Here is a 70507-nt window from a genome sequence, read left to right as displayed (position 1 = left end):
TAGCAGGGGGAGAAATGCCAGATGTAGGTGATGGGGAGGAAGGCAGCAAATCACACTGCCATGTGTGTTCCTATGCAACAATTTTGCATGTTCTTCACATGTACCCCAAAACCTAAAATACAATAAAATAAATTAATGGGAAAAAAAAAAAAAAACTTTTCTGAGGAGACAATACAACTGCTGTTCCTGGTATAGATAAATATCATTTTGACCACCTTCATGCTAAGTAGACAGCCTCTTCAGGATGCAATTGCTATGGTATCTACAGAGATACTAGCTAGTAGGAAAAAATTTTTTTAGAAGGGATCATAATGTTTTGGAAGGGAAACATAATTTCAAGTTAATAGTGTAATAGAGAGAAATGTTTTATATTCCTTTTGCCTTAAATAGGCCCCAAGCAGTCTACTACGAACAGGTGAAATCAAAGGATGTGATCAATGAGACACATGACCCTGTAATCTAATGTTTTGTAAACTAAGCAGGTTTCCAAACATCTCAATTAGTTCTCTCCCAAGGATAGTGTAATGTTCAAGATCATTTCAAGTGTTTACAGACTAAAATTAGGTTTAGAAGAGCAGGGAGGAAAATGTAATTACTTTAATCTACTCAATAGTTTAATTTCTCTATATAGAGAATGAAAACATGCATATGTAATTTCAGTATTTCTTCAGGGGCATTTTACTTTTGAACTAATGTAAAATCACTTAAATCATGCACAAACTTTCTTATATAAAACTTGAGAGACTGAACAAAAGGTTTAATCAGAGAGGCAAATGTTATAACTTCTTTAAACAACAAAGTTCCACTAATGAGGCAGGTGATGTGTGCTCAGCTCTCTTTCCCCATGCATAGAAGTCCTTCGACTCTGTCCAGATATTTTCTTTATCATAATTATACAAATCATTTATAATATAATTTTATTTAAGATTTAAACATCTATGCCCTATAAGATATTGCACATAATACAAAATTTTCTATTTTTTAATGTAACATTCTGAATAACTCCCCACAACGACTTAAATAATTCAATAAAAGTAGGAATCCTAATCTTACGTAAAAAAGAAATGATTATGGACCAAAATCAAACAATATGATTCTTCTTATTCTACTATATTTCCCGTGTAGACTTGTATTTAATTTTCCTTAACCTAGGTTGTCTTTTTAAGATTTATTTAGTGATTTCATAGAAGTTTTTGATCTATATTATTATATTAGGCAATACTCACCATGCCTGGGTCAAGAATAAATTTAGAGAATGCTCTTTCTGGTTTTATAGAATTTGAAATTAATTTGGATACTATATAGAATTAATTCATCATTTATTCATTCAAAAATATGTAGTGAGCAATTATTATACGCAGGAACTGTTACAGGCACTGGGATACAGCAGTGACCCAAGTTCCTATTTTAGAAGGAAAGACATATAATAAGTAAATATATATTTGTATGTTGGGTGGTAAGGTGTTATGAAGAAAAAGCAAGTTAGGAGCTGCTTGTGACACTATGTTTTTTTAATGGAGGAATCATCAGAAAATGCTCCTGTGATAAGGTTAATATATAAGCAAAAGTCTAGAATCAGAGGTGTTCAATATTTTGGCTTCCCTGGGCTATAACGGAAGAAGAAGGATTGTCTTGGTCCACACATAAAATACACTAACACTAATGATAGTGGATGAGATTTTAAAAAAATGAAAAAAAGCTCATAATGTTTTAAGAAAGTGTAAGAATTTGTGTTGGGCTATTATTTAAAGCCATTCTGGGCTATATGCGGACCGTGGGCCATGGGTTGGACAAGCTTGGTGTAGGTAAAGTGAAGGAGGGAGCCATGCAGGTAACTGTGGAAAGAGTTATCACAGCAGCTTAAACAGTTTACTGCAAGACCTGAGGTGAGAATGCACACAACATGTTTGAGAAAGAGCAAAGAAATGGTGTCAGAAGTGGAGAGAGGAGAAGAATGAGAGATGAAATCAGAAGGTAGACTCCAGCAAGGTCCCCCCTAATACCCACCTCTTAGAATCACACCCTTGTACTATCCTTCCCACACTGAGTAGAGTGATCTATGTAACCAATAGGATGTCATGGAAATAATTATGTATGACTTCCAATACAAGACATTGAGACTTCCACCTTGCTCATTGTTGAATCACTCGCTCTGGCATGAGTCCACTGTCATGTTGTGAGGACCGCCAGTCTTAAGGAGAGGTTCATGTAGTGAGGGACTAAGGCCTCTTGCCAACTTGCCAGCCACATGAATGAGCCAGAACCACCACCTGGCACTAACGTGCCATCAGTGTGAGTGAGCTTCAGGTGACCACAGCCCCAGCTGATGTCTTCACTACATCCCTTGAGAGACCCTGAGTGAGACCCACCCAGCTAAGTGTCTACAAAATTCCTGACACACGGAAACTGTGTGAGATAATAAATGGTTATTATTAAAGACAGTAAGTTCGGGGGATAATTTGTTATGTACCATCAATAACTAGTACAATGGAGCTTTGCAGACCATAGTAAGGACTTTAGATTTTACTTTAAGCAAGAATGAGAAGATTCTGCAGGGACTTTGTCTAACTTAGATTTTTAAATTATCACTTTGGCTACTGTGTGGATAATAAACTGTAAGGAGAAGGGGATGGAAGAAGGGAGACCAGATAAAAGGTCTCTAATGGCCCAGGACAAAGATGATTGTGACATGGACTAGGATATGGAAGTTCCACCATAGTGGACATAGTCAAAGGGGTCTGATTTTGGATACATTTTGAAGGTAGAGCTGAAAAATTTAACTGTAGGGAGGTTCTGAATTTGCTTACAACTTACATGTATAAAACAATTTCTCTAAAAATTCAAAATGCAGAATTCTTCAAAAAGCAGATCGCTCACATTTATCCACCATACCTCTGCTCATCATCTTTACCTTATTTTTCATTAATTATTAGTAGATGATATGGCTTGGCTGTGTCCCCACTCAAATCGCACCTTGAATTGTAATAATCCCCATGTGTCAAGAGCAGGACCAGGTGGAGATAACTGAATCATGGGGGGCGATTTCTCACATGATGTTTGCATGATAGGGAGTAAGTTCTCACAAGATCTGATGGTTTTATAAGAGGCGTTCCCCTTCACTCAGCACTCACTCTCTCTCCTGTCACCCTGAGAAGAGGTGCCTTCCGCCATGATTGTAAGTTTCCTGAAGCCTTCCAAGTCATGAGGAACTGTGAGTCAATTAAACCTCTTTTCTTTATAAATTACCCAGTCTTGGGTATTTCTTCATAGCAGCATGAGAACAAAGTACTACGGTAGATAAATTATAAAAGTATTCATTGATAATTGTTGCCTATTAGAGTGTCTGATAGAAAGTTCATCGCCAAGTCTATTCATCAATAAAGTAATAAGTTAAATGGTTTAATACAACTTGGAACCACTGAATAACAACTTTCTATGCAAAGGAACAGAACTGCTATTGTAAAAATGTGTCAATGAATCTAGATTAGCAATGTAAAATAATGAAAATAATATAAATTCATTATAGTAATTTACGTTGTTTAAATACATTTAATGGTGGCCATCGGTCTAGTATATATATTTTAAATTACTGTTATAGAAACAATAAATACAGTTCTGGTTTTAATTAAGAACTGTAAGAATTAGTAAATAAAATTAGCATATAAATCACCTGGATATTATCTGCCTAGGAACTGTTTGAAAAGGAAAGGAGGAGAACATTTAGGGAAAGGGAATAAGAACTTAGAATAAGTGAATAAAATGATACATCTTTTTAAATTTTATTGTACTGCTTTCAGGTTGAAGAAAAGACTGCTGACTGTTCCTTAATATCCAGTTTTCCCTTTTTCCTTTTAATAATAAACTCCTCTGTATTTTAACTGTGCCCATGCACAGGAATCTTACAGAATATCTTTCAGAGCCCTCTTTGTAGCTGGGTGTGAACATGTAACTATCTTTGTGCCAGTGACATGCAAATGGAAGTGTTGTGTGTAATTTCTATGCTATCTTCTTGATAAGATAGCTGCCTACCACTTTATCCTTCCTACTGACTAGAACGTTGACATAGAGGTAAGCTGGCATCAACCACATGGGCAAGAACAATGCCCTATGGCATGGCAGAACAGCAACACAGAAGAAATCTGGGTTCTGGATGTGTATCAGAGGCCCTTCCAGCCCTGTAATCTCATCTTCCCTTTGAGCATTTGGGAAGAGGAAATAAATCTCTATCCTATTAAAACCACTGTTATTTGACTCTCTTTGTTATAACCACTTATTTTGTACCCTAACTCCAACAATAGAGGACCAAAAAATTTTTTCTCTTAGTCTGTTAACCATTATTTGAGTGGCTGTTATTCACGTTAGGCACTGGGGATAAAGTGGTGACCAAATCTAATTTTTGCTATCATGAAGCTTAGACACCAGTGGAGGGGAAACATTTTAAATAAGTACTCGTGCTAATAAACGTAAAATTACAAACTTTGACACTCGTTCCATTCTTGAGGAACATTCAGAATGAGTCTAATTCCTGTTCCACATAATGACTCTCAAAATATTTGAAATCTAGGGTCCTTACTGTTTCTTCAGTAGAAACAGTTATTTTCAATATTTCTCTCATGATACGGTTTGAAGTTTCCTTATAACTAGGAGATAGCTCCAAAATACTCACATCCTTCTTGATACACAACAACCCAATGGAATTTGTAAGTTCAGATGTGGTCCAGCTGGAATGGAGTTTGAGTCATCTTAGTGTTCTGTGGCTACTGTAACAACCACGAACGTAATAACTTAAAACAATACAAATTTATTCTCTTACATCTCTGGAAATTAAAAATGAGTCTAACAGGGCTGAAATCAGGGTGTTGGAAGGTTTGGTTCCTTCTAGGGGGAATCTGTTTCCTTGTCTTTTCTAGCTTCTGGATGCCACCTGCATTTCTTGACTCATGACCCCTTCCTCCCAACACATTGTCTTTTCTCCCCCTGCTCTTATTATTACATCACATTTTTCCTCTTCAAGTTGCTCTCTGACTCATTCTTACAAGGATTCTTCTCATAAGAATTACATTTAAGGCTCACCTCAATAATCTAGGATAGTCTCTCATCCCAAGAGCCTTAATTTAATCATAGCTATAAACTCCTATTAACCATATGAGATCACATTAATAGGTTCTAGGATTAGCACCTTGAGATTTTGGGGGGCTATTATTCAGCCTACTATGTACTCACACTCCAGACTATAATTAAATTTATTAGCAGAAAAATTAAATTGTTTATACATGTAGTTAAAAGGTATCTCCCTAACCCTGTATTATGCACTTGGATTTTTAGTACTCAAGTGCAAGACTAGATATTTAAAGTGAATGACCAGATATTCAATACTCTTATTAAATTCTATTTGTTAGATTTAATCCATTGAGCTAGTCATAAAGAACTTTCTTAATCTATACTCTGTCATAAGAAATATTTAATAACATCCATTTAATTTCTAAAGTATCAAAGAATTTCAACCAAACATGACTTTTTTTGTTTTTAAAAGTCTGTTGTAATGCAGTTTTGGTGCACATGTACAGGGGATTACCACAGCTCAACAGTCCTGAGACCAAGGCTGAGGAAACTAACTCAGTTTGCAGGAATGCTTCTTGAAGGGTGTTGCTGGAACTTTAGTTCACAGTCTCTAAAGGGGCATTGACTTGGCTCTAATCCAGTGTGTGGATCATGAAAACGAAAGAGGTTTCTCAGCAGGAATAGCTGAAGCCAGTGATTTCTGGGCTGTATTTACAGCAGAACCTGGTCTGAGGCTGAAGGCAGAAGTAATAGAATTCAACCTTCCCAGGACAGAGAACTAGCAAAATCTGAATGAAGACAGCCTGAGGTTCAGACTAGAGCTGCTATTCCTGTGACAAAGAGTGCTCACCAGAAAACCAAGGCAGAAGTCCAGCCATGTTTACTGTGCCAACTTACAGGTGGATACCTTTCCAAGACATGTACCAGGCAGAGATTGGGTAGACTGCTTCAAGATCTCTCTTTTGGATGCATTGGTCAGAACTGAATCAGAAAACAGAAGACTAAGACTCTGAGCTGTAAGGCTCCTAGGCTGTAAGAAGTATGCTAAAGCTTCTAGTTCATTACTTGCACTCCTTGACATTAATCTACCATTGAAATGAACCTCTTTGTTAGAGTTGGAAAACTGTCCTTCTGTCCCTAAAGGGGGAAACTCTGGGCAAACTATATAGGGTCTTCAGGTAATAAATGATGAGTGCATATAGAGGGCTTCCCATATGCTTGGCACTCTTCTAAGAGCACTGAAGTACATGAAACTATTTCATTTTCATAACCTATGATTTAGTATTTTCTGGATGAATAAACTGAAGCACAAAGAGACCAAGTAACTTGTTCAAGGTTACATGGCTACTGAGGACGTGGATGCAGGCACTTTGCTTCAGAGCTCATGCTTGTGATCCCACAGTATGCTGCCTCCTTGGCACAATCCCCTTTTGTACCCCTCACTGTGTATAATCTCTTGCACATAATCAAAGTCCAATAGATATCTGTTGGACAGACAGATAAAGGGGAATAAATTCATGAATAGGTAAATAGAAGGAAGAAACTCCAGCTGGGAGAATACCAGTTTTATTTGATCAAAAACAAAGCATAAGAATCCTCTCATGATAGGCCACTTTATAAAGCAGAGCAGCAACACTTCACTAATGACTAACTCTTCTACATCTTCTGTAACCAAATGCTTTCTGTGAACCGTCCACAAATAAAACAGGATACAAATTGGCTAAGTGCCATAGACAACATGTATGGTTCTTTTTTTTCAAATTCAGAAATGAAAAGGGACACTAGAAAAAAGGAAACAAGAGTGTTCTGAGCCCAACATAGTAAATTGCCTGCACTCTTTTATTACTCTGTTTTTGTGAGTAAAAGTCGCTCTTTAAACATTCATTAACCATATTTCTAAAAGTAAAGACATAGTGTTTGTCAAATTCTGACTTGAATGAAAGTAGACTAGAGGAAAGGAAACTTTGCCATGAATATCTTCCCTTTAGATATTTTTTCCTTCATTATAAAGTAATATTAAGTCTAGGATTAGAAATAATGTTTTGGCATTTTACAATGCCTGGCAACGGACTTCTCTGCTGTGGTTTGTGCTTGTCTTATTTTATCATTTTGCTAGTATTTTCATTGAGTGTAATTCTACTGGAAGTGTTCTTCACAAAGAACTTGTCCCTGGTATCTCTCACGTGATGCTTATAAGAACACATTTTTTTGTTTAAAGTAGCAATTCTAACCCCAACAAATAATTATCTGACTGGGCTTGATTGAAAATTTTCTTTCTACTTTTAAATAAAAATTTATTTTCACCTCAGGTAGGAAGAAAATTTACAGGGGAGAAAAATCTGACATTTCTTTAAGTATGTAAGTTTCCATCCAAGTATTATTGACCTAGTTAACTTAATGCATGTCAGATTGTTTGAGCATATCTAAATTTTAGGGTTGTGGCAGGTTTTCAAATAACTGAAGGCTGTATGATGCCCTTGATAAAGAAAAATTACTTTGTACAGAGAGTCTGAATGAATCAGCTATTGAGAAATCATTTGCCTGCTTTACGACTTTTGGCTTCCAGCCCACTCAACCCAGGTCTTGTCTGGTCATCTAGTCATATTTTCACAGCAACTCAAGTGATAGAATCTCTTCCAGTATCATTTGAAATGCCTTGCAGCTGTCCTTGTTAGCCTTTCTATATATTTACCCAGACAGAGAGCAAAGGGCAAATTGTTTTCTTGGTTGAACTGAAGCAACAACACTAACAAATTTTCTTTATTTTTGGTTTGAGATCTCATCTAGATCATATATGAACTCATTTTTAACCCTCTCTTCAGAGCCTAACAGCTTGATGACCTAATAAATCAAGGTAGTTTTCTAGAAGTCATTTTTCATTTCATTCATTTATGAATGAGTGCATTTAATACAATTTCACCGAGTGCTTAACATGTGTCCAGTTCTATTACACACAAATAGATAATAGTTGATAACTGTTCTTGAGATTTGGAAGTCTAACAGAAACAAGAGAAGTGTAAATAAGCACTATAATAGCACATGGAAAGTGCTGCTATAGAGGTATGATGAGTGTTACGAGATCCCATTGGGGAAAGCAATTAGGGTGAGGGGGAGTGGAAGGGAGGACTAAAAGCAAACTGAGGTCATCAGTTGCCTATTTGTGTTTGGCTTTTATTCTAACATTTTGATTTTTAGAGGCTTTTCAATGTTTTTGCTTGATTTATATCATCATCATATTATATAGAAGGCAACACAATACACCAGAAGAGAAGAGACTTGAAAGACAATTCTGTCACCTCCTACTCTGTCTTTGATAAATGAGTCAAAGACCTTCTATACCTGGTGCAGCAGACTTTTGCTGGTACAGTGGCTGATCAACTTCCAAACTTCCCTTTGTATTTCTGAGAATTTTCCTATTGTATGAGTCCCGGTATTAGTCAATTTGTGCTTCAAAAAGTAAACCATCATAATACTTGCTCTCCTATTCCCAGAAGCTATGGCTCAGGTGATCTGATGCTCCCAGTGGAGCTTAAAGTGGAAGCAAATGTTGTAAGGCAAAGCATCCCATTCAGAGCAGTGGCACCCAGAAATCACTGAAGGCAGCGATTTCTCTCAGCCATAGCACCTGGTAGTGGTGCCCAAGACAGTATTCAATCAGGCCTTATGGTTCCTGTCACCCAGGCTCCAGTAGCACTTGCTCATTTTCAGAACATGGTCTTCCAGCCTTTTTCATATACTTCCAGTAAATTCTTTTTCTGGATAAATTAGCCAGAGTTCATTTCTGTTGGGTTCAAGATCCCAAGATAAGACACAGTTAATGCCTCAGTAAAACCTTATTTCTCAAGATTTTGCTGATGATTTTAAAAGTTGAGTTACTTGTTCATACACCCATATCCATATACAATATCGTTATCAGTCCCAACAGGACCTTTCTCCTATTTTCATCTAAATCTCACCTTGGTTCTCAAACATCACTTTCATTCCTTTCCCCACATAGGCATCCACTGTAAGATGCTTGATATATGTTCTTACGTGCTTATGTATGCTAGTGGATTATGTAGTGTTAGTGTGATTGTTGTTGGGTATGTGCTTCAATGTACATAGGCAGTATTTAGCTTTTTTTCTGTTTCTTTCTGTGGTCACTGAATATTGTGTTTAAGATCAATTTGGCTGTTTTTACATCTGGTGCTTCTCTTTTAACGATTGTGTAATATCCCATGGTGTGAATCTACCATGTTCCGTATTGCCATGGCGACTGACAACTAGGCTGGCACCCACACCAACTAAAGCAAACATTGTAAGGACAAAAATTCTCAAACCTATCTCTCTATTGATCTGTGCAAGAATTTCTCTGGAATACATACTTGGAGGGTCATTACTAGGCTATGAGGAATAAACATATTTCATTTATCTAATGTTCTTTCCAGAGCAGTTATAAGCATTTACACTTTCACAACAGGACGTGAAGAGTTGCTATCTCTCTGTATCTTGGACAATCTTTGGTGTTATCTGTGTTCTAATTTTTGTCTTTCAAACAGGAATAAAGCCTGGGAGGCAGAGGTGGCAGTGAGCCGAGATTGCGCCATTGCACTCCAGTCTAGGCAACAGTGAGACTGTCTCAAAAAAATAAAATAAATAAAATTCTGTTCCACTAGTTTACTGTTTTTTTCCTCAACTATTTTCACACGGTTTTTATTTCTATGGTTTTGTACTGTCTCTTAATGGGTAAACCTTCCCACTTTAGTCTTTATTTTCAAAATTAACATTTCATAAGCCTTTATTCTCCCATATAATTTTTAAAAGGAGTTTGCTGAATTCCTCAAAAACATAGAAATTTATTGCGATTCAATATAAATAATTTTATATTTGTTGTTGAAAAATGTAGGATTTTCCATTTAACTATAAATGTATCTATTTAATTCTACTGTAACATTTATTTTCAAATAGATATCTGCATTTTCAAATTAAATTTTAGATACATGTTTTGCCTAGTTATTTCCTCTTTTCACTCTATATATTTCATTTGTATTTTCTTAATAGATTTGTCTTGCAAGAGATTTATTCATCTTATTAATCTTTTTAAAGAATGATTTTTTTTTAAGAATGCTTATTTAAAGCTATATAATATTCCTTCTAAGCATTACTCTGTGCCCCACACAGGTTGACTGCTTTCATTGACATTTGATTTTAAATTATTATTTCTTTAATGATTCCTCTTTAACGCAGGTTCCACAGTATTTTGCTTTTTTCCTATTTAGTTTTCAGACTGATGAAATTTTTTAATCCTGTTTTTGCTTTTAAATTCTAATTTTTTTAAATAATAGAGAATATAACCTGTTTAATTTTAATTATCTGGACATTTTTAATAAATCCCTATGGGCTTGCATGTGATACATTCTTTGTGACAATTTCATGTGTGTACAAAAATAAACAAAATATATATAAGCGCCTACATATATCTTTTACTTCAAACTCAATGTTTTACGTCTTTGTTCGTATTTTATTTGATTGCAATTTCTAAGAGGAATTCATTGAAATCTTAACTATAATTATTGGTTTATCGCTTTCTTCCAGTAGTTATTTATTATGTATTTTAAGGATGCATTGATTTTATACATTTTTATCCTTTTTAACCATTAATGACACTTGGTTTTTATATTTTTTAACCCTTGAATATTACTTTGACCAAAAATTGCTAGTTATGATATTTTTTGTCTTTTTCAATTCATTTACTTCAATCTTCTGTGACCTTTGTTTTAATTATACATTATATTGCTGATCTTTTTTTTTTTCTGATCTGAAACCCTGTGTTTTAAACCATTATTTGTGATTAGTATTATTGCCACTATACTAAGACTTATTTCTACCACATGATTTTTATTTTCTATTTATGATGTTTTCTCCTTTCTGACCTTCCTTTGGAGAGAGAACATTTTCTTCTACTTGTTTGAAGATCAATTTCTTAAACTTAGTGCCTTTATCCTCCCCTCAAGGAAGACATGCTTAGTCCCTCCCTCCCCAGTCTCCACCCTCAAGAATATCTGTCTTATCGATAGTTCTGGGAAGTCATGAATATATTTTGTGCCTTCTTTCTTTCCATACAATGTGCAAATTCTTCCTGGAATCTCTCTGCTGATAGGCTTCCAACAAAACTGCTTTCATCTTTACATGGAAGACCTTTTGAGGGTCATTCTTTGTCTGAGAATATCTTTAGAGCAATTCACATTTAAACTACTGTTAAAGTGGATATAAAATTCTAAGTTCAAAGTTTTTATTTTTCAACACCTAGAAAATATTACTATGTTATCTTTCTCTTTCCTGTGTCTCTTTTCCAAAGTTCATAGAAATTTTACTCTGTTTTCTTAATGTGTTTTTCTCTTTCTTTCTGGATTCTCTTAGATGTTTTCAAAATTCATAATACTATGTTTACTCGAGGTACTTCTTTTTCTATCCCGTTTTGATTCTGAGAAAGTTTCGCTCTTAATTTTTTCCATATTTCCTATATTTTAACAAATAAATCTTCAGATTTTCTCTTTCACCACCATGTTCGTTAATCTTACTTTATGGAAATTCCTCCTCTGACACCATTTGGGAGAATTTTTTGACCAGCTCATTAGCATACTTGAACTATATTCTTTCTAATATTTAGCCCAGCTTTTTAATACTTTACCTCTAACTGTAATATTTTTCATATTCATTGGCTTTTTTTTTTTTTTGAGACTTAGTCTCTTTCTATCACCCAGGCTGGTGTGCAGTGGTACGATCTCGGCTCACTGCAACCTGCGCCTCTAGGTTCAAGCGATTCTCCTGCCTCAGCCTTCTGACTAGCTGGGACTACAGGTGTGTACCACCATGCCCAGCTAATTTTTGTATCTGTAATAGAGATGGGGTTTCACCATGTTGGCCAGGCTGGTCTGGAACTCCTGACTTCAGGCAATCCACCCACTTCAGCCTCCCAAATTGCTGGGATTACAGGCATGAGTCACTGCACCTGGCCTCAATTGGCTCTTCTTTATAACTGAATATTCCTTTTTCTTTTTTATCTCTTGGGAGAAATGTATTATGTTTATTCTGAAGTTTTGTTTGGTCTGTTTCAACAATTCTGCCTCATCTAGAACAAATTATTCATCTGCTATGTCCTTTAGAAAGTGGCTGTGTTTCTCATATGTTTGGTTAATTCCTGAGAACTCATTTTCCACTGGGGGGCTGGGCTGCTTAGGCTGGCAATGGGTTAGGGGTGCAAAGCAGAGGCCCCAGCTTTTTCACTCCTGTGACTTTAAGTGGCCAGGAGGGGAGGTGGTTTTCCCTTCAGAGAACCTTATTTTTTTAACCCACTTATTACTCTTTTCCAAAACTTTAATGCCCTTATTATAGTATGCTGGGGATAGACGAAGGAGTGAGATCAAGCAACTCAGGAGTGGGATACTGACCTGCATTCCCCAGTCAGGCCTCAGGAGATTTCCTGATGTTACCCCTCCAACCCTTGGCAGCTGCTGTTTTTCTATTCCTAGCTGTAATTTAAATTCAGATTTAAATTACTGTTTAACTGGATATACGCTCTATGTAATGATCTGCCCCGGGCCATGTGGAGGTTTATAAAGGGAACTGTATCTAAGGATTCCTCATGCCTTCCATGACCATGGTGATCTCATCTAGGCTGCTTTTCCTCCCTAGGACACAGCTACCTTCTGTCTCCCTACTGTATCATTGGTCCTTCAGATTTACACACTTTCCTCTCACTTTGAAATCATCCCTCGGTATTGGGTAGGAAGATGAAGCCTGCAGCCTGTGCTAGTTGGCCATTGTAACATTGTGTCTACTCACTCCCAGCACTCTTTCCATCCTGGTTCTTCACCATTGCTCTCCTCCTCTGCCTTCAAGGAAAACATACACAGAGGAGCACATTAGGATAGTGCTCTTCATCCTGCCAGGCATGGTGGCTCATGCCTGTAATCCCAGCGCTTTGGGAAACCAAGGTTGGGTGAATCACTTGAGGCCAGCAGTTAGAGACCAGCCTGGCCAACCACCAAAATGGTGAAACCCCTTTTCTACTAAAAATGCAAAAAGTAGCCAGGCGTAGTGGCAGGTCCCTGTAATCCCATCTACTGTAGGGGCTGAGGCAGGAGAATAACTTCAACCCAGGAGGAGGAGGTTACAGTGAGCTGCGATCTGATTGTGCCAATGCACTGCTCCAGCTTGAGCCACTAAGCAAGACTCCGTCTTTAAAAAAAAAAAAGAGGATAGTCCTCTTCATCCAAAAACGTGGTGAAGCAGTGGGAAGGAGTAGAATGAGGAAGACATACATGAAAGAAGAAAGATAAGTGGGTTGTATTCTCCTGCAGCTGGGTGACTCCTATTTTGTGGATTTCTACTTGGAGGAAATTCATTTTGAGTGTGGTTCTCAATCTCAGCTCCATATTATCATCATCTGTAATTTCAAAAGCTTCTTAGGTGATTCTAATGTGCAGTCAGGACTGTGAATTACCTGATACATAGCAACCAGGTGTACCCTTTCTTATCCTTTGCTAATTCTGGACAGAAAGGAGAGCTAGAAATTCCAAATTGGCGTCAACTTTGCAGATTTGAAGGTTTGGGAAGAATCAGATAAGGCAAGACACACAGGGAAGAAGTCACTAATACAAACATCGAGAGAGAGATGTTTACCAAAGTCATGTCTGGAATCACACCACATGGTAACAAATTTATAGCTGGAAAGTTTATAAGAATGCAGAAAATCCCAGCTGCTCTGATATAAGACAACATCCTTGATGTCAATTGAGTAGCAAGTAAAAACTGCCATTGTGATGTGGAACAACACCAGAAAACCAAATTAGAAGGCAAAGTATTTACTCTTTACGTCAAGTGAAAACACAAGATTGCAATAAATGCCTCTGTTTTAGTCCAGAACAAAAATGCATTTTTTGAAAAGATTAACAAAATAGATAGACCTCTAGCCAGACTAATAAAAAAGAAAAGAGAGAAGATTCAAATAGATGCAATAAAAAATGATAAAGGGGATATCACCACCAATCCCATAGAAATATAAACTACCATCAGAGATTACTATAAACACTGCTATGCAAATAAACCAGTAAATCTAGAAGAAATGGATAAATTCCTGGACACTCACACCCTCCCAAGACAAAACCAGAAAGAAGCTGAATTCCTGAATAGACCAATAATAAAGTCTGAAGTTGAGGCAACAATTAGTGGCCTACCAACCAAAAAAAGTCCAGGAGGATCAGATGGGTTCACAGCCAAATTCTACCAGAGGTACAAAGAGGAGCTGGTACCATTCCTTCTGAAACTATTCCAAACAATACAAAAAGAGGGAATACTCTCTAACTCATTTTATGAGACCAACATCATCCTGATACCAAAACCTGGCAGAGGTGCAACTGAAAAAGAAAATTCCAGGCCAATATCCATGATAAATATTGATGCAAAAATCTGCAATAAAAAATCGGGAAACTGAATCCAACAGCACATCAAAAAGTTTATCCATCACGATCAAGTCGGCTTCATCCCTGGGATGCAAGGCTGGTTCAACATCTGCACATCATAAACGTAATCCATAACATAAACAGAACCAAAGACAAAAACTACATTATTATCTCAATAGATGCAGAGGCCTTTGACAGAATTCAACAGCCCTTTATGTTAAAAACTCTCAATAAAATAGGCATCAATGGATTGTATCTTAAAATAATAAGAACTATTTGTGACAAACTCATAGCCAATATCATACTCAATGGGCAAAAACTGGAAGCATTCCCTTTGAAAACTGGCATAAGACAAGGATGCCCTCTCTCACCACTCCTATTCAACATCATATTGGAAGTTCTGGCTAGGGCCATCAGGCAAAAGAAAGAAATAAAAGGTATTCAAATTGGAAGAGAGGACATAAATTGTCCTTGTTTGCATATGACATGATCGTATATTTAGAAAAGGATGAGATCATGTCCTTTGCAGGGATATGGATGAATCTGGAAACAATCATCCTCAGCAAACTGACGCAAGAACAGAACCAAACACCACATGTTCTTACTCATAGCAGGTGTTGAGCAATGAGAACCCATGGACACAGGGAGGGGACCATCACACAATGGGGTCTGTTGAAGGATAAGGGACTAGGGGAGGGATAGTGAGGGGTAGGGAGAATGGGAAAGGATGACATTGGGAGAAATACCTAATGTAGGGGATGGGGGGATGAAGGCAGCAAACCACCATGGAATGTGTTTACCTATGTAACAATCCTGCAAGACCTGCACATGTACCCTAGAAAGTAAAGTATAATTAAAAAAAAAAACAAAACACTGTCTCAGCCCAGAATCTCCTTAAGCTGATAAGCAACTTCAGCAAAGTCTCAGGATATAAAATCAATGTGCAAAAATGCAAGCATTCCTATACACCAATAACAGACAAACAGCCAAATCATGAGTGAACTCCCATTCACAACTACTACAAAGAGAATAAAATACCTAGGGACACAACCTACAAGGGATGTGAAGGACCTATTCAAGGAGAACTATAAACTACTGCTCAAAGAAATAGGAGAGGACAAAAACAGATGGAAAAAAAAAATCCCATGCTCATGGTTAGGAAGAATCAATATTGTGAAAATGGCCATACTGCCCAAAGTAATTTATACATTCAATGCTAACCCCATCAATGGTTTTCTTCAGCTAATTGGAAAAAAACAACTTGAACTTCATATGGAACCAAAAAAGAGCCAGCATAGCCAAGACAATCCTAAGCAAAAAAANAAAAAAAAACAAAGCTGGAGGCATCATGCTACCTAACTACTACATTACAAGGCTACAGTAATCAAAACAGCATGGTACTGGTACCAAAATGGAGATATAGACCAATGTAACAGAACAGAGGCCTCAGAGGCAAAGCCACATAACTACAACCATCTGATCTTTGACAAACCTGATACAAACAATCAATGGGAAAAGGATTTCCTATTTAATAAATGGTGTTGGGAAAACTGGCCAGCCATATGCAGAAAGCTAAAACTGGGTCCCTTTCTTACATCTTATACAAAAATTAACTCAAGATAAATTAAAGATTTAAACATGAGGCCTAAGACCATAAAAACTCTAGAAGAAAACATAGGCAATACCATTCAGGACGTAGGCATGGGCAAGGACTTCATGACTAAAACATCAAAAGCAATGGTAACAAAAGCCAAAATACACAAATGAGATCTAATTAAACTAAAGAGCTTCTTCACAGCAAAGGAAACTATGAAGAGAGTGAATCATCAACCAACAGAATGAGAAAAAATGTTGCAATCTACCCAACTGACAAAGGGCTAATATCCAGAATCTATGGAGAACCTAAACAAAGTTACAATTTGTTTAATCTAATTAAACTAAAGCACCAGCAACCAACAGAATGGGAAAAAAATTTGCAATCTACCTGTCTGACAAAGGGCTAATATCTAGCATCTACAGACAACCTAAACAAATTTAGAAGAAAAAACCAAACAACCCCATCAAAAAGTGGGCAAAGGATATGAATATACACTTTTCAGAAGACAAATGAGAAAACGCTTATCATCATTGGCCATTAGAGAAATGCAAATCAAAACCACATTGAGCTATCACCTCACCCCAGTTAGAATGGCAATCATTAAAAAATCAGAAGACAGATGCTGGAGAGAATGTGGAGAAATAGAAACGCTTTTACACTGTTGGTGGGAGTGTAAATTAATCCAACCATTGTGGAAGACAGTGTGGCCATTCCTCAAGGATCTAGAACTAGAAATACCATTTGACCCAGCAATCCCATTACTGGGTATATACCCAAAGGATTATAAAGCATTCTATTATAAAGGCACATGTACGTGTATGTTTATTGTGGCACTGTTCACAATACCAAAGACTTGGAACCAACCCAAATGCCCATCAATGATAGACTAGATAAAGAAAATGTGGCACATATACACCATGGCATACTATGCAGCCATAAAAAAGGATGAATTCATGGCCTTTGAAGGACATGGATGAAACTGGAAAGCATCACTCTCAAACTGACACAAGAACAGAAAACCAAACATTGTATGTTCTCACTCATAAGTGGGTGTTGAACAATAAGAATACATGGACACAGGGAGGGGAACATCATACACTGGGGCTTGTGGGGTGGGGGTCTAGGGGAGGAATAGCAGAGGGTGGGCAGATTTGGGAGGAATAGCATTAGGAGAAATACCTAATGTAGATGATGGGGTGATAGATGCAGCAAACCACTACCATGGCATGTGTACATCTATGTAACAAACCTGCACGATCTGTACATATATCCCCAAACTTAAAGTATAATTAAAAAAAGAAAGAATGAAAGAAAAAAATATAAAAATATAAAAAAGAATTTTATAAAATTTTTAATTTTTAAATTTATAAATTTAATGAAAACTTTACACTAAATCTAATAAAAATTACAAAGCAAACTTTGCTGTTGATATGCCTAAAAGTTTATCTTTCCTATGCCCAGGATACTTCTTTGGATTCAACAAAGTTTTTCTTACACATATATATATAACCCAAAGATGTATATATATTTAAAAAACCCAAAGACATATATATATATATATATATATATATATATACATACACACACACACACACACACACACACACATACACACACACACACATATATAACTGCTCTGGTTCCTAAGCTGTAATTCTGATCTGAACTCTAGTTCCGATTAACATGTTACAGAATGGAACATAAAGGAGGAAATCCAAAATCTGCCTTGCCTAGGATGGTTCCAAATACAGAAACCAATAAAGTGATTCACCATGTTAACGGAATGAAAAATAAAAGCCATACTTAAGATAAAAATTTGAAAGCTTTTCCTCTAAGATAGGGAACAAAACAAGGATGTCCACTCTTACACTTCTATTCAATATAATACTGGAAATTCTAATTGCCAGGGCAATAGGGCAAAAGAGAGAAAGAAAGAAAAAGAAAAAGAAATAAAACACATTTAATCAGAAAGGAAGAAGTGAAATTGTCTCTATTTGCTGACTGAATAATCTTATATATAGAAAACCCTAAAGACTCCACCAAAAACTGTTCGAATTAATACATAAATTTAGTAAAGTTTCAAGGTACAAAATCAACATACAAAAATTACGTGGAAAATACTTAGGAGTAAATTTAACCAAGAAGGTCAAAGATTTGTACATTGAAATGTCTAAAATATTGATGAAAGAAATCTAAGATGACATAAATAAATGAAAAGATATCTCATGTTTGTGGACTGGAAAAATTAATATTGTTAAAATATCCAGACTACCCAAAGCTATCTACTTATTCAGTGCAGTCCTTATCCAAATTTCAATACCATTTTCACATAATTCTTTTTAAAATCCCAAAACTCATATAAAACCATAAAAGAACCCAAATAGCTGCAACAAATTTGACAAAAAGAACAAAGCTGAAGGCATCACATTACCTCAACTCAACATATATTATAAAGCTATGGTAATCAAATTATCATGATATTAGCCTTAAAAACAAAAACATCAACCAGTGGAACAAAATAGAGTGCCCAGAAGCAAACCCACCTGTACTACAAGAAAACATAGGCAAAAAGCCCCATGACATTGATCTGGGCAGTGACTTCTTGCATATGACCCCCAAAACAAAGGCAACAAAAGCAAAACTAGACAAATAAAATTGCATCGAATTAAAAAGTTTCTGCAAGGCAAAGGACAAAAAAGAGACAACCTACAGAATGGGAGAAAATACTGTGAACCATGCATCTGACAAGCGTTACTATCCAAAATGTATATGGAATTCAAGCAACTCAACTGCAAGAAAATAAATAACCTGATTAAAACATGAGCAAAGGACCAGAAGAGATATTTCTCAAAAGAAGATATACAAATAGCCAACAGGTATATCAAAAAATGGTCAAGGTCATTAATTACCAGGAAAATGCAAATCAAAACTACAATGAAATTTTACCACCCTTCTGTTAGAATGTCTATTACAAAAAGACAAGTGATAACAAGTGTTTTCAAGGATGAGAACAAAAGGGAGCCCTTTTATACTGTCGGTGGAAATGAAAAATGGGTATGGACGTTATGGAAAACAGTATGGAGGTCCTTAGTAAAGTAAAAATAGATGTACCACATGATCCAGCAATCCCACTTCTGTGTGTATATCCAAAGGAACTGAAATTAGTATGTCAAAGAGATATCTCCACCCCAATGTTCACTGAAGCATTATCCCAATAGCCAAGATATGAAATCAATCTTAGTGTCTATCAATGGATGAGTGGAATAGGAAAATGTAGTGTGTGTTTATATATATTATTCAGCCTTAATGAATAAAGAAATCTTGTCATTTGCAACAATGTGATGAACCTGAAGGGCATTGTGCTAAAGTGAAATAAGCTAGGTACAGCAACACAATTGCTGCAAGATAGCACTCATATCTAGAATATAAAAAAAGAAGTCAAACCTATACATGCAGAGTAGAAAGATGTTTGCCAGGGCCTGACTATGGGGAAAAAGGGGTTGTTCAAAGAATACAAAATTTCCATTAGATAAGAGGAATAAGTTTTACTGGTCTATTGCACAGCATGGTGACTATAGTTAATAATAATGTATTATATATTTCAAAATTGTTAAAAGAGCATATTTTAAATGCTCTCACAACAAAACAACTGAGTATATGTGAGTATGTGAGGTGATGGATATGTTAATTAGCTTGAGTTAATAATTCCACAATATATACACATATCAAAACATCATATTATCTCCCTTAAATATATACAATTATTATTCATCTATTTAAAAAATTACATGCCATTACATTAGTGTAACTGCCATTTAGTAACTCATAACTGAACAGCAATAGATCAGCAGTGGTACTGGACCATTTGGGGCAATTTTGTTTTGCTCCCAGAAGTCCCCATAGGCATGGTGTCTCTATATATTTCACATTGTTTTCCTTATTGCCTCCATCTCCTTTTCCACTGCCACACAGGAATTTCACACCATTTGGGGACTTTTTAACTCAGCATTTATATTTACCAGACCTATAACTATAGTTTATGTTTATAGCATCTCTGATCACTTTAAAGCCATTTACAAATAATATATTTTGACCCTCAAGAAAACCTACATTACCTTTACCCTTAACATTAATATCTATGTTTCTAAAGCATTTACCATTTTAATAGTATTTTCTCTTGAGTTGAAAAAGACTATTAATTTGCCTCTCACCACACTATAAATTGGACAGGCAACAAACATTTTTTTGAGTTTTTAAAATAGTTTTTAAATAGATTTTAATATTTTTAAAAGAAGTAACTGAAATTCAGCCTGATTAAGGAAATTCACCAAGGTCTCACAGCTCCTAAGTCAGAGATGGGACTAGAGCCTGGCGCTTGGCTCCTCATCCAATCCACATCCATTGCCCAATGCTTCCATTCCACATGGAGACAGATGCCTTTATATCTTTATATTGTATTACTATAATTGTCATGTAAAATAAACAGAAGCAAACCTTTAAATAAAATTCCCAGGTCATTGGAACAGTATCCTTAATTAGTGAAATAAATATTTTCTATCTCTTTACTTGAAATTCAGTTCTAAGGGTAAATGGCCTAAGTTGGTCAATAGAATCATTTTAGTTATGATATCTTATCTCAACCAATACACTCAATGTATGTAGGAATTCTGAAACAAAAAAGAGGCATATGATGTCTGGAATTATTATCTGGCAATGAGAAGGCATAAAATTGCACTAGTCTAAACATCTAACCACCCCCTGTATATAAATACCATCTATGATCATTAACTTTAAAAGGAATAAATTAGTTCTTCCACAATGACTTCTATATATTTTTTAAATTCACTTATTTATTTTAGAGCTGTACTCTGTGTAATTTAATGTACCACTTTCGGTAAGAAACTATACCAGAGTTAAATCTTCCTTTTCAGGAATAAGAGATGATACAAACAAATGGTAAAACATTCTGTGATTATGGAGAAGAAGATCAATATTGTCAAAATGGCCATACTGTGTGAAGCAATTTATAGATTCAATGCTATTTATATCAAATTACCAATGACACTTTTCACAGAATTAGAAAATAATATTCTAAAATTCATACAGAACCAAAAGAGAGGCCGAGCAGCCAAGACAATCCTAAGCAAAAGGAACAAAGCTGGAGGCATCCATTACTCTACTTCTAAGTATACTCCAAGGCTACAATAACCCAAACAACATGATACTGATACAAAAGTAGGTACATTGGTCAACAGAACAAAATAGAGCCCGGAAATAAAGCCACACACCTGTGAACCTGATCTTTGACAAAACCGACAATAACAAGCAATGGGGAAAGGATTCTCTATTCAATAAATGGTGCTGGGATAACCAGCTAGCCTTATGCAGAAGATTGAAACTGGACCCCTTCCTTTCACCATATGCAAAAATCAACTCAAGATGAATTAAAATCTTAAATGTAAAGTCTAAAACTCTAAAAAAACCTTAGAAGAAAACAGAGGACATATAACTCTGGACATCGGCCCTGGAAAAGATTTCATGACAAAAACTCCAAAAACAAATTGCAACAAAAACCAAAATTGTCAAGCTGGACCTAATTAAACTACAGAGTTTCTTCACAGCAAAAGAAACTTATCAACAAATTAAGCAGACAGCCTACAGAATGGGAGAAAATGATTGCATAGCATGCATCCAGCAAAGGTTTAATATTAAAAATTTATAAGGAACTTAAATGCATTTACAAACAAAAAGCAAACAACCTTGTTAAAAAGTGGACAAAGGACATGAACAAACACTTTTCAAAAGAAGATATACACACGGCCAACAAGCATATGAAAAAATGCTCAACATCACTAATCTTTAGAGAAATGCAAATTAAACTACAGTGAGATACCAACTCCCACCAGTCAGAATGGCTATTATCAAGAAGTCAAAAAATAACAGATGCTGGTGAGGTTGTGGAGAAAAGGGAATACTTATACACTGCTCGTGGGAATGTAAATAGTTCAGCACTGTGGAAAGAACTTTGGAAACTTCTCAAAGAACTTAAAACAGAACTACCATTCAACCCAGAAATCTCATTACTGGGTACATACTCAAAGAAATATGAATCATTCTACCATAAGGACACATGCATGTGTATGTTTATTGCAGCACTAGTCACAGTAGCAAAGACATAGAATCAACCTTGATGCCCTGATGTCCACCAACAGAGGATTGGAAAAAGAAAATGTGGTACATATACAACATGGTACATTACGTAGCCACTAAAAATGAGCTCATGTTCTTTGCAGCAACATGGATGCAGCTGGAGGACATTATCCTAAGCAAATTAATGCAGTAACATAAAACCAAATACCCCATGTTCTCCCTTATAAGTGGGAGCTAAACATTGAGTACACATGGACACAAAGAAGTGAAGAACACATATTTTAAGGTGGAGGATGGGAGGAGGGTGAGGATTGAAAAACTACCTATAGGGTACCAAAAAAAGTTGGTACCTGATCACCATTGCCCGTGTGATGAAATAATTTGTACACCAAGCCCCAACAACACACATGTAACAAATCTGCCCATGGACTCCCTTGACTTAAAATAAAAATTTGGAGGACAAAGTCTCCCTTTTCATTTTACATTATCTCCCAGCATATTCTTTGTTTCATTATATTCAGTTCTTTGCTTTAAAGAGTTATTGCTTTCTTATTTCTAAACAATCAATATAAATCATTTTTTCTTTGTCTTTACTGTGAGACTACCTACTCACAGCAATGTATGGCATGGTAATGCAATAAAAAGTATCTTACCACAGTGGGGAGAAATGTCATCTTCTTACACAGAAAAACAATTTGTTTTGGCTTTACCTAGCAACCAGCTGACTCCAAATATGACTTACTGGAAATATTTGCTGGGTTAATTCTCCTAAATAAGCTGTAGATCTGAAAAGTGATTGACTTAAAAGTTACATAGTAGAAGGAAGAGTAACTTGGGTTGGCCATGTGTATCCCGGATATGTACTGTAATCTCAATTTTATGCAGGAGGAGGATCAGGTAAGGTGGGAAGTGTTCCAAAAGCACTAACAGTCTATGGTGAGCAAAACAGTTTGTTGAATTCAAGTTTTGGACCTAGCTTTGCCTTGTATCATTTGTGAGGCTTGGAAAAGTCACATCCTGCCTAGACCTGAACTCCCTCATCTCTTTGCTTTCTTTCTTTCTTTTTTCTTTTTTTAAAGGTTGGGGTGCTTTATTGTAAACATAATATAAAACGGGAATTTATTTTATTTAATAAACCTCAATCCACCAGTCACTCCCTCCCCTCGAGGCTGTTTTCTGCAACAAAACAGCTGCCTAAAAATAAAAGGGTGTTTTATCAAGTGGGCTTAAAAACCCCCATTTTAAACTTTAATCCCGAGACACTACAGATTAGAGATCGGAAAACTACCTTAGCTCCAGTGTGGGCGCCCACGACTCCAGCTGGCTGACGGAAAAAAGCCCGGACGGAGCCCTAGTCCCAGTTCCCGCCTTGAGATTGGCCGGTTTCCCAGCCGGGCTTCCGGAAACGGTGACCAATGGGAAATGTTATCAGCTGTTACTAGGCGAAGAATTTGTTTCCTGGCAACACAGAAAGAAGGGACCCAGCAGGCAGCCTCAAATAGACGGAGCTTTTAGCCAATAGATGTGTAGTTTTGCCCACATTAGCCAATAAGAAGCGCTAGTGGCCGACCTGCCTACAAGCACTGCAAAAGTTTCCTTCAGGTGGAGCGCAGTGGCTTACACCTGTAATTCTAGCACTTTGGGAGGCCGAGGCGGGTGGATCACCATCTCAAGAGATAGAGACGATCCTGGCTATCACGATGAAACCCCGTCTCTACTAAAAACAAACAAACAAAAAAATTAAAAAGTAAAAAAAGCCAGCCATGGTGGCAAACGCCTGTAGTCCCAGCTATTCGGGAGGCTAAGGCAGGAAAATAGCTTAAACCCGGGAGGTGGAGGTTGCAGTGAGCTGAGATCGCGCCACTGCACTCCAGCCTGGGCGACAAGAGCGAAACTCTGTCTCAAAAAAATAAAACAAAATAAAAAAATGAGGCCGCATGCGGTGGCTTACGCCTGTAAATCCAGCACTTAAGGATGCCGAGGCAGGCGGATCATTTGAGGTCAGGAGTTCGAGAGAACGCCCTCATTTCTAGAGGAAGTATCTGATCCAGAAGGTGTCTAGGAGCCTGTCCCCAGGCTCTGCTGCCTTCTCGCCCTCATAAGTAGGGCTGGCTCCTGACTTGGGTGGTCGTGACTGATCCTCATTTCAGGCACTGGAGATGTAAACTTCATTATTCCAATACTCCCAAACTCATCCTCAAGGCCATGACTCTGTATGTCTTCTTCCCTACCATACTCTAGCCTACCAGGTCCTCTGCTATGGTCTTTTAACTGATACTCTACCTGTTCTCATCCTCCTCCATTCATTTGCACATAAAGCGATAGTATTCTTTTTTAACAGATACATGTATGATTATGCCTCTTCCTTGTTAAAATTCCTTCACCTTTTTCCATTTCTTGTAGATCAAACCCAGTATCTTTCACGTGACCTACGAGACTGCATGATTTGCTCCTGCCTACGCCTTCAGCTTCATCCTGCTCCAGTGCTCCAGTCACACTATTCTTTTTGTTCCCACAAAATAATCCTTCCTCATTCATTCCTCAAAAATTTCCACTGCCTGTTCTTTCCTTAATATCCGTGTTCCTACTTGGAATATAAGCTTCCTGAGCTCTTATTTGCCCCAGCTCTTTATTCAATGTTTTGAACATGGTAAGTATCAGTAAAACTTTTTTTTGGATAAATTATTAACAAAGTCACCTTGGCTATTATCTAATTAAAACTTTATGCCAAATTCTGATGACTGTTCTCCCTGTGACTTAGTTTCTGTCAACAACTTTTCTACTTCACCAGTTAGATTCATCATCACCATTTTCTGCCCTTACCCAAAAAAAAGATAAAATTAAAAACTATTTTTTGACAATACAGAATATTCACTTCACAATAAAATTTACAACAGAGTTCTCCTAGAATAAATTATGTACTGGGTTTAAATTATTATTTGATTTCCCCAAATTCGATTTACAGTATGTTCTTCGAAAACAAACCATTGCATGCTTAATCAAGAAGCAATTTTAGGACTTATCCATGTTCTCCTTTGTCAAATGAAGGAACTAATGCCCAAAGAGGTCTCAAGACTTAGGAGTTTGCCTGAGATTGCCCTGGGTTATGAGTAGTAAGAAAAGGCAACATTGTATTTAGAAAAAACTTTAGAGATGCTATATTTAATGTGTATGCTTACCATAAATACTTTTTTTAAAAATAAATTTAATTTAGAGTTGATATACACAAGCACAGTGAAAGGGAGGCATATAACCAGCCAGTGCCGAATACATGCTCATTAAACACTTGTTGAATTAAGGGATAAAAAGAGGAGATGATAGTTGAGAGCTGAAAATAAAGCATTAATTTGTATAATATTCTAAAGTTTCTACAAGTCAGGTAAGCCTAAGTAGAATATGTTAAGACTGATGGAAATAAAATAGCCACCAAGTCATTAGAAATTTCAAGAGGGGAATTAGCTACATTTTTCATGTCAAATAGAAGCTGTTTTAGAAGAAATATGATTTTAAAAATATAATAAACTTTATCTATAAATAAGTATGAAAATGTCCACCAAAGTCAATATTTCTTTCACAGTGTTCTAGCTGGAAAACTCATTGTGCCTACTTCAATCGTAACTTCAAATCTCATCTCATGGCTGCTCCCCACTCAAATATTATTTTATAATTCATATATAAAGTATAATATATAATTCATGTAAAATATAATAACCATTAATTTTATTATTGCTATGCCACCCATTGTCTCCATTTTATGGACATCTTACATATTTTAAAAGTTGTTTGTTTTGTGAAGTATTACCCTTTAACTGCATTAGGCTTATATGTTTTATTTTAACCATATTAGAGAAATCCTTTGAAAACAGAACAGTTCACTGGGTTTTATGTTCATCACAGTGTCAAGCACAGTGAGCCCTAAATAAAGATTAATGAATCCAATTGAACAAATCACAACATAGCAGGGAGTGCTGTCCTCTTTATGTGGGGATGACACAGCTGGAATCATTTTAGAGAGGGAAGTGTTGAGACTAATGACCACTCATTGGACATGATCAGAGTTTAGTTGCTTAGATTAGTATGTTTCCAAGAAACAATGACTTTGTTCCTTTACTATGCAAAACCAAAATGTTCAGTGATCAAAACAGTTCCAACATTTCTTCTTTACATTTATAATAGAATAAAATATGAATATGCATAAATCTATTTATAGGCATACCACTGTGATTTGGGTTGTTTTAGTTTTCTATTTGTAGTAGTCCATTTTCATGCTGCTGATAAATACATACCTGAGACTGGGTAATTTATTTAAAAAAAAAAACAGAGGTTTAATGGACTTACAGTTCCACATGGCTGGGGAGACCTCAAAGTCATGGTGGAAGGTAAAAGGCATATCTTACATGGAGGCAGACAAGAGAGAGAATGATGAGAGCCAAGCAAAAGGGGTTGGAACCTCTTATAAAACCATCAGATCTTCTGAGATTTATTCACTACCGTGAGCAGTATGGGGAAAAACTGACCACATGATTCAAATCTCACCCACGAGTCCCTCACACAACATGTAGGAATTATGAGAGCTACAATCCAAGATGAGATTTGGGTGGGGACATAGTTAAACCATATCATTCCACTTCTGGCCCCTCCCAAATTTCATGTCCTCACATTGCAAAACCAGTCATGTCTTCCCAACAGTCCCCCAAAGTCTTAACTCATTTCAGCATTAACTCAAAAGTCCACAGTCCAAAGTCTCATCTGAAACAAGACAAGTCCCTTCCACCTATAAGCCTGTAAAATCAAAAGGAAGTTAGTTACTTCCTAGATACAATGGGGGTACAGGAATTGGATAAATGCACCCATTCCAAATGGGAGAAATTGGCCAAAACTAAGGGGCTAAAGTCACCATGCAAGTCCAAATTGTAGTGGGGCAGTCAAATCTTAAAGCTCCAAAATGATCTCCTTTGACTCCATATCTTACATCCATGGCACGCTGATGCAAGAGGTGGGCTCTCACAGCCTTGGGCAGCTCTGCCTCTGTGGCTTTGCAGGGTATAGCTTCCCTCCCAGCTGCTTTCATGGGCTAGTGTTAAGTGTCTGCGGCTTTTGCAGGCACATAATACAAGCTGTCAATGAATCTACTATTCTGGGGTGTGGCGGACAGTGGCCTTCTTTTCACAACTTCACTAGGCAGTGCCCCAGAGGGAATTCTGCGTGGGGGCTTCAACCCCAAATTTCCCTTACACACTGCCCTAGCAGAGATTCTCCACGAAGGCTCTGCCCCTAAAGCAGACTTGTACCTGGGCATCCAGGCATTTCCATACATCCTCTGAAATCGAGGCAGAGGTTCCCAAACCTCAATTCTTGACTTCTATGGACCCACAGGCTCAACACCATGTGGAAACTCCCTGGGCTTGAGGCTTGCACCCTCTGAAGCCACAGTCCAAGCTGTACCTTGGCCCCTTTTTGTCATAGCTAGAGTAGCTGAGATGCAGGGCACCAAGCACCTAAGCTGCACATAGCAGGGGGGCCCTGTACCCAGCCCACAAGACCGATTTTTCCTCCTAGGACTTCTGGCCTGTGATAGAAAGGGCTGCCTTGAGAGTCTCTGCCATGCCCTGGAGACATTTTCTCCATTGTCTTGATGATTAACATTTGGCTCCTCATTACTTATGCAAATTTCTGCAGCTGGCTTGAATTTCCCCTCAGAAATAGGTCTTTCTTTTCTATTGCATCATCAGCCTGCAAATTTTCTGAACTTTTATGCTCCGTTTCCCTTTTAGAGCTGAATGTTTTTAAGAGTACCAAAGTCACATCTTGAATGCTTTGCTACTTAGAAATTTCTTCTGCCACATACCCTATGTCATCTCCCTCAAGTTCAAAGTTCCACAGATCTCTGGGGCAAGGGTAAAATTCCACCAGTCTGTTTTCTAAAACATAGCAAGAGTCACATTTATTCTAGTTCCCATCAAGTTCCTCATCTTCCTCTGAGATGAGCAGCATTTGGTCAAAGCCATTCAACAAGCCTCTAGGAAGATTCAAACTTTCCCACATCTGGTATTTTTCTGAGCTCTCCCAACCATTCCAACCTATGCCTTCTACCCAGCTCCAAAGTCACTTCCAAATTTTTGGAAATCTTTACAGCAGTGCCCCACTCTCAGTACCAATTGACTACATGAGTCCATTTTCACACTCCTGATGAAGACATATCTGAGACTGGGCAATTTATAAAGAAAAAGAGGCTTAACGGACTCACAGTTCCATGTGGCTAGGGAGGTCTCAAAATCATGGCAGAAGGTAAAATGTATGTCTTACATGGTGGCAGGTAAGAGAAAGAATAATGAGAGCCAAGCAAGAGGGGACACCTCTTATAAAACCATCAGATCTCATGAGACTTACTCACTATCACAGGAACAGTATGAGGGAAATTGCCCCCCTGATTCAATTATCTCCCACCAGGTCCCTCCCATAACACATGGGAATTATGGGAGCTACAATTCAAGATGAAATTTGGGTGGGGACACAGTCGAACTATATCACTGTTATTGCATAAAACATAGCAGCTTTATACTGCAGTTTTATTTGGTTCATACTATTGTGGGTCATGAATAATGAAAGTGTTCAGTAGGGTAGCTTGTCTCACATCCTCATGTCACCTGGAGCAGCAGGAGAATACCAACATAGAAGATGGCTTCTTCACTCACATATTTGATGCTTTGGTGCTTTTCAGCCTCTCTCTCTCCACATGGCATCAAATCCTATAGGGGTTCCCCAAATGCATTGGGCTTCTCACAGCATGGTGGTCTTAAGGTAGTAAGGTATCTTACAGAGCAGCTGACTTTCAAGAGTGTTCCAAGAAAAAGGGAATTGAAACTATCAATCTCTTAGGCCCAGACCTGAAATTTGAACATCATTTTTGCTGTAGCCTTCAGTCAAAACAGTCATGGAGCCTGTCTACATTCCAAAGGACATAGATCTCTCCTCCAGGTAGAAGGAAATCCAAAGAGTTATACTCTTTTAAAATCCATCAAATGGGTTTGCTATTTTACTATGAAATGAGCCTTCTGTGTAGAAAGTGTCACCTTGGTTGACACATGGCCTTTTGAGCTTTTGGCCAAATAAACACTCATATTAAACTTAAGTTTCCTGGGCTTAAATGTAAAACTTCTCTAGCCCTACTTTAAAGTAGATAAACCAAAAAAGTGCCTCTTCTGCATTGTCCCAACCTATTCTTAACACATTAGTCTTTCTTTTATCTTTCTGTTATGTAGCTCAGTCTTGTAAGCTAGAACTTATGGACCTTCAGGAATGACATTGGGGTCTAGAATCCTTCAAAGTTGTAACTAACTTCTATGTATATGCATTTTTCAAAGAAAAGTCCTATTAGTTTCATCAACTCTTTGGAACATTTTTTTAATTTCCCTAAAAGTGTTAAAAGTAACTCTACCAGAGGGTTCTATGCTCATTTCCCCCTCCTTAACTATATTAGTCTGTTCTCACACTGCTAATAAAGATGTACCCAAGACTGGGTAATGCATGAAGGAAATAGTTTTAATTGACTCACAGTTCCACATGGCTGGGGAGGCCTCAGGAAACTTACAATTATGGTGGAGGGGGAAGCAAACACATCCTTCTTCACATGGTGGCAGCAAGGAGAAGAGCAGGTTGAGGTGGGGGAAAGGCCCTTTATAAAACCAGCAGATCTTGTGAGAACTCACTATCATGAGAAAAGCATGGAGGTAACTGCCTTCATGATTCAATTACCTCCTGTAGGGTCCCTCTCATGATATGTGGGGATTATGGGAACTACAGGTTGAGATTTGCATGGGGACACAGCCAAACCATATCATTCTGTCTCTGGCCCCTCCCAAATCTCATGTCCTCACAATTCAAAATGCAATCATGCTCTTCCAATAGTCTTCTAAAGTGTTAACTCATTCCAGCATTAAGCCCAAGTCCAAAATCTCATTTGCCCAAGTCCAAAATCTCATTTGAGACAAAACAAGTCCCTTCTGCCTATGAGCCCATAAAATCAAAAGCAAGTTAGTTACTTCCTGGATACAATGTGGGGGTACAGGGATTGGGTAAATACACCCATTTTGAATGGGGGAAATTGGCCCAAATCCAGGAAAAACTAATGCAAAAGATGAGTTCCCATGGCCTTGGGCAGCTCTGTCCCTGTGGTTTTTCAGGGTACAGCCCCCCTTTCTGGATGCTTTCCTGAGCTGGCATCGAGTGTCTGTGGCTTTTCCAGGTGCACAGGGCAAGATGTTGGTGGATCTGCCATTCTGGAGTCTGGAAAATGATGGCTCTCTTCTCACAGCTCCACTAGGCAGTGCCCCAGTGGGGATTATGTGTGAGGGCTTCAACCCCACATTTTCCTTCCACACTGCCCTAGCAAGTTTCTCCATGAGGGCTCTTACTGCAGACAACTTTGGCCTGGACATCTAGGCATAATCATACATCTCTGAAATCTAGGTGGAGGTTCCCAAACCTCAATTCTTGATATCTGTGTACCTGCAGGCTCACCACCACATAGAACCTGACAAGACTTGGGTCTTGCACCCTCTGAAGCCTTGGCCTAAGCTTCAGGCCTTTTAGCCATGGCTGGTACAGCAAGGGGGATGTGGCCTCAGCCCTCAAAGCCATTTTTTTTTCCTTCTAGACCTCCTGGCCTGTGATGGGAGGGTCTACCAGAATGGTCTCTGGTATGCTCCAGAGACATTTTTCCCATTGTCTTGGAGATTAACATTCATTCTACTCCTTGTTACTTACACCAATTTCTGCAGCAGGCTTGCATATCTCCCCAGAAAGTGAGATTTTCTTTCTTTTTTTTTTTTTAAGATGGAGTCTTGCTCTGTTGCCCAGGCTGGAATGCAATGGCGTGATCTTGGCTCATTTCAACCTCTGCCTCCAGGGTTCAAGTGATTCTCCTGCCTCAGCCTCCTGAGTAGCTGCAATTACAGGCAGCTGCCACCATGCCTAGCTAGTTTTTTGTATTATTAGTAGAGGCAGAGTTTCACCACGATGTTCAGGCTGGTCTCAAACTCCTGACCTCAGTGATCCACCCTTCCAAAGTGCTGAGATTATAGGCATGAGCTACCATGCTCAGCTGAGATTTTCTTTTATATTGCATCATTAGGATGCAAATTTTTCAAAGTTTTATGATCTGCTTCCTCTTGAACACTTTGCTGCTTAGAAATTTCTTCTGCCAAATACCCTAAATCATCTCTCTTAAGTTCAAAGTTCCACAGATCTCTAGGGCAGTGGCAAAATGCCACCAGCCTCTGTGCTAAAGCATAACAAGAGTCACCTTTGCTCCAGTTCCCAATAAGTTCCTCATCTCCATCTGAGACCACCTCAGCCTGGCCTTCATTGTTCATATCACTATCAGCACTTTTGTCAAAGCCATTCAATAAATCTCTAGGAAGGTCCAAACTTTCTCACAACTTCCTATCTTTTGAGCCTGCAAGCCTCTAGGAAGTTCTAAACTTTTCCACATTTTCCTGTCTTCTTCTGAGACCTCCAACTGGTTCCAATCTCTGCCTGTTAACCAGTTCCAAAGCCACTTCCACATTTTTTGGTATTTTTATAGCAGCACCCCACTCTCTGCAGTACCAATTTACTCTATTAGTCCATTCTCACACTGCTAATAAAAACATACCTGAGACTGGGTAGTTTATAAAGTGAAGAGGTTTAATTGACTCACAGTTCACCATGGCTAAGGAGGCCTCAAAAAACTTACAATCATGGTGGAAGGGTTTGCAAGCATGCCCTTCTTTACATGGCAGCAGCAAGGAAAAGAGCAGAGCAAAGTGGGTGGGAAAGCCCTTTATAAAACCATCAGATCTCATGAGAATTCACTCACTATCAAGAGAGCAGTATGGAGGTAACTGCCCCCAGGATTCAATGACCTCCCACCACATCCCTCCCACAATGCGTGGGGATTATGGGAACTACAGTTCAATATGAAATTTGTCATTAACATGTCATTAACATTCTGATTTGAAATGTGTTCATTTTCAATTGAAGAAGACAGGCTGTCTTAATAATTCACTGGCAAGGCCAGCTCTCTCCAGTTACAGTTAAGGTGAGTGTTACTCGTGCAGAATATGAATACAGTATGGCTTACTAATGGCCACTTGTGACATTCTTACACTCAAATTGCCAAAACTTTAAACAAAACATTCAATAATAGCGCCCACACAGGTGCTAGGTACTTCTTTCCAGAAATATTTCTTGGCTATTACTGAGACTAAATCATCATAACAGAAATTTATTTTATTCAATTTAGTTAACTAACATATACAGTAAAAAACAACAACAAAAAAAAAACACTGTAAATGATAAAAGTAAAGTCAGTACTTCTTCTACTCACTATGCAAAGAAAGGCTTGGATGAAATTCAGCCATTGATTGCAAGCCTGAGATCAACAGGTTGCTTTTTATATGTGAGGTAAATATCTGTTATTTTTGCCAGCTTAGCATCTTCTCCTTTTCTAGCAAAAGGAGCATTCTTTCCTATGAGGAATCTGTTTCATGTGATCCACATAAGGCTGTTTTCACTCTTTTCCTGCCCAAACGGATGAACATGGGACCTAGGCCATCTCAATCACAGAATTCCACCTTGTGGTCTACTGTGGTTGGCTCAAGGATGAGTACATGATCCAACCTGAGCAGAATACTCCCCAGGAATTTTCTGTTATGTCTAATGAGAAATATACTCTCTTTTCACTGTGGCTTCCAAGATGGTAGAATCTGAATCTTGGGCCACTAGGGACCAAACCACAGAGACATGGTAAAAAACAAAAATAGAGATAGAGGCTTAATGATCTTAGATAAGCCCCAGGATCCAGCCTTGCCTAAAGCTTTGAGCCTCGGCACTTTTCTTTTTTTGCTAAAGCAAAATTACTACTGCGTTTCTGCCCATGGACAAAAAGAGTACTTATTAATGCAATGGTAACTCCAAAATAATCTACAGTTGAATTAGAATTTGTCTAATGAGTTTTAGACTTGGTATAAATCCTCTTTACGCTTACCCAAAACACAAAACCTTACTAATGATTTATCTTGTAATAAGACTCCAGGAAAAAACATATGTAATGTCTTAGAATCGTGAAATATAAAAAATTAGAAATAAACCTAGAGACCATATTAATTGTCAATAACTATTTTGGGGAAAAGGAAAGGAAGACTTTCACCTGCTTGCTTTGAGCTAGACTGGATAGATCCTTACTCATCTCTCCAGTTCCTCTCCCTTTCTTGACACGCAGGAGACCACATTTCCCAGCCTCTTTTGCATTAGGTTGGAACCATGAGATCATTCTGGCCAATAGAATGTGGAAAGAAGTCACATATACCACTATGGATCAGGCCCCTAAAATTTCTCTTGAACAACTTGGCTCTCTTTCCTGCCTTCTCAATGTCCACCCATCTGAGGATGAATTTGGAAGTATAAGGTTTCAAGAACTCCTTGATGGAAGAAACATGGACCTCTGAGTCAGTGCTTGGGGGGAAGCTACCCAACTTGCATTAGACTTTGCATGAGCAAGAAATAAGCTTTTTTTAAGCCATTGAGGTATCAGGTATCAAATGCTCTATTACCATAGGACATAGCCTAACTTACCCGAATTAATAGATTGGCTAGTTACAGGAGTTTCCTTGTTGTTGCTATGGAGAATTTGAATTGGAGCAAAACAGAAGAGAAATTAAATATGTAAATAAAATACAAAAAGATTGGCATGTTGTAAATTCGAATGATGGGATATAAAGAAAAGATAAGAAAGGTTTCATGGGCAAAGTTTGGGGACTTGTTGAATGAGAGATTCAAGAGTATACCTGAGTATGTAATAATTTGGAAAAAAAATAAAATATTCTTACAAAGTTTGAATTAGATCCTTTAATTGTTCATTGAGTTAACGAAGGCAAAATTGGAATTTCTATCTAATACATTTTGACTGGTAGACGGAGCTTCCTTGAAAATAATCCTATAAATAAAAAGTACCATGTAAGGTGAGGGCTCAAACATACTGAGGTATTTGCATATGTATCTTCAATGTATTATTTATGTGATTAAGGGGGAAAAAAAAGATATTTAAAAGGACCAAGCATCCACCTTGTATCCTCTCAGGTAGTCTCAAGAAAGAATATAAAAAGCAGTGTTATCCACTCCCACTTCATTTTGTGTCAATTACAATTCAAAATAACTATAATATCAAGGGTATACAAATGCTAATAAAAGGAGATTTTATTTGGACTCAGAAAGGAAAACTAGAAAATATTTAATGATTGATATTCATCAATACATGTAGTCTTCCTTCCTTCTCTGGGCACACAGAAATCTGCCTTCTTGGATTAGGCATGGCTAACTGAGTGACTAGCTACAGTTAATAAAACATCAGTGAAAGTGATGTGTGTCACTTTTGGCCAGAATTATTTAAGAGCTGGGGCATGATTCTCTGTCTTCCCTTCTCCTGCTACAGTGACTCGTGACATTCCAGATGATAGAGCCCCCTCATCTAGATTTCTGAATGAGAAGCACATGGAATAAAGCCCCAACTGTGCATGATGAAGAGTAGCATGAATAAGAAATAAATCTTGATTGTTCTAAGCTGCTGAGATTTGGTGTTTGCCTGTTACTTTAGCATAGCTTAGCTTATCCTAAGTGATACATACACTGAACAATGGAGATGGGAGGAGTGAGGACCCTACATCAAAGCATGGAACTGGAAGGACACTTTGTTTTATTGAAAACACCTTCCTGTGCCTAGTGTAATCATAGGTTTTCCTACAGTTATTATGAAAAAGGTATAAGCATTATTATTTTACAAAGAAATTAACGTCACGTTAAAAATCATTTAACCAGAAACAGAATTCAAACAAGATCTCTCAATAAAAAGCCACGTGCTAATTAATTAGCTAAGTCATTGGTCATGCCAAGAAAGGAGCTATGAAAAGTTCAAATTTTTAAGATATCTCATAGTTCTAGAAAGGGAAGTCTATTCAGACTGAGCTAAAATTCAGTTTCTTAAGAAATAAATTTATCCACTGATGCAAAAAGACATCTAGAATTGAAGCCAATCAGAAAGCAACACAGTGAAAGAAAATTTACAAATGGAAAACGTAAAAAAAAAGTTTCAATAGGTAATTTAAATAGTCTTCTAGTCTTCTTCCTTCATAACAGCCACTTGAAATTCTTTTCCAGGTTAGGGTAGCACTCTAACAAGACCAGCAGGCTTGAAGACAAGTAGGCAAGAATGAGGAACACTTGACAAGGACATTCAGTCCTGCTGATCTTTTGTTAAAATCCTGTAGCAGCAAATCAATTCACTTACAGAGCAATTATTACAGATGAACTGAAAGTTCACTAACTGCTACTATGCAATGAGGACCAACATTAAAAGACAAAGTTGGCTAAACATTTAAGAAAGAGAGAAGGGAGGAAAAAATTAAAAAACCATATTACAGTAAGAAATGAGACTTTCCAGTGTTTGTAAATAACCAGATGGACTACACAGAGATATGATATAAGAAAATTTAGTTGTACAGATTAGTCCTCTACTGCAAGGACATTAGGCACAAAGAATTAAATGAAATATTCACAGCACAAAGCTCAGGGGATCATTACAACACTGAATAAGCACACCACTGAATTTTGAGAAATTACCCTGGAACCACTAGGAGAGAGGGACATGAAAGAAATTACAGCTGTTCTGGCAATGGCAAAATGCGAAAGCATTAGGATTTTCTTTTTTGAGTGCATGCTAAAATGAGGATAAAATAAGTGCTCTTGTATGCTTGTTTCATCTCATCAGAACAGTGTGGGTTTTAAATTTTAACCTGAATGTTCTTGAGAAAGATGTGAACTTACTTAGCCAAATTCCATTTCTCCTATTTTCTCCTGTTCTATAACTCACATGTATATTACTTATCTGGCCCCTGAAGACATTTCCCTGTTTTAGGTAAAACTTAAAAAGACATTTTACCAAAAGTCTTAAGTCAGAATGACACCTCTTGAGTCACTAGCTATGGAGTGAGCGAGACCTGGTGGGCTGGAATAGAGGAAGAGGAAAAAGGGAAAGAAAAATGAATAGCAATAGATGAACAAATATGTCTTTATTCTGATTTGTTCTGTGCTTTGGATTTATAAATCCCCCAAAAGAAGGAACTCTCACAATTTGAATGTTTATTTAAAATTCTCAGGAAAGACTTCACTGAGCATTTCAAATGTCAGGGGAAAGGGAGAATGTAGAATGTTTTTAAAATGTTGAGTTGCTTTTAATTAAAAGTTAATTTTTAAAAGGCCTGAAGCTTTTAACATTTTGCTTCTGAATACAGCACTGCATGCACAAGATGAAGGGTCAAAATTACTCTATTGAACTTACATATCCTGAGAGGTTAGACTCCTTCCATGAGAATCAGTGAAACGAGTTTCAGAAGCATTTCAGAGTAATTTTCAAATATCACAAGACCTCCCCAGTATGCTCTCTCTTTCTCCAGTTCCCCAGAAATTCTGCTATGATTCCTCATTTTTCCTCTCCTTGGCAATCACTGTTCCAAAACAACTGCTACAAATGAGTGAATGTTAGATCTCTTGGTGCTGTTGGTTGGGGGCGGAGGGGAGAAAAGCTAATAATCATTAGCTTATGCCGTGATATTAAATGCATTAGAATATCCCAGGCACTCCTAAAAGGGAAGTCCTTCTATGGTTCTTAACAGATAACACTTGGAGAGAGCAGCCTCATCCATAAGAGCTGATAATTTTTATTCATTTGGTTAGACATCTTAAGATAGAATTATTTTTTAATTTTATCCTCTTGAGAGCATTCAATTTATTATTTGCACTAAGAACATTAATACTCTCAGACATCTGGATCATTAGTACTCTCAGACATCAAATAAAAAAATGATAGAGTCTTAATAGTCCATTTTTAAAATCTGATAATATTAATAGAGCTTTTGTACAACTCGCCACATAAAGTTCAAAAGGATGGTTTTTTGAGATTCATTTAAAGGCAACATTCAGAAGAAAATACACTGACACTATCTTCTCTTTTAAAAAGTAAGAACGTATGCAGAGGAACTTGAAAATATCAATTGATGTATTTTTTTTAATTCTCAGTAATTTCTAATACTTTCAAGTCCCCCAGTCACTCTTCTCTGGTTGTAAAAAGCATCATTTGTTGCTCTGTGAGTGTATGGGAAAGAGAATAAGGCAGGGAGGAACAGAGAAAGGAGATGCAAATGTATCCTGAAAGAAACATCATTTCTCAGTTTTAAAACAGAGGTAAGTCCATAGCAAAGAAATAATATAAAATCCAAAGAATGTTTGATTTGCAAAAGCCAGGATCTTGAAAAAGAAGAGGTTTTTAGGTATTCCTGTATTTGCATTGTAAGCAAATCCTGGCCGATGTAGGGAATAGAGCTTATCATGCCTCAAATCATAGCGTGAAAAGGATTCTGTACTATAAGACTGAAGAAGGGTTTTCCCATCTAATAAAGATCCTTCCTACACAGTGGGGAAGAGTCTGGAGAGGGTTAGAAGGAAAAAATTAAGAAGGTTGGGCCGGGCACAGTGGCTCATACCTGTAATCCCAGCACTTTGGAAGGCCGAGATGGGTGGATCACAAGGTCAAGAGATCGAGACCATCCTGGTCAACATGGTGAAACCCCGTCTCTACTAAAAATACAAAAAATTAGCTGGGCATGGTGATGCGTGCCTGTAATCCCAGCTACTCAGGAGGCTGAGACAGGAGAATTGCCTGAACCCAGGAGGCGGAGGTTGCGGTGAGCTGAGATCGCGCCATTGCACTCCAGCCTGGGTAACAAGAGTGAAACTCTGTCTTAAAAAAAAAAAAAAGGAAGGTTTGGATCTTAGTATGGGTCCCTTATTTCTGCCAACCTTATTTTAAGTTTGAAAGCACAAGGAGGAAGTGATAGGAAACTCCTGGACGTATTTTAAAATCTAAAAGCAGAAGAGGATTGTGTCCCACTTCCAGCTTAGAATTCTGCAAAGAAAAGGCTTTACAGAGTGTCCCTAGGCATACCCAGGGCAGAAGCAATAGCATATATATAGTTGCTATGGTTTGGATATGGCTGGTTTGTCCCACCCAAACTCATGTTGAAATTTGATTCCCAGTGTGGCAGTATTGGGAGGTGGAGCCTAGTGGGAGGGGTTTGAGTTGTGGAAGCAGATCTCTCATGAATGTCTTGCTGCTGTTTTCATGAGTGAGTTCTTGCTCTAGTGAGACTAAACTACTTCTTGCAGAGTGGATTAGTTCTCGCAAGAGTGAGTTGTTAGAAAGCCAGGATGTGCCTCAGGTTTTCCCTTCTTCACCCATGTCTGCCTCTCCTTTGACTTTCTCTACCATGTTATGAGGCAGCTCAGCCTGCAAAACTGTGAACTAAACAAATCTCTTTTCTTTGTAAATTACCCACTCTCAGGTATTCTTTTGTAACAACACAAAATAAACTCAGACATTGTTATTGCAGCATATTTAGGCAGAGACAACCTAAGATAGCCATGCCTGTGGCAGCTTGACTCCCTGCAATCCCTGTGAATGTAGACTAGATTTTAGAAGTTCTTGTGAGTGAAGGTTCAGTCAGGATGATTGGAGAAATTGTAAAATTATAGAATATAGTCACAAACCTTCTGTATAGAATACTGTTTTCTATAATTCTCCCAGGAAGACTGGGAGGTTTGCATAGTTTCAGTAAAAGATTTGGCTGAAGGCAACCTAAATCTCTTTACCTTGAGTTAATAGCAGAAAAACAAATAACAAAGGAATGTAGAAGAGTTTATCTAAATAACTTGTTTATTCATATTGTCCTAAAATTATCCTTTAATCATTCGCAGCCTGGATGGCTCTCTCAAGAAGAGGGTAACCAGGTTTATTATGCACAAATATTGTTTTCTTTAGGCCTCAGAACCTGACTTTTAATTATTAACCTCTAGTGGTGACTCAAAGCCTTTCTCATTTAATGTGTGCTGAATAAATGTCAGCAGGACCAGCAAGTTGGGGCCATGGCTGCTAACTCTCTCAGCAGTGTCCGTGAGTGGCCCATGGACCCCTAAGCCTGCTCTTTCACCAGATATCTGTGTTTCAGTGGATTTGTTCATCAGTCACTGGGTCAGGTTCTGCAGGTCAGACCCCAACACTTGTGTACCCATGGAGCAAAGAAGTAGCTATGTACTTATAGAAGGAGGCCAGGCAGTCAGTCTTCATGACAAAGGGTAGAGAACCCCAAGACAAAGACTTAGGACAGTCAAGCTGGGGGCAGATGGTGGATCTGAATAAGTCTAAGTGGATGAAAAATGCCAGTAAGAGAAGAGAGAAACAATAACAAGGGAAAATACTGCGTGTTCCTCCCTTATCCCAACCCGAGAGCTAGTACCATGCCTCACCTGTGATGGAACAGGGGACTAGCTACCACCAGCTAGAATAGCTATGGACCTCGGCATGGCATGTGGCAAAGATAGAAAGGTCTCAGGCAGACCCCTGAGAGCACACAGGGCTGTTATGTATAAATTTTTTAAATGTGAAGTCATGACTCGCCTGCAAATGTAAAATGAACACATGCTAGTTTTATTCAGCATATTATTTAAGGATGGAACCAATGAGATGTTAAGACCTGTAGTCAAGAATGCTGAAATGATTTTGCTAAACGATGTAAGATTGATTATTATTATTCTATTGGTTCATAAAACATAATATTTAGAGTTATCTTTTCTACTGGGCAGAAATCAATTATGTTTCTATCAGACAAAATTCATTTATGTTGTTATGGATAGCAATCACTTGCATTACTTTCAGTTGCCTGCAAGTTACCTTTTCAGAGTAGTTGTAAAATAGACTACTCAGTAGAAAGTCAAATAGAATTATACATCATGACAAAGATAATGCGCCTACTCTGCTGAAAGAACACCCAGGAATCTCTTTTACCTACTTGCAAGTCTTGGACAATTTTTTCTGACAGTTTTCACCGCTCTTCAGTTGGATCCAGCAGGAGCTCATGGCAGATGGCCTTCCACTGATAACACAAAAGTACACAAGGCTCCACAGATATTAGACGACCTCAAGTAGGGAAAAGAAATGGAGCATGAGTAGAGATGGAGAGGCATTGGGCTCAGAAACTACATTTTGAGCTAGAATTGACTGCGTCACTTGGGATTTGTCAGATTAAGTTTCTCACCTTCAGCAGACACATGATATTTTAGAGTTGCATAACGTTCAGTTATATTAGGATAAAGACATACCTCTGGTTTCGTGTTTCCATGTGGTGATGGTTCTTTTGGCTGTTAACCTACACCCTTGAGTCACATCCTCTCTGAAGAGAAGAGGATTGTGAACTGGTGTGCTCACCCCTCTGGGATCTGTCTGTTTTGCATATACCTTCTGTAGGGGAGGAAAAATATCCTATCTTAGGTTCACAACTAAGACACCTATAACAAATGATGGATTAACAAGAGAAAAGCATACAAATGTATTTAACATAAGCTTTATGGGAACCTCTATAAGGAAATAAAGACCCAGGGAAATGGTAAAACCTGAGTGTGTTTTACAGTAAGTTTGATTAAAAGTGGAGAGTCTGGGCCGGGTGTAGTGGCTCACGCCTGTAATCCCAGCACTCTGGGAGGCCCAGGCAGGCGGATCATGAGGTCAAGAGATTGAGATCATCCCGGCCAACATGGTGAAAGCCCGTCTCTACTAAAAAATACAAAAATTAGCTGGGTGTGGGTGCACGCCCGTAGTCCCAGCTACACAGGAGGCTGACACAGGAGAATTGCTTGAACCCAAGAGGTGGAAATTATAGTGAGCCGAGATTGTGCCACTGCACTCCAGCCTGGCACCTAGTGACAAAGCAAGACTCTGTCTCCAAAAAAAAAAAGGGGGGGAGAAATGTGATAGAGCAAAGGGGTGTGATCTCATAGTAATAAACTGAGGGAGATTTAACAAGGCCCACTATTGGCTGGGGTCCTGCCCCTTCAGAGATAAAGGGGCTCCTTTTTTCTGGGCATAGGGAGGTAATCTGTCACATGAGGGTATCATGACCTGCTTCAGGGGAAGGGAAGCAAATCCTTCTGGTATATGCTATCTCTCAAATATCTTTAGCTTGAAATATTCAATATGCCATGGTGCCATATTTTGGAGGTAGTGTGCCCTGGAGCTCATCATGCCCCTCAGGCAGGGTAGTGTCACTCTGGAGTGCTCTGTGCCATGGAGAAAGCTGCCTGCCCCTGAGGCAGGGAACTGTGGTTGGATAGATAAGTTAGTCTCATTCAAGAGTAAATTATAAGAGAGCCCCCACTGGGGCTGTACCACTGTGCCATATCCTCTAATCTAAGACTTATCAATTATGAAAATAATATGGTATTTTCTACAGATCTGACTCTTGTACTTATTTCTCAATTATTTCTGAAGACAAGAAAGACAGAGAAGTATTGGCCTCCTCAAACATCAAAATTAAATTTTTATATAGTCAATTTGGTACTGAGAAACTCAAAGGAAAAGATATTGATACAAGCATTCCAGTATTTACTTGATAACTGAAAGGCAGAAGACCCACAGCGAATAAAAAGCAAAATTATCTATTCTCCTAAATATCAAAGCCCCCAAAATATTTTTTAATTTTTGTCTTCTCTGGCATTTGATAATTACAACCACCATCTTTTTAGAAAGTCCCTCCTCCTTCAGTTTCTTTGGCATGAAAAAATGAAAGAAATTATGCAAGTTTTTTGATAGAATTAAGTTAGAACACAGGAAAAAAGATGACTAAGAGATGGACTCCATAGATTTTCACCTTCAACAAGATGACTTAGAAAACAGATATATAATAAAAATTTTATAATAAAAAGTGGCTCATAAGAGGGATAAAAGAAGGCTAACTTTGTTATTGCTTTTTAAAGTTTTCTATACTCTATCTTTCTTCTAATGATTTAGTTTTGATATCTTACTATCAAAAACTTTTCCAGAAAAAAATGCACATAATATAAAACTTGGCTTAAAATTATTATGTGTCAATTAAAAATACAGAATAAAGAAATGAAATTTAGCACAGAAAAAAATGGGAGAAGCATCATGAGAGAAAATTCACTATAATATAAGGTGTAAATGGTATTCAGCACCTTATATTGCAATATACATTGTTCTAGATTCATATCAAATAATGTATTTTAAATGTTTTAAGATACAAGGTAAAAAGTGGTAAGAGGTACAAAAAATTGGTATATCTTCAAATGATACTACAATTTATTAGTTTTAAGCTACTACTGATAAGTATAGCACTTCAAGCTAACCCACAAAATCATAATTAATAAAAACATTTTTTACACTTACATGATGAAAACATAATTATTCTCATATATATGTATCGGTTCAATTATGAAATGTGAAAGGTAAATTATAATATCTTAGGTGATTTTGGGGTTAAATGTATCCTGTTTGCTCTCTTACATGTTTATGAACAAGTATATTTCAAAATATTTATTATTTTTAACTGTCTAGTTTTAGTTAGATTCCTTTCAATGGTTAAGATGCCTCTGTTACCTAAAGTTTTACTTTTCTCTAAACAACATCATTGATCTTGCAGATTACATTTTAGCTAATATAAAATATTTCATTAAAACAAAGGAATACAACAAAACATTTAAAAAGCTAAAAAGTCCTATTTAATTTTCTATATGATTACTGTGCCCTAGAGTATACTCTGTTGCCAAAACTAATTGCTAAACCCAGGATATCCTCCAATGAGGACTTATTCTGGAGTTTTGTAAAGGCCTCATGAGGCTTACAATAAGATTTCAATTTCATAAGGTTTTGTCAGGGTAGAGTTGCTACCATAAGCTAGCTAATATTGTTTTTCCCACTGAAAGTACCAGTCAACTCAGGAGGCACTAGAAGGTGAAGCTTGAATTGGTTCACATGAAGCAGATAAAACAGGTTTTAATTTGTCAACATTGTTAAGAGATGAAAAGGGAAGCTCTTTCAAAGCCCAGGAAACAGAATCTCAAGAGATCCTCAGATAGTCAAGGGTTACCATTGAAATTCAAAACCTCTTGCTCCCTTAGCCCTCTTCAGTTATGAGGACAAATGAACTCCATAACAGCCATGGCAAGAATTATGGCAGTAGAAAAAAATGTTTTCTATCTAGACCAAGCTAGACAGCAAATGTGGGAAAAGTGACTCTATCAGAAACAAGTTAGTAGAGGGGGAAGAGCACAATCTTGAGAGAAAGAAAACCCAAACATGTCATCTGAGCAGAGTCACTACTGGCTGTGTGTTCTTGGGCAATTTATTTAACCTCTCAGAGATCCACAGCCTCGTGTGTAAAGTAGTGATTAACCTATCTCATTAGAGTCGTGAGGAATAAATAAGATAATGTATGCAAACCCTGGATTACAGCTACTGCTACTTATTGTCAATATATATCATGTATTGTTTTTTTATGTATAATTTATAATAGCCCAAAGAGAAGAAGAAAAATTTCTAACTTGAACAGTTCCTTTATCACAATTCAGCACTCCCAGGTGCTGTTTATAAGTATTTGGGAAAAATTATTCTACAAAATGACACATTTGTTCCTTTAGGAATGATCCTCAAGAGAACAATCTTATTCTTCCACAGTTTTATGTAAAACCAGTTATTTCAACTGCCAAATCCTCCTTTCAATCTTCCAGATACAATATCTCCACTACGGATATACATAGCAAATAAAGTTTAAAAGATAATCTGGGCCAGGCATGGTGGCTCAGGCTTGTAACCTCAGTGCTTTGGGAGGCCAAGGCAGGGGGATCGCTTGAGACCAAGAGTCTAAGACTAGACTGGGCAACATAACAAGACCGTGTCTCTAGAAAAAAAAATTTAATTAGGTGGGGTGGTGACATGTGCCTGTAGTCCTAGCTACTTGGGAAGCCAAGGCAAGAAGATTGCCTGAGCCCAGGAGTTGGAGGTTACAGTGAACTATGATTGTGCCACTGCACTCTAGACTGAATGACGGAGCAAGATGCTGTCACAAAAAAAAAAAAAAAAAATTGTCCAAAGGGCACTAGAAACACACACAATTTACCCACATAGGACAGCTCTAGGGATAAGGTACATTATACATAATTTATCACAGAATCGATGTAGAACCAAAAGCAACACACTACTTATGTATTCTTATCAAGTAAAATGGCCCCTGCCTGATGTGCTAGAAGAAAACAAAAGAAAGGCTTTACATTGCAAGTTAACTCACAAAGAGACAGGAGTCAAGCTCAAATCTGTCTCCTTGTGCTAGCTTCACGGTAGTATTTTTATTAGAAAAGATTTAGGGGATGGATTCTGGGATTAGTGGGTGATTTGGTATAAAAAAACGGGGAAGTCTGGAAAATCCTTGGGCATGTGCGTTATCTCGTCATGCTAACTCATGGGTTCATGCAATTTGAGAGGATTTAGTATGAAACATGTGATAGGAATTCCAGCTGTGACATCAGCAAGCTTGTTCTGCACAAACTCCAGTTGGCCATCTTGGTTAACCAATTGCAACCAGTTTTTTTTTTTTTTTTTTAATCTCACAAGCAGAAGGAGTTTCAGCATTTTATCAACTTGTTTCTTTTCTTATTGCTATTCTGAAAACACAAGAATTTAGTTATTGGTTTCTTTAACTCATTTTTTTTTTTTTTTTTACAGGGTTTCATTCTTGCTACCCAGGCTGGAGTGCAATGGCGCGATCTTGGCTCACCGCAATCTCTGCCTCCTGGGTTCAGGCAATTCTCCTGCCTCAACCTCCTGAGTAGCTGAGATTACAGGCACGTGCCACCATGCCTAGCTAATGTTTTTTGTATTTTTAGTAGAGACGGGGTTTCACCATGTTGACCAGGATGGTCTTGATCTCTTGACCTAGTGATCCACCCGCCTCAGCCTCCCAAAGTGCTGGGATTGCAGGCTTGAGCCACCACGCCTGGCCGTTTCTTTAACTCTTTATGGCTCCTGCACAAGGCTTAATTTCATTCATTTTCTCAGTAAGAAGAGGGAAGAAAACTGACGGTTTAAGGAGAGAAAATAGGAGATATTGAATAGTAACTATGAAACATGCATAAAGTAGTATGATAATATAAACCAAAAAAATAAAATTGTAAGACCTCCTAACCATCTAAATGGACCCCTCCTCTTGGCCCAGGGCATTCCAAAGTTAAACTGAAAAACTTGTTCAGGCTATGATGGAAGGGGAGGGTTGGACATGCCTCACTATACCCACCTCCCTTTTGGAATTCAGACATTAAATCAACACAGATCTTAAGTCTGATAAGAAACAATTACAATCTATTATCTCTGAAGCCTGCTAACCAGAGGATTCATCTGAATGATAAAACCTTGGTCTCCATAATCCCTTATTATAACCCAGACATTCCTTTCTATTGATAATAACTCTTTCAACCAATTGCCATTCAGAAAATTTTTAAATCTACCTATGAATTGAAACCTCCCCATCCCACCCACTTCCAGTGGTTCCTCCCTTCTAGATCAAATCAATGTACATCTTACATGTATTTGATTGATGTCTTATGTTTCACTAAAATTTATAAAACTAGGCTGTGCCCCAACCACTGTAGGCACATGTTCTCAGGATCTCCCAAGGGCTGTGTCACAAACCATTGGTCACTCATATTTGGCTCAGAATAAATCTCTTCAAATATTTTACAGAGTTTGCTCTTTTCATCAACAATAACTAAACACAAACCTTTTACTTTGGGCTTCCTTGCTTTTAGGAGAGTAGGTTAAACTTGATTTGATTCTCTAACTTCTTCATTTGACTTAGTCCAGTGGTGGTCCCCAAGCATTCCAGATTCCAATTACCTTTACTCAGCGATCCTCAAACTGTGTCCCTTGTGTAAGAGTTAAAGAAAGAAGAAAGAAACACAAAAAGTGGCTCAACAGTCAAAAACAAGTTTATTTTAGAGAATAAATATGAGAGGGGCTTCTGGTTGATTTTTGGCATTCTCTCTTACAGACTAAGAGTATTTATTGGTTTTAGGGTAAGAAAACTTATCACAGACTTGGAATGTTTCTGTACAGGGGAGAATTCTATTGCAGGGTTGGACTGTCTCTGGTCAGAGGGGAGGTTGCCTTGGGGCTGACATGTCTCTGGTTGGGGAGGGGTTTGGAATGTTTCTGGTCAGAGATGTCATTTGTGGTTTACGGTCATGCTGGCCTTAGCCTGATGCCCTTTGGATTTAGGCAGTTTTTGTTCAAGGTGAACTTTAAAATGGCAGTGCTTGTCCAAGATGGTGGTGCTCTTGCTTTGTCACCTTGTCCTGTGACATGTTCATCACCATTCCATGTGGAAAGTAAAAGAATGGGGGGTTCCATGGTGACATAACCTTGGAAAAATTGATGAACAAGGTTAAGTAAGTTTCTTCTCTGAAATTTCTCAGGTCCTTTTTAGGTATAAACCACCAGGAGAGGGTGGAATGCATACACAACACTTCTCCAACGTACTTAACCATGAAACTGTTCTTATTGCACATATGTAAAGTGGAAATATGTTGCTTTAATTGAAAGGGAAAATGTTCATGGTAAAACAGCAGGTAATATGGAGGATTTACATACCTGAAAAAAAGAAAATGTTTTGAACACTGATAAAATGACAGAAATTTAAACAACCATTTATATAATCCTTGCAGTAACTGCATTGTTTTATCACCAAGATTTTACGGATGAAGAATTTGAAACTCAAAGATGAAAACAAAGTCTTACAGCTAGTAAGTGAAGGAAGTAGCTGCTTTCCATGAATTGAAGTACTTCTCAAATACCTGGAATTACAAAATGAGAGAAAAGAAGCCTGGTAAATGAAAGAGAATGATTATTCCAGGATATGTATGTACAGCTTCCCTACTTTATCCATTATTTCAGCCCTAAAATATGTTAACTGAAATCTACAAAGAGAGTAAGAGGGAGAGGTAAGTCTTAATAATATAAAAAGTCGAGAGAAAATATGAATTGCTCTATGAAAAAGCACAAGATGCCACATAAAATATTGTCTGTGGTGTTTTCTTTTTCATATTTTAAGACCACAATTATTTTACTCTCCATGGGGTAACTAATAACAGGTCCAGTGACGCACATGAATAGTGAGTCTGTATTGTAATGGACCTGCTTTCCTTTGCACGTAGAACCAGTTAGATTAAGTCAGAGTCATGTTTAAAACTATATGGGTTAAAAAAGGGACTGGTTCTACAATCTACAGTGAACACTTTTTTCCTGCTTTCTAGGCCTCATGATAGATGGATGATTGGTAGATAGATAATAATAGATGATAGATAGAATGCCCAGATACATACATATACACATACACCTATATATTAATCATATATGCATTTGATATATATGGGTAATTGGTACTGTTGTCAGTGAACAATAATATCTTCCAAGTGTATCCACCAATGTAACTTGAGAACTTATTTTTATAAATTGTATATTTGGATATAGTTTCATGATTGGATCAGATTGTCTGATACAGATGATTTTTCTGAGAAGCTACCACTCCATCTCCTGGAATAAGAATCTCCAAAGAAATTTTGGTGGACCTGTATTATAGATTTCCTCTCCTGAAAAAAACCAAAAAGCTCAAGTCACAAAATTACTAGGCTGTGGCCAACAGATCACTTTTGCAATACCTACACACTAAGTTCAGTCAACATTCTTTCTCATCAGAAGCACTAACAATGTAATTTGTGACTTAAAGGAAGGTCACCTCTCTGAGTGAGTGACTATTACCTAATTGCTTGAAGGATTTTTCCAGACAGGTGGCCTGGAAACCTTTTACATATTATCCACCATCCTTGAACCCTTTTAGTCTTTTGCCTCCTGGATATCTTAGAGAAAACGAATCAACACAACGCAGCTTTCAGTTTTTGAGCATTTTCCCCAAACAAAACAGTGTCTTACTTGATCTTCCCAATGACCTCATAAACAGGAAAGGCAAGTCCTTTCATTACCATTTTTAAGACACACAGGCCCAGGATTGTATAACCACAGGAAGCAGGACTCCAGATTTCAAGTCCAGCATCTTAACGTGACAACCTTGGTAACTCTGCATCAATGAACTGGATAGTAAAGTGAAATTATTACTGAGAACTTACAACGAATAAAACCTTTTGCATTTTGTGCTTACATTTCACAGAGGGTGATATTTTTCTGAGACAATCAAACTTACACCACCGCCGCAATACAGAAACATTCTGACCAACAAAGTCATGCTCCTGACTCTGCATAGTATATAACTGCATAAAGTGCTTCCTTTCTTCCTTCTTTGTAAACTAGCCTGAAAACAGCTCCCCCTTGCCGTCCTTCGAGGCATGTCTCACCAAAGTTAACACCGAGCTGAGGGAGATAGGATTTCTGCCTTCCTCCGGCTCTGCAGAGGGGCTCTAGCTGTTCAGAGTAAGGAATTCGTAGGTAAGTGGTGGTTTCTCCTCCTTCTGAGGGCCTCTTTTCTCTCTTGACATTTGCTCTTTCTCACTCCTGAACGCAGGAGCCTGGCGGGTTTTTTTTGCCTCGCCCTGGACAGCACTGCTTCGGTGACCGCGGTCCGGCAGCTGCTATTTGTCCACCCAAAAAGATGTCCCCACGACTCAGTAGTAACCAGACGGTCCCCAGGGACTACTACTGCCAAATTTCCGCTATCCACGCTATGGGAATCAGGCTTTTCCCGCAGAAAACGCCAGGAATCTAGAGAAAACTTCCTAAGTCCCTAGGCCCCAAGGAGACATTCCTCCCCACCCCCCGCCCGCTGTGAATACCAGCACAGCAGCCCCTGGGGCTGCAATGTGATGAGTGTGTTCTTCCTGTCGCAAACACAAGGTAACAAACAGCATGCATCAAAGACTTTACTACTAAGAGATAGCCCTTTAGGACGCACCGCTCTTCCTCTGCAGATGGGGAGTGGGGAGGAGCGGGCGGGGAGAAATGTTTGTCCCGGGAAAATTTGCCTCGGGAATAAAATTTGCCAGACTAGCTGCACCAGGATGAGCTCGGTGAGGAGGAAGAAACCCGCACTGGAGGAGGTGAGGTCGAGTGCCAGGTTCAGGTGCAAGAGCTCGCACACCGGTGCGTGGACTGGAGATTTCCAGGCCCTGCGCTTAGCCTGTTCAAGTCAAATGCATGGTTAAGGAGGCTAGTGAGGGAAGCTTGAGGAAACGTCCGTGAGCCCAGAAAAGGCATGAGGCGTCCAAGATTTGGAAGTCAAGAGCGGGAAGGCGCCACGATCCCGCCTACTGTGCGGAGGAATCAGCAAGTCTCCCAGCTCCACCCCCGCAGCAGTGATGCAAAGAGGACAAACACCGACGTGGGGAGAGGAAAAAAAATAAAAACTCCAAGGAGCGGGGAGTAGGCAACCAGCAGTCTTCCGCCACTAGAGCCAGAGGGAGCTAATCCTGAGGAAACAAGCACCGCATAAATACTTGAGCTGGGAACCCAGTGCTTCCAGAAGCTCGGAGCGCACTTTCCCGACTTCGCTAAAGTTGAAAAAAGGCAGAGCGGGGAGAGGGGCCGGCTCACCCGGCTGGGAGTTGCTCGCTAGGCAGGCGGGACGCAGCTCCGGGAGACGACCGCGGGAGGGTTCGCAGAGCTCGGCTAGCGGCTAGCGCGCGGAGGAGGCGAGGACGGTGCGCTCGGGGCGAGGAGCCCAAGTCCTGAGAGGCGGGGAGGGAGCGACCCACGAGAGCTGGGGCTCCGAGGAAGGCGAGTAGGCGCTGCCTAGACAGCATGAGTTTCTCCACCGGCCCAGAGGCGGGCCACTCGGGCAACTCCAGCCCATGGTGGCCTCTGGTCACCGACGGTGCCAACGCGAGCCAGGAGACCGAACCCTCTGGAGAAGGTAACGGCCCGCCAAAGGACTTGCGCAACGAGGAGCTAGCCAAACTGGAGATCGCCGTGCTGGCGGTGACCTTCGCGGTGGCCGTGCTGGGCAACAGCAGCGTGCTGCTGGCTCTGCACCGGACGCCACGCAAGACGTCCCGCATGCACCTCTTCATCCGACACCTCAGCCTGGCCGACCTGGCCGTCGCCTTCTTCCAGGTGCTGCCGCAGATGTGCTGGGACATCACCTACCGCTTCCGCGGCCCCGACTGGCTGTGCCGCGTGGTGAAGCACCTGCAGGTGTTCGGCATGTTTGCGTCTGCCTACATGCTGGTCGTCATGACTGCAGACCGCTACATCGCCGTGTGCCACCCGCTCAAGACTCTACAACAGCCCGCGCGCCGCTCCCGCCTCATGATAGCGGCCGCCTGGGTGCTGAGCTTCGTGCTGAGCACGCCACAGTACTTCGTCTTCTCCATGATCGAGGTGAACAATGTCACCAAGGCCCGCGACTGCTGGGCCACCTTCATCCAGCCCTGGGGTCCCCGTGCCTACGTGACCTGGATGACGGGCGGCATCTTCGTGGCGCCCGTGGTCATCTTGGGTACCTGCTACGGCTTCATCTGCTACAACATCTGGCGCAACGTCCGCGGGAAGACCGCGTCGCGCCAGAGCAAGGGCGCAGAGCAAGCAGGTGGTGCCTTCCAAAAGGGGTTCCTGCTCGCGCCCTGTGTCAGCAGCGTGAAGTCCATTTCCCGCGCCAAGATCCGCACGGTGAAGATGACTTTTGTGATCGTGACAGCTTACATCGTCTGCTGGGCACCTTTTTTCATCATCCAGATGTGGTCTGTCTGGGATGCCAAGTCCATCTGGACCGGTAAGTGCCGGGAAAACATAGGAAAGTGCAGGGATAGGCGTGTGTGTGTGTGTGTGTGTGTGTGTGTGTGTGTGTGTAAGAGAATATAGCATTTCTTTTCATCGTATCTCCTAGGGCAGTAGTTTTTAAACTTCTGTGTGTACATACAGTCTCACCTTAGAGGAACACTGTTAGGAAAAAGAAAAGCAAATTTCTGGATTCCCCATACAGACATTCTAATTAAGAATGTCTGGAATAGGGCCCAGGACTCTGCATTTGTAGTGTGCAATGACGCTAAGACCATAATTCCAGAAACTGTGTCTTAGAGTCAGCCAGGCAATCACAACTAATAATGACTTTCTGCCAAATCACTAGCTACTGTATTAACACCATTTCAAGTCTATTGGATTCAGGGAAATATTTTTACTGTCACAACTGTTTTTTGTTGGATTGTGAAACATATTACAATTAATTTTTAAAATGTGTAGAAATGCCTCAGGGGCAAGCATAGAAACAGACATGTTTCTAAAGAAAGCTGGAGAAAGTTTCTTTAGAAATCGAGTAATTCCAATTTGGCATTTAGCTAATAATGTTCCTTTCTCATTATAATCTATTTTTTTCTAACAATGATTACTTTAACACTTTTTTCTTGGTATTTCAAAGCAGGATTATTGATAATCTAAATTTGTTAGACTGATTTATTAGTCTTTCACCACTAATTTGACCACACAGCTCTATATGTCTCCGTATAACTCTTACAGTAGTTTACTGGAAATGTTCTCTACACCTACTATTGTGTTTGCTTTTAATTTCTTCCCAAACTAGAAAAACTGACTTCTTGGTGACTTGCAAAAAATATTATTTCATTTTGCATCTTGAAAATATTTTCTTCTAGTAAAGACAAAAACTCAAACCAAGTAAATTTCAATGCTTGTTGAAACTCAAACCAAATAAATTCCAATGGCACAGTTGTTATCAGAATGTTTCTGGTAACAGGAAATAGGTGTCTGGGAGTATCTGTCTCCCCTTTCACTGTTTGGAATTGGAGTAGGGGAGGTATGTAATATACTTTGGAAGTTATATTTGCAAATCAAACATTTCCATATGAATTTAACTTAAATTCTTACAGACTGTAATATTAGCACTAGTGAAAAACACAATAGAAACATTTTATTTCTGGTTTACTATTATCTTGCTTGATCTTAGAAGCCTCTTAATATTGCCAATCAAATTAAGAAATTTAGTCTAATTAGTGCATTAGCAGGATTTACACACAAGTAATAAAAACTCCACTTGTGCATAGATAGGTTGGTGATTTTCATTCTTTGTGAACACCGTCTTACCCATGGCTCCTGATCACCTTTGAAAGCAGCATCTTAGCACAAAGTATAATTAAATAATAACCTGTAATTGTCTTCTGGCATAAAAAGAGTAAGAAGATCCAAGTTTATATGTAATAATCAAGGAAAAGTTGGTGTTTATTGATTATTCTTATTTTTAGAAAAGGTATATCATCAGCACAGTAGCTCCACTGTGAAAGGTTATAATATTTGTGCAGTTTTCCAGTGCTAATTATCATAAAATATTTTAGAATCTTATGGGAATTTCCTCATTCTGCTGTTCATCTTAATATAATTTGTTTGAACCACAATTACAGATGGCTTTCTTTTCAAATCAAACCAAATTTCTAACCAAAAAATAACAACTAAAGCTTATATCATCCAGGGACTTCTGTACAGCTTTCACATTACAAGTATATTTAAAACTATTAAACTTGATCCCTAATGCCATATTTTTTCCTGAGTTATTAGGATAGATATAATTTGGTATACATAGTTATTACGGACTCTTAAAATTTCATTAAAATTGTAGCCATTCAGTAACTGCTGTATTCATTAGCACAGTTTGAGTATAGAAAATACAGATTTTTAAAAATGAATTATTTAATAGACGTAACCTCTGAAAATTCCCATTTATCCTATTTAAATATTTTGATAGTGTTTTAAAAATACTTGCATTAATTTTAACGTATCTTGCTTACAAAAATATTTTGTAGTCAAGCAATTTTCAAAGATTCCCAGTTTCCCTGATTGATAAATGAAATAGTTCATTTTCTATGCTAATCTAGAATGTTTTTCCTTTTTAATTAGTTAATAGAAAAATGAGTTCATCCAGGGCTCAGTTACTTACATTACATAATTTCCCTTTATATTTTTAATGCAGAATCGGAAAACCCTACCATCACCATCACTGCATTACTGGCCTCCTTGAATAGCTGCTGCAATCCCTGGATATACATGTTTTTTAGTGGCCATCTCCTTCAAGACTGTATTCGAAGCTTCCTGTGCTGCCAAAACTTGAAGGAAAAATTCAACAAAGAAGAAACTGACAGTATGAGCAGGAAACCGACTTTTTACTCTAACAACCGAAGCCCAACAAACAGTACGGGTACATGGAAGGACTCACCTAAATCTTCCAAGTCCATCAAATTCATTCCTGTTTCAACTTGAGTCTTGAGTTTATGCAACTTGACCCTTGTGATTGACTTTTTGGCCCATTAGCTGAATTGAGCTAGAAATCACAAGAAAAAATGTACTTTATTGATATAACTATAGATCAATTCACTGGGAACAAGGGTGTATTTCTAGTTGCATTTTCACCTTGCTACCAAAAACTATACATTATTTTATACGGAATATTAATGAAAACATGCTGCACCAAAATGTGCAGGTCCAACTCCTGGAAATATAACAGAAGTTATATTTTTAAAGGAAAAAGCATAACCACCCTAGCTTTATATTTTGTTATTGGTGTCTTTTATTTTCATTTCTAATGTAAATAAGACGATTGGTTTAAAAGTCATATAATGTACAGCACTGGTTCTGAACAAAAAGAGCGCATCATCAGCTTTAGTACTCAGAGAAAACATCAGAGAAATTATGTTTTCATCCAATAAAATTAAATTGTGCATCAGAAAATGCAGCCTTAAACGGTGTCCTGGAGATGAGTTGGCACCTCCAAGAGGCACGAGTATCTGGGCATAATGAGCAGGAGGTGGCCAGTGCAGAATGAAAGGGGAAAGTTCTATTAGAAACTATCAATTACCCTGAATTTCAAAATGGTAACTTTACAACCGGCGGTGCCCTCCTTTCGGTTCTTCACATATTATTGGTCAAGGAAAGCACGATTACTAAGATGCTGAAGGTGAAAGGAAATGTTGACTGGCCAAAAATATCTTTTTTTCCCTATTGTGAGGTTGATTTATAGTCAGATTTGTATGAGGTAAGCTAGATTTTATTAAAAGAGTGGAAAAGGATTGCTTAAGGTACTCTGTAGACTTTCTCTTGAACTTGGTAACCATATGTTGATCAGTGTTATAAGGGTATTCTGTGCTATGTTGGATAGGAACAAGATCACCTTCATGTTTGGTGAATTCAGATTCATAGTATGAGTATCCTAAAGAGTGACTCAGGATATAAAGTGCCCTCATATGTTTAATTAAAAGTAGCTTTGTCTTTCCAATCTCTCACTCATCTAACACTTGCAAAGCAGAGATGAGACAGGGTTCGGACATAAGTGACAGATGGAAAGAGAACTGCTCTGTGCCCAGACTGGCTTCCTTCATTATTAAATGCTTGACTTTAGGCAAGTTTCTTAAACACATATAAAGCCTCTGTTTTTTTGACTTACAATGGGGTTAATAACACTTACCTCACGGGGTTGTTGTGAGGATTAAATGAAATCAAATATGTAAAAAGAGCTTCATAAATAGTAAAGTACTATACACATGCTAGCAGTTGCTTTTATTATAGCCTTGGGATCTCCAAAATTGCACAGATGTTTTCCAGTTTATTTTTCATTAACTAGAATTGGTTCATTTCATGGCTGGCATATACAATTCTAAAATTTAAATATAGATCTGCTGATTCATTGGACAGCATTTCCAGTGACCACTCAGCTTGGCTTCTCCTGCCTGACTAAAGTTTTCCAATTTAAAGATAGAACTTGCTTTTCTTTGAATGCAGGTAGATCAAAGCCAGCTATGAGCATCAATTTTTTTCATTTTTAAACAGAGATCAATTACACCACTTTGCTGTTATTACATTTTTCATTAATGAAACTCAGTGGTTTTTCTTCCTAGCTATTTTGTCTGGCTTCTTCTTCTTAGAGATCATGCAATGATTTGAGGATACATCATAAATATTTTGCATCCCTGAGAGGAAGTAATAGTTGCTTTTAATAGTATTATTTAGTTTCTTTTTTTAACTTTGTAGATAAGAAAATGAGAACTGGATGGCACTGTGAGAACCTGGAAGCAAAATCTTCACTCCTCTTCATTCTCCTGCCTTTCGAAATTCTCAGCCCTTTGGCTCCCTGTATTGATATGCCTAAAAAAAAATGTTTCCAAATGCTTTATAGAGATTAGCCCCCTAGGTTTTCAAATTCTTTTCTTCAAAAGTAACAAATCTGTCTTTTAAAGGGTACTGTCCAATATAAGCCATCAACTAAATTAATTAAATTATTGTTTGACTTAGAACAGTATTTCAGTAACCAGGGACTCTAAGACTGTCAGTGCTTTTGACAACTCTTTGAAAGTTCAAAAACTAAAGCCTTTTGGTTTGGAACTAAGATAAACCCATTTTTTTCTAACTCCATTTCCAAAGTAAGAACCTCAGAACCTATAGACCCTGCTTCAAAGTGTTGATATGTACCCCCAAGCAAAACAATTCAATTTCAATGTTATTTCTGAGAACAGCTCTCAAATAAAGTTCATATCAATCTACCCAGCTGTATTTTCTCCTTTTAAATGTATTGAGAGGTGAGATAGAGAAAGTGGGCTGGAGAGACACGAGATCTGGGTGCCAGTTCTGCACCAGGCAAATATGTGATCTTATTCTCTGTGGTTTAGGCTGAGAAGTTTCATCTGTCTGGTTGCTAAATTTTCTCAATGTTATGTACCCAGAAATGGCATTCACATATCTCAAAACAATATTTCAAATGGGAAGGAAACTACCTGCCTGTCTATTTCAGAAGAAGGGAAACTGAAAAAGTATTCCGGGAAGGGAAGTTTCCCTTTTCTTGACCAAAGAGAAGACCTGAGATATTATGCCAAAATGACAGCTTACAGTCAAGAAAAGATGTGTTGCAGTACCTTATTTTATTTTTTACTGTTAGCAGTGGGAAGATCCTGCAATAACACAATTTTAATACCTCTATGTGATTATTAGGAACGTCATACATAAAAAATATCCATAAATGGGGGAAACCAGTCTATAGGGCATTTGATGAATATTAACTGATGATGGTAAAGAAACAATTTAGAGTGCATTATTAAGTGCTTAATGGGTTAATTTTGGAGTATATATTTTAAGGTGTAAAACTACCAGGCTTTTATTTTGAAATTTCATTTGGAACACAGTTATGAAGGAAATTCGTGAAATTCTTGGGTTAATTATATACTTGTTCTACATATAGAATGTCCATCATCATCCAAGAAGTCTTATGCCATGATTGAGAGAAGGGTGTGGTTTTACAGAAAAAATACTAAGCAGTCTTAATGATACACAGGACTCTGCCAAGCTTACTACAGTTTCCAGAATGGACAACCACTAATGATTAAGAAAAACAACTTTCATCTGTTATTACACAAGTTAAAAAAACCCAATTAAGTTTGATGTCTTTCAGACTCTAAAGCCTATATTTTTGTAACTTAATTGGACTTTTGGAGTGTTAAATTATGGCTTCAGAGTTTGACTCTACCTAAAATATAGTTAGATGCCAATTAGGGAGAAATTAAACCTAATCCTTCACCCAAATATCAGAGATTAGACAAACCTATGTTAATTGGAGCCTTATGGATATTCACATAGGAGGCAATAGCTTTATTTTAGAGTAAGCCCAGGACAGGGCTGTCTGGGATGCTAGCTCTGGAAGTGCAGAAGCAGCCATTGTATCCCTGCCCAGCCCCTCCGTGCACCCTTTTGGTACCACTCAGTGTCATTGGCAACATTTGGAATCATAAGTAACAGAGGACCTTAAGTATTAGAGAATGACTGTTGATGAGAATTGGACCTCAGCCAATGTGAGCCAAAATTTAAAAACTATTCAAAGGAGTTTCTTTCTTCTGAGTACCTAAGACAGTGTAAATGGTTCAAATCACACAAATTGTACGGTTCCACTGTATACATAAGCATTTTAAGAATATTGTTTTAACATAATTATTAGGCATACTAAATTACAATAAATGAAAATGTATATGTGACCTGTAGTATGTCATATATTACTATGGCTAAATATTAAATGCCCTTTTTTATGTATTTGTGTATGTATATACCCACATTTTTACATTGATTTATATTCTAAATAATAATTAAAACAAAATATTATAGAATGAATAAAATATTTTTGTGTTCCAGGGTTAAATTGTTGATAACAAATTCAGGAAAGAAAATCTGAGGATAAATTTGATTTAAATACCTGAAGAATTATTATTAATATAAAATAATATTTTCACACATGAAGGTAGTTGTCTTCATACTACAGAATTTCTGACTTAAATATCTTCTATAATATTTTAATTCACTACCATAACATGAACTAAGAATTATTGTTACATCTTTACTATTCCATTTTTTGGAACTGTTTTTCAAATGTTCTATATCCTCTCGCTTATTATGCTATGTAAAATAATTTCAGTGTGTTTTTCCCGGGCCAATTCAAATGATTCTTGTTTTGAGTGGGTGCTAAAATGTTTTGCGATAATATCTAATATTTGGTCCTTTACAGAAAAAATGGCTTGTGATACTATTTGAAATAACTAGTGTATTTTTCCTTAATTTTACTGTGTGTTGGCTTGTTTCTATAAATAAAAATAAGTTTGGATTTGTTTGAAAATATTATTTTACAACTTAGTTTGATAATGAAATATATTTCAAGTTAATTATATTGACTTTGAAAAACTAAAGACTGGTTTTACAGTTGGTAGCTATGGATAGGCTGGTATTCGAGCACAAAAATATTTGTGCTTTCGTGACCATAGCAAGAATAAGAGAAATTTTGTAGCTGCCCTTTCAATAAATTATAATTAAGGAATCAAATCAATTTTGTTATAGTCTATATTTAGACAACCAAAATGATTGAGGTTAGCTGAGGTCATGTTTGTCAGTCAGCCCTAAAAAATATCATCTATGTGCATTTATTTCTTGACATTGGTAAGACCGACTTCTGGGGTCTAAAGATTAAAAATATTTCCATTTAACAATCTTCACAATTAGAATTTTTTCCCAGTAGACTAATATATTTAAATTATATTAACTTTATAATTTATGTTGTCTAACTTTGTTTTCCTTTTACAAGTCGAATCTTAATAGCATAAACTAAAAGGTTTATTTTGGGTTTGGCTTAAACCATAGAAGCAGGGAATGCCCAGAATGGAAGAAAAAGAATTTGAAGTATCTATTTTAAAATACCACTGTTATTTTAAAAGATTTATAATTTCCTAAAAATAAACAATATTTCTACCAAAGCACGTTTTCACAAAGTCCTATGAATCAGGTAAAACTAAAATAATAGTTTCACTGTACAACAGAAGAGACCCATAAAGAAATTCATAAAGAAACATTTTTAGTGCCAGTCGTATAAAAGATGTTCAATTAATGGAATTAATGTAGATATTCTAAATACATATATATACACAGACACACACATATGTATATAGTAATCTATATGCGGTGTTATAAAATATCGTGAATGTGTATAATAAAAAGCTTTAATTACAAGAAGCAGTAATGTATGCTGACAAAAGTACTGCAGGAGAGAACCAGGAGCTCTGCTGTTTTTACCATCTGTAGGTGAATGATCTTAGGACAGTCACTCTAATACATCTGGGTGCCCAAGTAATATTATCTTGGTTGAAAAAAGAAAGGATTTACAGATTCAAGACCAAACTTAATCCTAATAGAAAGACTTTGTCACCACCATAGAAATGGACACTTGTCCTTAGGCACAACACAGTGGGACTTCAGTAGAACTTAAAGTATATGCTTATAACCCCCAACCCCTGCCAGAAAATCCAGCTTTTATGGTCCACCAAAGCATCCACGTTTTTACACAACTGCATCCCATAAGCTTGTGTCACATAAACTGCTACAGCCTGAAAGGATGTCCCTACACTGTAACTCTCTGTGCTTACTGTTTCTTTTACTTTTCAAATAAAGTACTTTCATGTCATTCACTGTGCAAAGTCTGTGCCTATCCTTAGATTTTAAACCAATCCTGAGGGTTATTATGAATTCATGCTTCTGCTGTTCGCCAATCCTCAGCTCATTAGCCTACTTCTCATGACGACTTTTTCTTCACTAGTTCTCTGACCATTTTTCTGCCTTGTGTAATGGGGTTTCCCTGAAGGTTAGAGGGTCATGTGAGAGCTTAGATTATGCCTCCAAAGAGACAGGGATTCATACTCACTATGCTAAAGTCCATATACATCCCTTCTAAGGGGGATTAGTCTCTAATCATCCTTCTCTATAACCTTGCTGGCTGCCATCTTGCTTAGGTTTCCTTTCTCCACCAAGAGCCCAAACCTTTGGTTTTCCTCCTGCCAGAAAGGAACATTTCTCCCACATTTTTATGTAGAACGCTTCAGCTTTTTGTTGTCAAAAATACTCTTACTTAGACCATGTGTTTCAAAGCAGTGCCTTGTCTTTAAGATGTTTTTCCTAAGCAAAAGAGTCATTGTCATCTGAAAAGGAATATTGTCTTTTTCTTAGATCAAAGAGTTCTACCTACATTGAGCTTTTAAAGTACTGTTTAAAAAAATTATTTTATGTTAGTTGTGAAACATATATAAGGGTACCTAAATAATTCAGATTTTTGCCCTTTTTATGTATTTGTGCAAATTTCATTCAGTTGTTATTTCTCCATGTTGAACTGCCCACCATTTCCATGGGCACAAGTAACAAGATCATCTCAAGATAGTCTACCAGATTTACATCCCATAGTACTTTAAATGGAAGCCAATCTCAGGTGACTGGTTTTTCTATTTCTTCTCGATTATTGTATGTATTGCTCATGTTGATATGCAAATTCTGTAACATTCTTTTCCACACAGTCAAGCACAAGCAAATGCACAGGCGAATGTGTTACGTTGTATTAATAATATCCACTGTGATCTTAATGTTCTAGTCCAGACTTTTACTTCAGCTTACCTCATTATATTTTATTACATTTCAGTGTCATATTAGATTCAACAACATCTCTACGATATTTTAAAACAAATCAAAATATTTTCTAAAAATCCTGCCACAGCTAGTCTTTCACCTGGGTCAGATGCCAGCCAAAATCTCTGCCAGAAAGATTTATATCCCTCTTCACTCCATATTCTTTATACCAACTCCATTTCCCAGCTGTGACTCAGCTTTTAGGCAATAGAACCAAGTTGTTCAAAGGAACAGGGCTCTTTCACAATCTGAATATGAGTAATGTGTCTTGCTCCCTAGGTCCTACAGTTTGTCCGTGAGAAAAACAGGGCCTAATCCACATCCGAGAACATGGAAGAAATGTTTACTACTAACGAGCTCTTGAAAGGAAAAGAATACTGTCCATCAACATTGAAAGCCTTCTGAAAACCCAAAGAAGCCAATGCATTCAGATATAACAAAGATCTTGGACAAGATTCTTATCTAACTCCAATTTTTCAAAAGAACTGAACATAAACTACAAAAATTTCAGAGACATTTCAACTGGTAATTATCCTTCAATTGCTTCAAATGGGGTATCAAATAATCTACTCCACCCCTGACTCAAAGCAATGCAGATAAACGGTTAAGGATGCACAGGATGAGAAGAGGGATCCCAATGACAAGAACAGAAGAGGAAAATATGCCATTTGGAAGTTCTTTGAAAGTATGCATAAATGTCTTTCTTTCCTAATCTATTTTAAGTTACAGTTAATATGGTGAAGAATTCTTGAGAAACTTCAATAAGATTATAGTTTAGATAACTATAAAAATTACCTTTTGGGGATTTTTTTTTTTTAAATGACTTAACCCTGTCTAGGCAAAATTGGTAAGCTAATACTTAAAATTGTTCAATATAGAAAGAACAACGTTCAGATAAATCTTGAATTTATAGTCAGTTACACACATAGTATGGGAATGAATGCTTTGAATAAGGTATTATTTTGGTATCAAACATAGGCTTAAAATTTCAGAGTTCATTTGTTCTAAACCACTCACTGCTTTTTCTGTTTCTGTTATGGGAGTTGTTCAAGTCTGTGCTTTCCAAGGCCTTTGTGTTGCAATTGACATTCTGGGAGATAAGCAACTTCAGGATCTTTGGAAAACAGAATGTTAATATGATTTATGCCTTCATTAGGATGAGAAGCTATTAAAATTAGCCTTTACCATTTCAAATCTTTTTGACTAAATTTCTCTGTAGAAAATAGAGGTGTGTGACCAGCTTCAGCTTGGTAGTTCCATTGGTAAATGAGAGCTAATGGGACAACTATCATTCGTTAGATTTCATGAATTTTAATGTTTTGTCTTGAATATTTTAGGCTTAATTAGGTGTTATTTTCATCTCTTATTTAAATACAGAAAATGTGTCTCTGAACAACATTTCAGGAAGAGAGGAAAAATAATTTCTCAACAGCTATAACTTCTTTAACCTTGAAAAGGGTCCCTATTTCCAGCCATCTTGTGTGTGGCTTTTCCATTTGCCCCTCCAGTTTGGGGCTGAGTCGGGGAAAGGGGGCAGAGCTAAATGTAGATCTGTACATTAGAATATTCGACTTCCTAGTATGAATATATTTTTCTCCTTCCCTGGAACTGGCTTCCAACATCAGTAAATCACCATTTTATGCTGGCCCATCTAGCCAGGTAATGAACCCCTTTTCCCAAGTTCATTAGATTCTACCCCAGCCTGGCTTCTGCCCATTTACACCTGGAGATCAACACCTTCCCCTTGCCCTTTTAGCATTGCTTACACAGCTCTTATCAGCTCACTGGTCTTCATATCCTGCTCTTTTATAATAGTGCTCCTTACTAAGTGCTACTTACTAAAAGTAGAACTACGATTTGATCCAGCAATCCCACTACTGGATATCTACTCAGAGGAAAAGAAGTCATTATTTGAAAAAGACACTTGGACACACATGTTTATAGTGGCACACTTCACAACTGCAAAATTGTGGAACTAACCCAAATGCCCATCAATCAATGAGTGGATAAAGAAATGTCATATATATATATAATGGAATCCTATGCAGCCATAAAAAGGAATGAATTAATAGCATTTGCAGTGACCTGAATGAGATTGGAGGCTATTATTCCAAATGAATTAACTCAGGAATGGAAAAGCCAAATATTGTATGTTCTCACTGATATGTGGGAGCTAAGGTATGAGTATGCAAAGGCATAAGAATAATACAATGGACTTTGGGGACTTGGGAGGAAGAATGGGAGGGGTGAGGGATAAAAGACTACAAATATAGTGCAGTTTATACTGCTTGGGTGATGGGTGCACCAAAATCTCACAAATCACCACTGAAGAACTTAATCATTAACCAAATACCACCTGTACCCCAATAACTTACGGAAAAATAAAACAAAAATTAAATAAAATATAAAAATAAAATAAAACATAGGGTTTTTGTTTATGTTTTTTGCTTTTCAACCACCACAATGCAGGAAGACAGACCAGGATTTTTAACTGAATTTTGACCGCTCCAACCTGTAATATTTCCCAACATATTTGACTACACAACCTATTCTTCTAGGTCATGTTATTCTCACTTTTCATAGAATATATCTTCGGAAATGTTGACATTGCTACAGATGGCAAACAATCCAGTAGGGTTTATAATATCTTTAATGTATATCTTATAAAAGTAAAATCAATTTTAAATTGAAACATTAAAACATTAAAGTAGAAGAGGAAAATACAGGTACCTATTTATATAATAAAAGAATGAGAAACTGCTTTAATATTTCATCATGTTAAGCAATCATAAAGAAACATACTGATAAGTTTATATAACAATTTGAAACTTCTGTATGTCAAAAATGTAAAATTTAGGGAGAAAATGGCTAATTGGAATGATATATTGGTGATATCTATGCCAAAATGTTTGTCATTTTTAAAGAGCTTTGTCAAATAAAGAAAAAAAATGGAATTTATATTACACCAACAGAAAAATGGCAAAAACACATACATAGGAAAATAATAAAATAATGATGTGTTCCTATGAAAATACTTAATCCCGCTCATAAACAAAAATTAATACAATGAGGAAATATTTTTATGCATCTAAGATATGTTTAAAAAATCCTAACAGAGTGGCTTCAGTTGTATGGTAGAATAGGAAGCTGTCTACCATCCTTCCATTCACAGACATACCAATTCAACAAAAATATGTGAACCAAATTCCTTTGTGAAATAGCCAGAAACCCAATTGAGAGAGGCTCCTGCACCCTGGGTAAGTGTGCAATCAGTTGCATTGAAGCAGGCAGGAAAACTTGACACCCACCCCACCTTGCCCATCTCTCTCCTAGATATACCACCACAGGATGGGGAGGAAACCCCCAACTCTCAGTCTCTGCATGGGAAGAAAAGAAAATAACTGGGCCAAATGTCTAATATTCTGACTTCCTTGGGGTATGCCCTATGCATTGGTTTCTGCCTTGCCTGAATCTAAGTGCTGACAGAAAAGAACCCTACATTGGAAGTTGGTTAAGAGTAAATTTCGCCCGTAAGAACTCACTAGAGCCCATCTGGGCAAGTAGACAAAGAAAGACCCAAATCCCAGCTTTTCCCTGTGGAGGAAGAGTTGGAGCATATGTCTAATATTTCAACATTTTCATGCCCTGGCTAACAAACTAGCTTTTATTTCACCTGTCTCAGAGTACTGACAGGACCCATTGTACTCTAGACTCTGAAGGCTAGTGAAACAAAGGTGAATTAGTGTGAATTCGTGTGCAATCAGCTGTTAGAGGCCCTCCACCCTGGCTCAATGCACAGTGAGCAGGTAGAACCCCAAGTTCCAGGTTTTTCCTGTGAAGGGAACGGTCAGACCATATATCAATAATCCAATGTTTTCAGGTGCTGCCCAAGGGACTGGCTTCTATCTTGCCTATTTCAAAGCTTTAAAGGGACTGGCATACTCTATAAGCCTGGGGCCATAAAGAACAAATGTGGCCGCTTAGACTAGCACACATACACTAGCTCAGGGCATGCCACTGCTCCAGAAGATCCACAGCACAGCAGAGGGACACCAGGTAGGAAAGAGATTATGAACTTTTGTAATAAGATACTGGAAAACCTCTCTCAATGAAGCTTTATGTGCACAAGTTCAGAGGACAGGTATATACAGAGAAGATCTGAGAGGTCCCCAAAATTTGTGGCCTAGTAGACAAATGAGGATTTTCTCTAATTGAGACCAATTCTTGAAGACTGGGAGTGGTGACTATTTTTCCTTACTGTGCGGTTACCAGCCCAAAGAGTGCAGACAAATAAAGATAAACAGAAAATGAATAACAAAAAAGTAATAGTAAATCCCATTCCGCAAATGATTTCTTAAAACATACATGGTTTATCCTTCAATCAAAAGACAGTATGGCTAACTAAATATTTTAAATGATCCAATTATATGTTTCCCACAAGACACTCACCTTGGATTTAAAAACACATAGCCTGAAGGAAAAGGGATGAAAAAGATATTCCATGTAAACAGCAACCAAAGAAAGTAGAGCTGGCTATATTTATATCAGAGAAAACATATTGTAAGTCAAAAAAAGTTACAAGAGACAAAAAGGGCATTATATAACAATGAAAAGGTCAATCCAACAGGAAGACATAGCAATTTTGAATATTTGACATATCCAACATCAAAGCACCTCAATATGTTAAGCAAACATTAACAGAACAGAAGGGAGAAATAGCAATATGATGATAGTAGTAGGCTTCAATATTCCATTTTCAATAATGTACAAAATATCCAAACAGAAAAATCAATAAGGAAACAGAGGACTTGAATAACACAATAGCCCAAATGAACCTAACAGCTATACACAGAACATTCTACCCAGTAGCAGCAGAATACACATTCTTCTCAAGTGCATGTGAAACATTCTCCAGGCTAGATCACATATGAAGTCATAAAAGAAGTCATAGCAAATTTAAGAAGACTGAAATCTATAAATATCCTCTAATCACAAGAGAATTAAACTAGAAATCAGTAAGAGAAGAAAAAGTGGAAATTCACAAATAAATGAAAATTAAATAACAAAGTTTTGAGCAACCAATGGGTCAAAGAGAAATCAAAAAGGGGAAGTTAGAAAATATCTTGAGACAAATGAGATTTTTTTTAATATGACACAAAAATCACAGGCAACAACAGCAATAATAGAACAATGTAACTACATCAAAATGGAAAGCTTTTAAATAGCAAAGGAAACAGCAACAAGGTAAAAAGGCAATCTACAAAATGGGAGAAAATATCTGCAAACGATATATCTGAAAAGGGATTAATATCCAAAACATGTAAGGAACTCTTGTAACTCAATAGGAAAAAATTAGTTTTTTGGAAAAAATTAGTTAGGAATTTTTGATTGAAAAATGGGCAAAGGACCCAAATAAACATTTCTCAAAAGAGGACAAACAAATGGCCAACAGATACATGAAAAGATGTTCAATATCATTAATTACCAGGGAAACGCAAATCAAAAATTCAGCAAGATATCATTTCACACCAATTAGGTTGACAATTATCAAAAATAAATAAATAGATATTAGTAAGGATGTGGAGAAATTGGAACACTTGTACACTGTTAGTGGGAATGGTACAACCATTATGAAAAACAGGATGGAGTGGAGGTTCCTCCAAAAATTAAAAATAGAATTACCATATGTTCTAACAATCCCACTTCTGGGTATTTTCCCAAATAATTAAAATCAATATCTCAAAGGGATATATACATTCATATGCATTCCCATGTTCATTGCAGCGTTATCCACAATAGCCAAGACATAGAAGCAGCCTATACATCCATTGACAGGTGAATGGACAAAGAAAATGAGGCATACACCACAATAGATTTTTATTCAGCCATAAAAAAGAAGGAAATCCTGCCATAGGTAACAAGTGAATGAACCTTGAGGAGTTTATGCTAAGGGAAATTAGCCAGTCATATAAGAACAAACACTGCATCATTCCATTTATATGAGGTATCTAAAATGGTCAAACCCATAGAAGTAGAAAGTAGAATGGTGGTTGCCAGGGGCTGAGGGAAATAGGAAATGGGGAGTTGTTGTCCAATGGGTATAAAGGTTTGGTTATATGAGATGAATCAGTTCTATAGATCTGATGCACAATATTGCACTGTTCAGTACTGTACTGTACACCTGAAAATTTGTTAAGATAGTGGATCTCATGTTATCTGTTTTATCACAATAAAGAAATGTTAATGCCCAACATTAATAGGATATTGTAAAATTCTTTATAACCATCTAGCTAGACTGTAAATTGCTACAACATTTTCTGAAAATGATCTGTAATATACCAAAAGCTTTAAAATATTCATATATTTGGAACAAAAAATATCATTGCAAAACTTTATACTAAAGACAAGCTAGAAACGTGAGCAAAGAATTTTCAGTTCAAGATTGTTTATTATAGTGAAGAATTAGATAAAGCAAAAACAAATAATAGATGACTGAATAAGTAAAATTGCATACTCATGCATTTAAGCACTGTAGATATAACACTGATATTTCAGATGAATAATTAAAATCATAGAAAAATATTCATGATACACTCTTAAGTGAAACAGGCAGCTTATAGAACTGCTAGAACTTGCATTTTGCCAAATCTTGCAGTTTAACCCCTCTGGTCATGTGGTAGAACAGGCTGTGTGACTACTGAGTGGTTAGAAGAAGGAGGCCTCTTTAGATCAGAGAATGGAGTTGCTGATGTGAGACCCTTCAGAGTTTCGTTTATGTCAGTCACAGCAACTGGCAACGTACAAGACAGTGAATTTTCCTGCAGCACACAAAGTAATGATGTCAATAATTTGAGGGCACAGCATGACATGTAATGAAAATGTAAAAAAAAAAAAATACAACTTTTTGTTTGGTTCTTTCAAACCACTGATATCTTGGAGTTGTTTGTTACCACCACACATTCTAGGTGATTCTTGCCTGATACAGTAGTCTATGTGTGAATATCAATTCCTACATGGGGAAATGTATGAAAAGATATACCACACTGTCATCAGAAGTAGGATTCCAAGTGATTTAATTTTCTCCTTTTCTTATTCATGTATATTTTTACAGTGTTAATCAACAAATTTTTAAAAAAATAAAATGTACATGAAAATGGTATCTAGCACTCTCTCTTGAAACAGGTGAAATTTGATGTTTCTCAGTCATAACATATTCTTCTTTGAGTTCAAGAAGAGAAAAAACTATATCTTTCAGATGAATGTTTCTTTTTCAGCCCTCCCAACTATCTATCCATCAAGTGGCCTCCTTGTCACTTCTAATCATAAATTCGAGTCCAAATAGTTCTTTTTTCTTAAGCTACGTTCTTGAAAAATTTTAAACATTTTAACCTTGGGTCTCTATATTATCAGCTTTTATGTTTAATGTTGTTAATGGTTAGCTTTACTGTGTTATTTTTTAATTATAAGCTGCTATGAAGCTTAATTTTTAAGTGTTCAAATACAAAAAAATACCATACAGAATAAACCATCTTACAAAAATCGATTTGTTTCAAATTCCACCAGAGAATGAATAAGTCAATTCAGAGTTTAATACAAGATGCTATCAGGAAATGATAGTAAATTTAAAATAGAAACACAGTTGTGATAAAGTATAAAACAATAGAAACAATATTTGCAGCAGACTTTCTGGATTTTGCTTCATTTTCCTACTTTGTTAGTTTGCAATACTAAAACAATTTTACATAATCCTCAAATTCCTTATCAGGAAATGGGTTGATGATGATTATAATAATGGTTAACATTCATTGAGTATTTACCATGTGCCTAACGGCATGCATCTAGGCACTTTGCACGGATTGTTTCATTTCATCTTAACCACAATGCTATGTATCATTTTTATTTTTAGAGGCAAGGAAACACAATCACAGAGAGGTTAGGTAGCTAACTTAAGGTCACACGGCTTGCTAGCAAAGTCAGAGGTGGAATTCAAGTGCTGGTGCTGTGAATCTAGAGCTTATGCTCTCATTTAGTAATAATACAATGCATAATATAATTTTTCTGAGGTAAAAATATAATATACAACTTTTGGCAATTTGTATTTACTTTCTTTTCTTTTTTTTTGAGGCAGGGTCTTGGTCTGTTTGTTATCCAAGCAGGAGTGCAGTGACATGACCACGGCTCATTGCAGCTTTGACCTCCCAGGCTCAATCAAGCAATCCTTCTGCCTGTGTTTTTTGTTTGTTTTGTTTTGTTTTTGAGGTGGAGTCTCGCTCTGTCACCCAGGCTGTAGTGCAGTGGTGTGATCTCAGCTCACTGTAGCCTCTGCCCTCTGGGTTCAAGGGATTCTCCTGCCTCAGCCTCCTGAGTAGCTGGGATTACAGGCACACACCACCATGACTGGCTAATTTTTTTATTTTTAGTACAGACGAACGAGGTTTCACCGTGTTGGTCAGGCTGGTCTCAAACACCTGACCTTATGATCCACCTGCCTTAGCCTCCCAAAGCGTTGGAATTACAGCCATGAGTCACTACATTTGGCCCTCTACATATTATTTTTTATGTTAAGCACATTTCCAGTTATTCTCTACTTAGTAGAAACAGTTTTAGAATCTTCTATAGGAGAAAGTATGAAAATATTTTTAGTTAAAGAAACTCCAACTAAGCAAATAGTGTTTAGAAGCCCAATATGTATAAGAAATTACAAACTAACAAAAACCTGCAGATGATTTTAGTGAAATCTGGAAGAATGGCATGCATGGGGGAGAGAGGAGAGAGCGCTGACTTCTGTACCCCATCCAATCAGTAGCTCTGACTCAAGCTCTGGTAGTTCCATGGGGTATGGCATAAAACCCATCTACTGCTTCAAGGTATTTCACATTGTGTAGAATCCCATTGTGTCAGAGATGTCAGGCATCATGTTTCACATTCAGTTTTATGGTTGGGGTTATAAAGCATTATACATCATGTGGACACAGAGTAAGTTACTATTAGATTCACAATAAAATTGAATTTTGTGATTTATTTAAAAGGTTTTTCTTATTAAAACTTCTTTCTTCCAATCCTCCTGTCTCTTTCATTCTCTGTCCTTTTAACTGATCTGAAAAAGTTTCATTCCAGTTTATATGGTGCTGTTAGCAACATTGTCAACAACCTTGTCATGGTCACTATACTCCCTCTCGACTTGTATCTCAGCCCTGAGATCCCTCTTCTGTGCTTTGCTTATGATACTGGGGCTTGAGCATGCACTCTACATTTGCCAAATTCCCTTGCCAACTGGCTGCCTGTTACATTTTCTAATAGGAAACAACACTCGGAGGTTAGAAGTTGGGAGCACCTGTAGATGTCCTCTGGCTATGGAGGACAGCTTTGGCCCAGCATATGACGACCCATCAGTGGTCTGAGTACCAGCCACAGAGTGCCCCCTAGAATTCTAAAACACTAGCTGTGAGGTCCCTACCTTGAATGTACCATAGCCAGGATGCAAATGACCATTTTTAGAGGTCCTAACACTAGCTGCAGGGCACCCCCCTTAAAGGTCTGAGCACCTGTTGTGAGAACATTTCTCTAAGTTCTTAAATTCTGTAACACCTCTTCTCCTTTATTTTTCCACGGCTTTAGATGTGATGAAAGACTCCTGCAGTTTCTAATATTTGTGCTATTTTCACAGCCTCCCCCTTTACTTTTTCAGCCTTCCAACATGTGTGTAACACATTTCCTGTGCTAAATCTCCTCTCTTTGAAATATCTAGTATCGCTCTGTTTTTCTGAGGCAGCTGTATGATGTTAAATAAGTCACCTACTAGTTATATTAACTAGTTATATTAACTAAATAAGTCAACTACTAGTTATATTAACTAGTGAGTTAATATAAAAGGTCTCTTTTGGACTTTTACCTTTCTTCTTTAACCAGTTTCACAACTGCTGTCATCACAAAAGCCCCCAAATAAATTGGACTTGCTTAATAGGCATCTGTGTGGGCCCTGCCAGGGATGAGGGTTCTGTATAAAAGAGTCAAGTGATCAAAGAATTTCTATTAGAAGGATTTCACTGAATGCCCTCTAATAGAAAAATAAAACAAAGGAGAGACTTGGTGCCATCAATCACACCTATAATCCCAGCACTACGAGAGGCCCAGGAGAGAGGATTGCTTGAGTTCAGGAGTTCGAGACTAGCACAGGCAATATAGCGAGACCTCATCTCTACATTTTTTTTAATTAGGCATAGTGGTGTGTGCCTATAGTCCCAGCTACTCAAGAGGCTGAGGTAGGAGGACCCCTTGAGCCCAGGAGACAGAGGTTGCAGTGAGTCATGATTGCACCACTGCCTTCAGACTGGGTGGCAGAGCGAGACCTGTCTC

General features: G+C 37.6%; 1 protein-coding gene and 1 long non-coding RNA gene across 2 annotated transcripts; one reads left to right on the top strand and one right to left on the bottom strand.

The window, feature by feature from the left end:
• Positions 1–45965: 45965 nt before the first annotated feature.
• LOC119468446 lies at positions 45966–49615 on the bottom strand. The gene is made up of 3 exons (XR_005197125.1): positions 49140–49615; positions 46976–47031; positions 45966–46104 (listed from the first exon to the last, which is right to left on the bottom strand). It is a non-coding gene; the product is annotated as an uncharacterized LOC119468446 (long non-coding RNA).
• On the top strand, positions 49439–57812 carry AVPR1A (arginine vasopressin receptor 1A). The gene is made up of 2 exons (XM_017510195.2): positions 49439–50954; positions 53157–57812. The coding sequence occupies exons 1-2, from the start codon at positions 49985–49987 to the stop codon at positions 53441–53443; spliced, it is 1257 nt and encodes a 418-aa protein (XP_017365684.1). The 5' UTR covers positions 49439–49984; the 3' UTR covers positions 53444–57812.
• The last annotated feature ends 12695 nt before the right edge of the window (positions 57813–70507 follow it).

Source organism: Cebus imitator, unplaced genomic scaffold (assembly GCF_001604975.1).
Source record: "Cebus imitator isolate Cc_AM_T3 unplaced genomic scaffold, Cebus_imitator-1.0 Scaffold433, whole genome shotgun sequence".
Taxonomy (NCBI): Eukaryota; Metazoa; Chordata; class Mammalia; order Primates; family Cebidae; genus Cebus; species Cebus imitator.
This window is presented reverse-complemented; position numbering and strand designations above follow the sequence as displayed.

Bases quoted from the DNA above. Each gene is read 5' to 3' on its own strand.
- AVPR1A (XM_017510195.2), top strand. From the start codon at position 49,985: ATGAGTTTCTCCACCGGCCCAGAGGCGGGCCACTCGGGCAACTCCAGC. The intron at 50,955-53,156 runs GTAAGTGCCGGG...TTTTTAATGCAG, and splicing joins TGCCAAGTCCATCTGGACCG to AATCGGAAAACCCTACCATC.